This window comes from Ambystoma mexicanum, chromosome 13 (assembly GCF_040938575.1).
Source record: "Ambystoma mexicanum isolate Mex_15411 chromosome 13, UKY_AmexF1_1, whole genome shotgun sequence".
NCBI lineage: Eukaryota > Metazoa > Chordata > Amphibia > Caudata > Ambystomatidae > Ambystoma > Ambystoma mexicanum.
Genome location: NC_090938.1, coordinates 7,386,679 through 7,458,450, shown reverse-complemented (window position 1 = coordinate 7,458,450; position 71,772 = coordinate 7,386,679). Strand labels below are relative to the sequence as shown.

Here is a 71,772-nt window from a genome sequence, read left to right as displayed (position 1 = left end):
AACAACGCACTTTAGACTTGTTACAACGTTGGTGCTGGTGGCCCTCCATGAGGAAAGACATTGAACATTATGTTAACACGTGCTCCATATGTGCTCAATGCAAACCACGCAGGGGACGGCCTTTAGGGCTACTCTTACCGTTACCGGTACCTCCCAGGCCTTGGCACACCATCTCTATGGATCTCATCACCGACCTGCCCCGCAGACAAGGCTACGATACCATATGGGTTATCGTCGATTCGTACACCAAAATGGCCCGCTTTATCCCCTGCACAGGCATACCGTCTGCCCCAACCCTGGCTCGCTTGTTCTTTAGAACTATCTTCTGTCTCTTTGGTTTACCGCAGGTCATCATCTCAGACCGTGGATCGCAGTTCACGTCCTGTTTCTGGCGCGCTCTCACCAAACTCCTGGGTATAGATGCTCGCTTCCCTTCGGCTTATCACCCTGAAAGCGATGGGCAGACCGAGAGGGTGAATCAGGCTCTAGAGCAGTACTTGCGGTGCCTGTCCCTTCAGTACCAAGACTCCTGGTCCAAACTATTATACCTCGCTGAATTTGCGTATAACAACTCCCGTCATTCGACCACTGGTTTCTCCCCCTTTTATGCTCTGTATGGACAACATCCGCGCACCCTGCTGCTCCCTGATTTCCCCTCTGCCACTCCTGCTGCTAATGCCTGTGTGTGCGATCTGGCCGGTGTGCATGCCCAGACACTGGTCCATCTCCGTGAAGCCCAAGCGGTGATGAAGACTAAGGCTGACCGCAAGCAGGCGAAGGCTCCTGAGTATCAGGTGGGCGACCGGGTGTGGCTGTCGACCAGACATTTGCGGATCCCTGGTTGTCGCAAACTGTTGCCCCGTTTTGTGGGCCCTTACCGGATTACCAAGGTCTTGAATCCCGTGGCTCTCAAACTCTCTGTTCCCCTTTCCTGGCGGATCACCTCGGTGTTCCATACCTCTCTCCTCAAACCGTACCTTGCTCCCACTTGTGTCCTTGTCCCGCCTGCCCCTGTCTCTGTGTCTTCCCAGGACGTTTTTGAGGTTAGTGCTATCCTTGGTTCCCGTTACCATCGGGGTCGCCTTCAATATCTGGTGGACTGGCTGGGCTATGGTCCCGAGGATCGTTCCTTGGTTCCCTCCCGGGATGTCCGGGCTCCGCTTCTGGTGTCGCGGTTTCATAGGGACAACCCTGCTAGCCCACGTGGTCATGGGTCTTTGAGGGGGGATTCTGTCACACCGCTTCCTACTAAGTCAAGGACACGCCCCTCCACATCTACCTCTATCCGCGCTCCCTGGCACACACGCTCAGATTCATGTACTTCGTTTCCCACTCACGTTTAACACAACAGGGCACGGCATGGCATGTTTGGCGGAGATGGCGTTTATCGCCCTTCACGGCTGTGGCAAACCAAGTGGAGACTCCTTCACTCCAGGAACTCACATCCTTCGCGGAGACCGGCGCTGCCCGGCGCATCACGGATCACGTGACTCTTAGTTGCCTAGCAACGCTACAAAGCTTTCGGTTCACTTCTCACGTGATACTGTCACGTGCGTCCCTTCCAGGGATAAAAGGAGTTCGAAAACCGAAGGCGTTGCTTCACAGCTGTTTCAACTAGGATCACGTGACGCTCTCTCTTTGTTCAAGGACCTGTTCTATTCCGACCTATGCTTGCTCCACGGATCGTCTTTGCTTAACCCTTCACTGACTCTGGAACTTTGGATTGCCTATTGCCGACTTACGCTTGTTAGACGGATTGTCCTTGCTTAACCCTTCATTGGCTCTGGAACATTGAATCATCTGTTTTCTGACCTCGGACTGCCTGGAGTTCTCTATGGATCACGTGTTTCATTAGGACCTCGGTCCTACAATAGGTGGTTACCTGCTCTACCTTACAGCCTTGTCCAGCCACAGTCTGGAGGTTCACGCCTCTTTCAGCCTTGGGAAAGACACAAGTCCTCACAGGTATTCCAGTGTTTTGGTATTTGCATTTGAGAAGATTGTGTCCTGCTTTCCTACTTACATAACCATTGTACCTTGCCTTACAGCGCTCAAGGGGTTCTTCCGGCTGTCCCGCGTCCTGGCTTGGGGACTTCCACCTGTGGCCTTAATAATCACGCTGACAGTATTTCTGGTGTTGTCAGGGTGTTTCTTGGGGACAGAGGGGTTGTTCATACTCTACACGACCAACGAACTTCGTAACAGGCATATTTTGACAATTTCTTCTGTACTAACTTTGCCTGTTCAGTTTTTCATGTAGTCTCTTTCTTGTGATTCTTTTCTTGCAGAAGTCTGCAATAGTGAGCTATGGTCAACTGTATCTCAGACCATGGTTTGGCCTCGATTCCTATCAATTTCTTGAGCTGCTTCTATACCTGATTTGGCAGTCCTTGGCATAATATGTCGTATTTTCCCCGAAGATTCCCTCGTTTCCAGCACCCATGCGTCTTGGAAATTCTGAATGTAAAGCAACAGATCTTCTGACTCCTTCATTTTTCGGGTCATTATAGCTCACATGTCAGACATATCAAGGTATAGCAATAGTAGCGCTTTCCATACCGCGGTTCTGCAATTGTTAAAAGGAGCTCCATCGTGTGCAGTGTTAACTGTAGTCACACCAGGGTAACCTGCGCGTGTCCACACTTCGTCAGCTCGATCACCAAGTATGGCAATTAAAAGACCCTTAATATCCCCTATAGCTAGCGTGTTTCCTTCTGTCATTTTTTTCCAACTCATGTATCCATTTTCCGGCTCCCGATGTTAACATTGGAAGCTTGTTTTTTAGATTTTCTCGGTCCATGTGTGGGAATGGAATATACTGTGGCCTCGTTCCTCATTTTTCGAGCAACGGGAATTGTAATACATGGCACTCTTTTTCCTCTCTCATCATTTTTCTGTCCACTGCAGGGGTGATAGTCCTGCACCGCTGTCTAGCTGGCATTGTCCTTAGTCGGCTCACATGGGGTGGTGGAGACACCCCCCTCTGACCGTAAGATGCTCCTTCGGGCCAGTCTGACTGTGTGGCTGACTCTGATGCCTTAGGTGCAGATTCTCTAGAATCTGACCATCTTATCATTTTCCTCTGGAGAGGCATTTTTCGCATCTTCTCTCTTCTTCCTTTTCCTCATATTCCTCTCTGTGTCTGATATTATCTGTGCCCAACTCGTGTAAACCCTCTCAGCTTCCTCGTTTCTGTTTAGTGTCAACCTATCTAGGGACAGCTCTCTATTCCTACTACTTCAGGAGGCGTCCTCAGTATCATACAACTGAGTGCTCTCAAAGCGCTCATCCTCCCCTCTCCCTTGCGGTACTTGTTCTAGCCCCATTTCATCATATATTCTATCTATCGTTTCTCTGATGCTTCTGGTGTCGGTGTCATCTTCAATATTTGCCCTAGAAGTGCCTGGTACTGAATCGTACTCAGGAAAGAATTCTTCTATGTCTTCCGATTCTACTACTGGATCGGGTTTTTTAACCTCTCTTTCCAAATATTCAAGATTGCATGCTCTCTGTCTTCATTTATGTTCTATGTCGTCATCGAACTCTCTGCGCTTCCTCGCTTCCTCTCTGATCCTATCTTCTTCCTGTTTCTTTGCATCTCTACGTTCATTTGCAGTTTGTATTTCCTCATCCCATCGTCTTTTTATTCTCTTCTCCCTTATCTTTTGTTCTTCTTCCTCTATTCTCCTTTGTTCTTGTCTGTCCTGATCATTAGCTGCTCTTGCCTTATGATCGCATTTCCTTTCTTGCTCTTCACGATACAGCTGTTCTCGTCTCTGTCTATCTTTTTTCCTGATTCTTTTGTCTCTCAATCCCTTTTCCTTTTCTTTCTCTTTTCTTTGTGAATTGTCTGTCTCCCCTTTTTGTCTCACATAATCAATGCCTTTAACATAGAGTTTCAATAGAATCTGACCTCCCATTCATTTGTTCTGTGTGAAAACCATCTCATCAGTTCTGTCCTCATCTCCTTTCCATCTTTATCCCTTTCTATTTGTATCTATAGATGTACTTTCTTGTGCCTGATCTCCTTTTACTTTCTCGCGCCTCTCCTTGTCCCTCGGGACTTTGGAGGGGATATCTCTGTCTCTGTCTTTGTCTGGGTTTTCGTTACTACTTTGCGTAGTTGACTCATACGCCGGGTTGTTATATCCCGTGGCTGCTTTAAGTTCTCTTAAGGGATATAATCCTTTGTCTTTACTGGCTTCACTTTTTGTTTAAGATGGGGCGGGTGGCGCAGAAGGCGTTTCACCCCCCTCTGTGCATATGTTAAGTTTCCAATCTACCGGTGGCTCCTCCTCCTCATCCTCTTGGTACATCTTCCAAAGCTCTAAACTAGCTAGGCGTTTGCCTACCTTTTCCCAGTGTATGCGGCGTGCAAATATGTCGTCATGTGTTGCAGGACGGCTTTAGATAGCAATCCACCCTGAGGCCATGGCATAAACATTTTGTGGGCGGGTCCTTTGACCCATTCTGCACTGTTCTTTTTCAGCTTAGGTGCATGTTTCGGCAACTGTTTGCACAAGTGTATTAGCGGTGTAATATCCTCCATACTTAAAATTGTTTATCTTCTCCTCACACAACACTTTGTTACGTTTTAAACAAAATCAACAATTTGAGCGAGCACCAATCGTCGCAAGCTCCAATCCCGTTTTTCACAAAAAATTATATATATATATTTTTTTCCAACAACCATCAATTCACATTATACAATATCCTAGTTAAACAATCGCGTAATTATCGCGCTAATTTTTCCATAAATTTCTTATTTTTTTTCTATGACATCAGGGGAAAAAGAAAGAAAGAAAAAAAAACATAAGACAAACGTGACAGACTAGACAGACTCCAGCCGGCTACATAGACCTCTATGATTTACTCCGACATGGAGTGTAAGCCCATTCCTTTCGAAAGCGTCTTTAACCGCTTCGGTCTCCTATTGCCCTATCTTTTCAGGACTTTGAATGCAGGCTTCTTCTAACCGCTATATTAAAGCGTAGGTATTTGGGCGTATCCTCTCTCTGCTCAGTTATCCTCCTGGTATCCTCTCTCCAGCTCGGGTATCCTCCCGGTATCCTCTATGCTCTGTTCGGTCACCCTCAAGTCAGTATTACCTTCCCCTTATACATATACATTCTACTCTACTTCTGACTTTATTTTTGTCTCACCTCCCTCCGTTACCTTCCCTTACTTGTTCTAAGGCATGCAACTTTTTGCCAAAGCATTTGGTCTATTTCACTCACCGTTCGCATGTTTTTCCTCTCTGGATCCTTGGGATCACTGCCTTCGTCACCGTCTCTCCTGCTTTTCTTCCGGAAGGCTGCTCATAGAAGTGGGAAGGGATTTGTGGGTGAAAACACGGGCTCCTTCAGACCTCAACTGCAGATTTTATCATTTACTCTAGCCACTATCTACGGGGAGTTTCTCGGTCTACGTAGCCGGACAAAAGGGCTTGTGAAATTGCTGAGGAACTAGGGTTACTTATGTCGGAGGTCAATGGGTGTCTTCTCTAATCGATAGTCGATAAACCATCCATCCTCTGCTACCAAGTGCGCACTAGGACCCCACCCGGCCCATAAAGATGGGGGTTGCCCAATAGCACTTTAAGATGAGTAGCAACACCCGTGAGATGGATGGGGATGCAGATTAATACTCTAGCATCAAATCAATAATGACAACTCAATAGTTTGGCAAAGGGAGTCCGTTTAATGACAAGTACAAAAAACGGGGAGTTCATGAACATCAGCTGTCACTCGATCTTCATTCTTGCTTCACAACTCCAACAAACTTCATAAAAAACACATCTTTTATACTAAAAACTTGTCATCACTGACGTGTAACGCTTAACATGTTGCATCCAATTCTATTGGTTATAGGAAACTATCTTTAATATAGGTACTATATCTGTATATGGTAACGAAGTGAGGGGATTGGATAAACAGTGTCAGGTGGGGCATCTGAGCCCTTCCTTCAAAATGTCTGCCGTAGACGTCACTAAAAGTATGACGTCTCATTGGCTCTATTAACTATAGGACCCTAGATTACTTGGTTCACTATGATTGTGTTGGCATCGACCCCACTCATACTTTTCCACCAGCCTAGCAGAGTGCAGAATAGCTGGCCAGGTGCAGGGAGCTTGTCCACTCCCCCAGTCTCCCTCCAATTATTGGAACAATCAATCATCACCTCAGTGGTCATGTGTCAATTATTTATTTGTCTCTTGGCCTCAAGACTGCTTCTTGGTCTGGAAAAGTGAAGGCGCCTGGGCATGGCACAATTCCATGCATAGGTGTGAAAGGATCATTCCTTCACTGGCTCGGTCATGTGATTCCGACACCGTGAAAGTCGTCTTATTCTCCATGTAATTTGAGCATTTGATTTAATTGTGTCAGCCATCTGCCTCCTGTGGCTTATCTTGACCTTTCAGAATAGGATACTCCGTTCTTCTCTTCATTAAATGTATCTACTGTTGGTCTGCTTCACCCCTGATCTCATCGGGCTCTGGGGATGCCAGTGCAGGCTCTGCTCAGAGGCGCACAACCTGCCTGCCTTCACAGCAGCCACAGCCTGGGGAGATCGCATTTTGAATCAATTTTCTGCATGTCCCTCTGCGTGTCTCTCCGGCACACCCCAGCCCAGGCTGGGGGTGCATGCCGTGCATTTGGGGAGACAATGCAGGGCTCTGTTCTCAAGGAATTGTCCTTTCATGCTGCACTGAATGTGTTTCATGCATCTTCAGCTCCCAGCCAGAAATTGCTATTTTTCCTGAAAGGATCCACAGCATCTGTTCTGCCTTCTCGCATGGAATAACCAACCACTCACCGGAGGATCTGGAATGGTAAACCTGGACCATGGGGGAGCTGAGCCGGCATGAGGAGGGGACAGGTAAGACTATGAGCGTGGGGGTTGGGTGGTCTCTGGTCTGCTATGTGTAGCCCCTCAAACAGACTGTTGTTGCTCCTTGCTGTGGTTCTAAGGTTGTGTTTTGTGCACCATGTACTGCACAGTTGTGTTTGCTCTGATGTACAGATTTTTGGGTGTGGGCCATTGTGGGCCATTGTGTCTGGCTTGGCTTTCAGTAATGCCCGTGTGGGCCAACTGCACCCCAAGAGTGGGGTGAAATCCTGCCTTGTGTCTAGGAAGGCTCTGCTATTTTCATGCACGGCTCTCTCGGGTTTCCTGTCTGATTGTTTTGGGAGAGGGGGTGCGTCATTTAGTGGTAGACTTTCAGGCTGCCTGCAGGGCTGGGCTGGTCCAGCGGTGCGCACATTAAAGTTGCTTTTAACTTTTCAGGAAGCAAGCAAGACATTTGTTGCATGCCAGTTTGCAATGTTGAAAGCAACTAATATCTGACAGGTCGAGAAGAGGACTGTGCTGCAGCTTACAGCCTGCAGATAGCCGCGCACAGACAGACTAAAATTGCCACAGGTCTAGGATGTTAGGAATGTAAATAGCGTTGGCATAGCGGAGCGGTGCCCAGGCCAGGACTTGTGAGAAATATGAAAACCACAACATAACTGAGCAATACTTGGTAGGCCCAAGGTTAGTCGCATTTTTTAAAGTAAAATGACACTGCCTTGTTGACATGCAGAATCTGAAGCCTGAAAAGACTTGACATGAGGCCAAGTTTGCACCAGACCTGCGGATTAACTTAACTGGTCTGCCTTAAATCTCAGTTACCAGTTTCATGGTATAATACACTACAGAATAATTGCTCATTGTACTATAGGTGATATGATAGCTCAGTGGGTTGTGTTCCAGGTTCAAATCCCAGCAAGCCCATCCCAGCCTTTCATCCTTCTGAGGTTGATAAATGAGTATCAACACAGGTTGAGTGATATTGTATGCATATTTGTTCTATAAAAAAGAGCTTAAGCGTAAGTGCTATACAATAACATATTATCTTTTGGCCTTGCATGTCCGCTTGCATTCACAGTAATTTGACAATATGGATCTATACACACAGATGTAATTGATACATATGGTGATCCATTCTTGTATGAAATGTATAACACCTTAGTGAAATCATAACCATATTTTTCGTACTGTACTTAGGAACAATGCTATTTGATGCCCACTTCCTGTTTTGTCAAGGGGTGAAAGGTTGTGTTTCATTAATGGCACTGATTCTGTAGAAACAGCCGTGTTTGCGCAGTGAGAAGCGTGGTAGGCACTGCATTCCTTTCTATAGCGTTGTGCTTTGCTGGGCACAGATTCTTCAGTCAGTGTTCACTCTGTATCAATAATCACTCACACACATTGTTTTTACAAGCCCTTGCAGCTGATGTCTAGTTTAGAGCTTGTATTCAAATGACCTTTACCTGTTTACTGCAATCCCAGTTCCCTGCACGTTACTATCTGGAAATTCTTCAGCAATTTGCTGAAACGAGGAATACATCAACATGCCACAAATCATCCTCTATTGTTAAGCATCGACTTGCAGCAGGTCCCAAAACCGCAGTGGAGGGGGTTGGTTCATGCCACTCCTACGCCCCGGAGCTGTGGAGCCTGTCACAGAACTGTATGCAAAGGTATGTTATTTTATGAGTTGTGTTGTAATGTAACAGACACATGAACCCTCCATCAGTAGCATTTTCTGTAAAGCCGTGAATTGACGCGATTCACGGATGAGGGTTTTGAGGGCCACTTTTTTTGAGGCGAGGCGTGGGTCACTTTTTTTTGGGTGCCTGGGCCTATTTCTTGTCCCAGTCCGACCATGTCAGCAAGCTTGCAGAAAGTAGAAAACACGGATAGTGACCGAAAAAGATTGAGCGCGGGAGGTCGCAAGCATATTAGGGAGAAAAGGAATAAGAGAAGTCGCAGGAGGTTGAAGTGGGGAAACAAGAGCTTACAACAGGCAGGGAGTGGTCGCACGATAGGGGCAAGAGAAACAGAAATGCGCGCGCCAGGCGGTGTGAGGAGGCACCTTAATTACAAAGGGAAAAAAACATGGGGGCTGAGCGGGGAGAGGTCGCATTTGTTGACAATACGAGGAACACAGGTGCGTAGAGGTTACATCATTTGTGTACTTTGTGAACCTGCTAGTGGAGTGAATGGGGGGCAATTTTACAAGAAAGGAAAAAGTTAAACGTGTGAGATGCTACTATAGAGGAAGCCCAGTGAAAAGATTGCTGACGTGAGGTTCTGCACTTACAGGGCAGGATTCTGGATCCAGGTAAATTAGCAGCCTTTGGTCACCATGCAAGGAATCCAGGACCAGCGGTGGTTGGTGGATGGAGAGCCTATAAGGGAAGAGCTAACAGTGGAGGAGAAGCCAATGAGCCTCCAAGGGCTGCATTTCCCCCAGCAAAGAAAAGTAAAAAAAGCAGCAAAAAGGGGCGCCTACAACTCGTTCACCAGTAGAGGTGGAAGTGACCCCGGCAGCAGACACTGGGTCGCTCCCCAGCGAGCCTGCAAGGGAGAGAACGTCGGGCACTGTTCTGCAGGGGGGTTGCCCATATGGGCCCCACAAGGACAAGGGGGAGGGCAATGGGGACAGGGAAACAACCCCAGGGTAATAAGCCACACCCAGAATAATCCACAGGGAATGGGCAACTGGCAGGGACCCGGGTATGGCTGGGGGGCACCAGGGCCGGGGAATTCTGGTGGGGGAACCGGATGGCAAGCAGGGGGCAATTATGGAGGCCGGCAACAACAGCAACCATGGCCAGCGCCATCCAGGATGCCTCGGGCAGCTGCCCCATATGGGGTTGGGGCTTAACAGCCACACCCACACAGGAGGGGGGAGCAACAGTGGGGGAGTAAGTGCTGCCTCAATAGCAACGGAGAAGGTTGTACAAAAGGGGGTGCAAGTGACAGATCAAGCCACAGAGAACCCACCAGCAGTGGCAACAGGGGCAACCCCAGGTACGGGGGCACGCCAGGAGGGGAGCGACACACAAGCAGAATGGGGGTTGAAATAGTTGCACTGACGACAGCAGCAGGGGTACTTTGGGGGGGGCGGTGTAGCTGAAATGTCCCCCGCCGCAGTGCATGCAATAACACCAGGTATGTTCACATGGCACGTGTCCCTGGACACTAAGGAAAACATTTGGAAGGATAAATATATTGATATCTTCTCATTGTTGGATTAGAGGACAGTAGACGAGTGCAAGGGCTCAAAGGGGGAACGAAAGGATAGGAAATGCTTTGCATAAAAGTCTCCAATTAATTGGGCAACTAGTTTCGCTATATTTTCTGCAATACTGCTTGAAAGATTTCACCAGAAGGTGTGGTCTGGTATTATCTATGTGCCCAGACTGTGCTTTTGGTTTCTGGTCAGTAAACCATTAAGGGTTCAGGAGCGCCAAGGCAGGGAATGCGCAAATGGATTGGGGAACCATGGCAACGGATTTGTGAGCAAGCTGCACAGTGGTGCGCAATATGTCCAGCAGAAGTTAAGATACCAGGAGACAGACGCAGCCCTTTTGCAGCAGAAAGCGACAGAGGAACTGGGGGTACCACTCGCTGGGGAAAAAACGGAGGGGACCACGATATTGCCATGTTTTTCGGGCATCGAAATAGACTCAGAGAAAGGAGTTTGTCGCCTGCCCGCGGACAAGGTCAGGGACTCCAGAGAGGCAGTGGCAACGGGCAAGCGGGCAAAGAAGGTGACCTTGGGTCAGCTACAGAGTCTGGTGGGTCAGCTGAACTTCGCCCTGTGGATGATACCAATGGGCAGGCCATTTTCCAGGGTGATAGCAGGAGCCATGTCAGGGCTAACAAAGACGCACCATCATACAAGACTTTCACAAGAGCAAAAAGATGGCCTGATGATCTGGGACGCGTTCCTGGTTGAATTCAATGGGGTATTGGTGTGGCCAGCGGGGGCAAAAAACAGCAAGCAGCTAAGCCTCTACAACAACGTGGTAGGTGGCGTGGGTTCCGGGTTATTCGTGGGAGTAGATGGTGCGGACAGCGGTGGCCTGACAGTTGGGTAGACAGTGGCCTAACAGGGAACATTACATTTTTGGAACTATTCCCCATAGCAGTAACAGCAGAAATTTGGGAGAGGGGGGCGGAACTGAAGGACAAGGAGGTGATGTTCTAGGCAGACAGTAGGTCTGTGGCGTGCTCCATGCCACATGGTTTTAAAATTACAAAAGAGATTGGTATTGTCTTGTTTAAAAAACAAGGTGCATTTTCAGGCAAAACATGTGCCAGGTATTTACAATAACGCAGCTGAAGCTTTGTCCCGTTTTAAATGACAGGAGTTCCAGGGGTGACAACATTTTCGGAGACACCACGGGTGCTTGGGCCCCAGAGTTGGCTCTTCTGATTGAGGGGTCTGCAACACAGAAAACACAAGAAACATATCTGAAGTGTTTCAGGGAACTGAGAGAGTTTTGTCGCACACAGGGTTTGGTGCACGGATTCCAGAGGGAGAGCACAAGGCAATTCCTCAGGTACATCTAAGCCCTGGGGGCATCAGCTGGGGCGACCAGAACAATATGGCCACCATCTGTTTTTTTTCAGGGCTAGAAGGTAGAGCACCCCCTCCTCAGATTCTGCAGTAAAGAAGGCCCTGATAGGCTGGAGAAGGATAGAGGCCCTGAAGGGGGACAGCAGACGAGCACTGGATCCCGAGAAAGTGACCACAATCCTGGGGCACCTCTGGGTGTTTGCAGAGATGCCTGGGAAGGGGCTTTGTTCAGGGCAGCATTTGCTATGGCTCTCCTGGGGGCATTCAGGAAACTGGTGGGAAACTGGTGGGAGCTTCCAGAGCAGACAGAGCCTGGGGGTTGGCCAGTGAGGACCTGTCAAGAGATGGGAATGACCAAAGGCATCTATGGCTGAGAAAAGCCAAGACTGGATCAGGGGGAAAAGGAGTTGGGTTCTCACCAAGAAGGCAGGGAAAAGCAGAAATCTGCCCGGTGAGGTTGCTGGGAGCATTCTGTGTTACTACTCACTTCTGCAATTGTACTCACTCTTCCCTCTTGCTTCTCCACTCTTTTTGACTACTTACTCTCTGTTCTCTCCTCCTCTCCCTTTTCCTATCTCCTCCCCTTACTTTCTTCTATGCACTTACTCTATCAGAATTGTCCCTGGACCTAGTATTATAGCAACCTCATCTGTCTCCTTCCACCTCCCCTTATATGCCCCCCCAGCACTATCTGAAATGTCATCAGGCTTAGTACGATAGTCGCTTGTTTTGTTCCTCCCCTCCCTTTCTGCACCCCTCTCCCTCACCTTTTGTTTTCCTCCGGCTCTAGCAGAAATGTCATCAGGCCTAGTATGGTAGTCACATGTCTGTTTCCACTTTCCACCTCCCTTCCTTATCTATGTCTTAGCTCTTGCACTATCTGAAATGTCTTCAGGTCGAGTACGATAGTTAATTTCACATTGTTGCTGTTGTGGCCTGTAAGAATGTCATTGTATTTTCCCTTGTTCCCTCCCTTGCCTTGAAGCGCTTTGAAACACATTGTGTATAGGCGCTATATAAATAAACCATCATATCATATAATTCCTGGCCCTTGCAGCGGAGGAAGGAGGTCCTTTGTTCCAACATAGGGATAGATCGCGCCACTCGAGAGATCAATTCAGGATAGTCTTAGCGACAGCCCTGGAGGGGTAAGGCTTGGGGGGATAGGATTCGCCCCCATTCCTTCCAGATTGGGGCAGCCGGGTTTGAGTTCAAGGAAAGCAAAATTAAGGAAATTGGGCCTTGAAGTCCAGGCCTTAGAAAGGCTACATCAGGCCCTGTTGGAATGTTGACGGGGGTGAGCTGACAAAGAGAGAGGACGGGTGGCAGGACTGTGCGATTATGTGTAAGTGCCAGGGAGGCGAGGTTCTCCACTGACGGTGATATTATTACCATATCTAGCACTCTTGTGTGCCTACCTGCATAGGGCGGATGGCAAAGCCAGTGGTGTAGGACACGTGTTCGTAAAGAGAATGGAGTGGAGAGTGTCTGGGTGTATTGTCGGACGTGCCAGACTTTGGCGTACACTGGATTGGTGCAGGAGTTGGCTGGGTGTTGGAGGAGAAGAAAAGAAAGAGAGGGTTGCCAGACCCAGATTTGGTGATCTTGCACATAGGGGGCAATGATTTGGTACAGCGGGGGAGGAGGGCTCTCATCATGAACCTACTGTCACTGTTTGATTGGTTTGGACAATTCTGCCCAAAGGAATTGTTTGCACGTTCGCAAATGATACTGTACTCTGAAGACCCCCAGCTGGCCCATAGAGCCGAGATTCGCTCAGAAGTACTTTAAGATGAGATAGCTGCACCCTTGAGATGGATGGGGGTGCAGGTGTATTACTCCAATACCAATCAATAAGGACAACTCAATGGTTTGGCAAAGGGGAGTCCGTTTAATGACAAGTACAAAAAACGGGGAGTTATGGATATGAGCAGTGATGCGATAGTCTGTCTCGCTTCAACTCCAATGAACTTCACACAAGTTGTAACATTTATACTCAAAACTCATCATAATTGACGTGTTACAATCAAAAGTTAACATGCAATTCTATTGGTTAGGAAAAGGTAATTTTAGTATAGGTACTATATCTGTATATGGTAACGGAGTGAGGGGATTGGGTAAACACTATCAGGTGGGTGCCTAAGCCCTTCCTTCAAAAATGACTACTGTAGACGTCAGTAAAAGTACGTCTCATTGGTTCTACTAACTATAGGACCCTAGATTATTTGGTCCATCGTGATTGGGTTGGCACCAACCCCATGCCTACTTTCTTACTTTGCTTAGCAGCACGCAGAATGGTCAGCCAGGCGCGCGGTGCCCCTTAGTTACCCGGCCTTCCTCCAGCTCTCGTTACAATCAATCATAACTTTAATAGCCATGTGTCAATTAGTACATTGTGGTTAGCCTCGAAACTGCATCTTCTGTCTGGAAAAGTTCTGATATTCCTGGTCTGGTCAGGTGCCAAGCGTAGGTCTGAACCTTTGCTTCTTCTAGCTCGGCTGGTCACGTGATTCCCACACCGTGAATTTGTCTTGTTTCTCTCAATTTGTGTATTTGATTCTTATTTAGCCCGCCAGCTGCCTACATCTTCTTATCTCGATCCGTCAGAGGCAGGATATTCTGTTCTTAGTTTCACTTAAAAGTAGCTACTGTTTATAGCTTCTATTGTTATGACCTTGGCTTCTCTGGCACGAGCTGCCTTTGCCGGGTTTCGATTCAGCCGCATCTCCTCGTGTTACTAGAATATGAATCTTCTTGCGTTTGGCCTTTAGTAACCTGGGTTGGTTCTGCTTTTGTGCAAAGTAGAAATGAGCTTATAATGAAGTGCTTCCTTTGAGGTAGATTATGTATAATGGCGCTTGCCGCTCTCTTCTTCTACTTAGCACAGCAAGCCGCACTGTATTCTTAGCTGTCTTGCGGTTCCAAGCATATTTACAGGTGTAAACTAGTTGAATGTCTTCATCTTGCTTACAGCTTGAACTTCTTTGTATTTGAACATCGTTCTCCTCCTTGAGGTTCAAGATATCTCTATCCATGGCTTTTTGTCTCTGTGTGTCATTCTTTGGTTGACATTTCTTCTATCTGTGAGTCTGTCCGGGTCCTCGTGACGTCACCATTCGTCTTCCTTTACAGCCTTTTTGGTTTCTTCCGGGACAGTACTTAGGTGATCTTCATTTCGTTTCATGTGTTGATAGGGTTTTCTTAATGGAAACCTTACTGTCCATGGTTTTCTGGGTATCAGTACTTCAGTAGGTGTTGCTCTTCTGGGGTGGGCGGTGCAGGCTGCTTGTGGGGGTGTACAGTTCTGTTGGTTGATGTCTGGGGGGGGCGGTGAATTGCTGTGGGCCAGGGGCGCAGAGTTGTTCTGCATGCAGTGTTTGGCCGTGCAGAAGAGAATTTTCGTTTTGGGGGAAATGCGCCCCTAGGATACGAAGGGGCATAAATGCTGGGGAAACAGTCTACGTGGCAAAACCCATCTATACAGTGGGGCAAACAATTCATACAGTGAGGCAACAAAATGCAGCGGGGCCTACAATGGAACAGGAGCTGAGCCGTCATAGCAACGTGTCCTGGTTTAGAGGGCAGTGTGGCTGCCTTTTTGATACATGATAACGAATTTAGTTTAGAAAAACATGGTCGAGATTTGAAACGACTTATAATGCGTTGCAGGGCCGACCTTCAAAAATCCCGCCTGTGCATTGCCGGGTGTCCAGTGGGGTCACCTGACTGGGGGGGGGGGGCAGGGGGTAGGCTGGGAAAGGACCAATGGGGAAGCGCCTGCGTGGGTCCGCCCACGCATTCAGTAATTTAGAAGAAGAAGAAGAAGGTTTCCATTCCCGCCCCCTCCCCGGGCCTCGCGCCGCCCCAAGGAAGGGTGGGCGTCCCCCGCCAGGGCCCTCCCACCTCCTCAACCTCACAGTCCTCACCAACCTCACCATGGCCGCGACCCTCGGGTACTGGGACATCCGCGGGGTGAGTGCGCAGGGCAGCACGGGGCGGTGGGGGCCGGGTGAGTGCACGGCACCGTGCGGTGGGTGGCGCCCGTGCGTGTGCATGCAGGGCCGTGGGGTGAGTGCACAGCGCCGTGAGGTGGGTGGCGCCCGTGTGCATGCAGGGCCGTTGGACGAGTGCACAGCGCCGTGAGGTGGGTGGGGCCCGTGTGCATGCAGGGCCGTGGGGCGAGTGCACAGCGCCGTGAGGTGGGTGGCGCCCGTGTGCATGCAGGGCCGTTGGACGAGTGCACAGCGCCGTGAGGTGGGTGGCGCCCGTGTGCATGCAGGGCCGTGGGACGAGTGCACAGCGCCGTGAGGTGGGTGGGGCCCGTGTGCATGCAGGGCCGTTGGACGAGTGCACAGCGCCGTGAGGTGGGTGGGGCCCGTGTGCATGCAGGGCCGTGGGGTGAGTGCACAGCGCCGTGAGGTGGGTGGCGCCCGTGTGCATGCAGGGCCGTGGGGCGAGTGCACAGCGCCGTGAGGTGGGTGGGGCCCGTGTGCATGCAGGGCCGTGGGGCGAGTGCACAGCGCCGTGAGGTGGGTGGCGCCCGTGTGCATGCAGGGCCGTGGGGCGAGTGCACAGCGCCGTGAGGTGGGTGGGGCCCGTGTGCATGCAGGGCCGTGGGGCCGTGAGGTGGGTGGGGCCCGTGTGCATGCAGGGCCGTGGGGCGAGTGCACAGCGCCGTGAGGTGGGTGGGGCCCGTGTGCATGCAGGGCCGTGGGGCGAGTGCACAGCGCCGTGAGGTGGGTGGCGCCCGTGAGCATGCAGGGCCGTGGGGCGAGTGCACAGCGCCGTGAGGTGGGTGGCGCCCGTGTGCATGCAGGGTGGGGGGCATGTGCCTGCGTGCCAAGAGTGCATGAACGGGGAGGGGGGTGGGATCAGCGTGCACGAGGTGTGCATTCGTTTTCAGGGGTGGCGGGGGCTTTTTTCAGGATGTGCAGTACGGTATGCCAAGCAGACGTTAAACAGCGGCGGGGGCTTCGCTGTTAACAAAGCCCCGCCTTTCCTAAACTAAAGGGGTTTCTCTTGGCCCCTGCATTCACTTGCGCACACACACATGTTAGGCACATGACACCGTGATGCGAGGCTACGCTTGCATGCCAGGGAAGGGATTGGAAGGGGGTGGGGAGGTGGACTGCCCCTTCTCACAGCACTGCTTACGTGGGTGCTTTCAGATGTGAAGGGGAATTAACTGCTTGTAACATTCACGCTGCACTAGAATAGTCGCGTTACAATGTGTGAAGAAGTTTGCCTTCCCCGCTGTCTCTGACTTTGGCGCCACCCCCAACATTTGAACGGTTACCCCCCCCCCCCTCCTCCACGCCCCCCCTCCCCGAAACGTAGATTTCGTTGCGCCCCTTATTTGGACGAAGGTGTGTGCTGCTGTGACTGCAGGGCGTGGGGGCTTCTCCGCGGCACTGGCATGGTCCTGCTCCTTATTTGGGGGCAGCTGTGTGTGGGTTGAGTGGCTTCTTGACGGGGCAGTTGGCTGCCAGCTTGGTGCGTGGGTGCAGCTGCAATCCTGCAGCGTCTTGGCCGCGTGCACGTGTGCCGTGCCATGCTGGCATGGCTGTGCACCTACCCATGACTCGGCGCTCTTTTGTTACTTAAGACTTTTTCCTGTGACCACCGCCAGGCACTGCGGGCACTCACCTGTTACATGGGTCTGTAGTGTTGGCATGGTGGCACTGCCCTGCACATTTGCCTTTTTTTGGTTTGCTTTCAATCGTTTTCTGTGCTCTTTACAGTTGGCACACTCCATCCGGCTGCTGCTGGAGTACACTGGCACCGAGTATGAGGACAAGATGTACACCTGCGGCCCAGGTAAGGCGGGCACCAAAGCTGGCTGCCAATGTGAAACCTGAAGCAGGTGGCCTGTGCTGCAATCCATGCAAGCAGGAAGAAACTGGCAGGGGGGTAGGCATAAATGCCATGCACGTGTGCAAGTGTTGGCGTGTCGAGGAACTATGCATCATACATGCCACATGCCCATGTGTTCCAAAGGCCACACACGTGGCCGTAGCGTGTGTATCCCAGATGCCAACCACACAAGACTGACCCATCTAATCGTAGAATGCCACGCGCAAGCACCCAGCAACACTGTCAGGTGTCCCATAGAGCCTAGGCTGGCACACTTCACTAGCCCAGGCCAGTAAACCAGTGTCTCAATGATGCACCATCCATGGCTCCAAAGGCCGGCTGGTAGCCGCACCCCCAACACCTCACGCCCCCAGCAGCGCCCAAGGCCAGCTAGCTGGCTGAGAGTCTCAGCCAGGGCACCCCAGAACACTTGAAACATGTCTCTTGAATGGCACTCGACCTGTTATGCCAGCCTAGGGCTAACCGATGGGCGCTGTAGAACCTCCTGTATCCAGCCGGGGGGGCCACGGGACTGTTGCAACTGTAATTCAGGGTCTCCCCAATAACCCTACAGTGGATGCAGCAAGCACCCACCTTCTCACAGGTCCTCCGGCATGGAGCGGCTTCCCCTCCAGTCCACACGTGTCGGCCTCTTCAGAGCTGGCTCATCAAGTAGAACTAACGGTGCCCTTCATCAGGGCAACGTTTCATGTGATCCCTGCACTTCCCCTCTGGCGCCTTCCTTTCCCAGCAGGACCTGGTCTGTGCCCTTCGAGATGTGGTAGTGAGGGTGAAGTCATTAGGGGGTGGCGCCTGTGGCATTAGCGTAGACCCTGGCGCTCGCCCAGATGCCACCTTCTAGCACGCAGGCCTCTGTCTCAGTGATGCCCGGCCGAGGGGAGCCCTTGTCTATGCGGGCACGATGTGGCACTCGCCTCCAGGCTGTAATGCACTCGGTGTGTGACCCCTTTACCCTGCTGGCAGGCACCCCACTCTGTGAGCGGCAGTCACTCACACGGGCAGAGTCCCCGTAGGTAGCGCGTAGACGCGCATTTACGTTCCATGTGGGAGCTTTTTCTTAAGGGCTGAGAGCCAAGGGGGATGAAGTGGGTGACATCTGGCATAAGTGGGTGTTAGGAGGATTATGCGATTACAGCAAGCACCACCGTGAGCAGCGCAGGTGGCAGAGCCGGGGAAACGTGGCATGTCGCAGGTGGCACATGTGGCTTTCATTGGGTGCATCCATCCCTCGTGTGCTATTGCAGCAGCGTTGCACGGCAGCCTGCCCACCCCTGCCCCTCCCTCCTCCGCACCGATGGTGTACTCGACACTGCTTTAAACATTCCCGAGCGCCCCTGGTGCGCCACAGAAGCGGGCCTCGGGGGCAGGTGCCAGCGGTGCCTCCTGCCACTCGGCCAGAGTCCCTCTGAGGAGGGAGGGCCCCCCTGGCTGGGCTTCCTGCGGAGGGGGACATGTGGCACTGAGAACCAACCCAGTAGTGTGTGGGATCACTTTAGCAGTGAGTGGGTGCTCTTGCGAGAGGCTGCAGAGCGGGCATTAACTCTTCATTAATTCATGAAGTCTTTCCTCTCTTCCAGCTCCAGACTACGACAAGAGTGGATGGCTTAAGGAGAAGGAGACCCTGGGACTGGACTTCCCGAATGTAAGACCCCCGGGACGTGGCTGGGGTCGCTCTGCTTAGACTGCCCCCTGTGGCCGTGTCGCAGAGGGGCAGGGATGGTCGCATTGTCTTGGGTCTACTTGCCCACTGCCCTGAGCCGGGTGGGTGGTCCCAGGAGGCTCCCCAAAACCTGTGGCTCATGTGGCTTCGGGACCTGCAGTCACCGACCGAACCAGACTGCATGTCGCCACACCAGCATCCAGCCCAGACGAAATCATCAAGGATGAAGCATGGTGTACAGGCATCCAGGCTGCTCTCCTCAACAAAGTTAAATTACTCCAAGACAAAATAGCCTCCCAACGCAAAGCTCTCAACACCCCCACCTGCCCACCCATACCTCTCGCCTACATCTCTCCTTCACAAACACCCCTTTTGCCTTCAGAGAAGTCTCTGAGACGGAAGTCAAGGACCTCCTTAAAAAAAATCAAACCCTCCACATGCAAAGGGGATATCTGCCCACCCTCCGTAATCCAAGAGTGCGCAGAATACCTCACCCCCATCATCACAGCTTTTATCAATGCCTCTTTCGCATCTGGAAGTTACCTCAATGCCTAAAAGAAGCCTGGGTCCGCCCGCTCCTAAAAAAACCCTCTCTCGATCCTTCCTCCCCTAACAACTATCGCCCCATCACCACCGTCCCCTTTCTCCTTAAAATCCTAGACAAAGCCGCACACAATCAAATCCAACACTACCTGGAAACCAACACCATCCTAGGCAAAAGACAGTCAGGTTTCCGCAAAGGCCATGGAACGGAATCTGCTCTTCTAGATTTAAAAAATCAAATTACTAAAATAATGGACACAGGCAAACCTGCCCTCCTCCTCCTACTCGACCTTTCTGCAGCATTCGATCTGGTCGACCACAGCATTCTCACATCGCACCTCTCCAATGCTGCACACTTCTCTCACAAGGCTACCGCGTGGATCACATCCTTCCTTGAAGGCAGGGCCATGAAAGTATACTCTGACCAGGATAGCGCCCCCCCCACCACTATCAATTGTGGAGTCCCACAAGGGTCCTGCACCGCACTGACCCTCTACAACCTATTCACCAAACCCCTCTTTGACTTACTGGACTCCCTCAACATAGCGTACACCAACTACGCTGATGACACGCAGGTCCTCCTCCCCCTCTCTGGAGACTACGACCTTACTCAGAAGCCCTCCGCAAAATCTACTCGACTATCCAAACATGGATGGCTATCAATGGTCTCTGCCTAAACGGAGACAAAACCGAAATCATCATCCTAGCCCCTAACGAAACTCTAACCAAACTCAGCCCCGATTATTCGCACATGATCATCGACAGTATTAGCATTCCTGTCTCCTCTGCCGTCAAGACCTTAGGAGTCTACATTGACGCGACACTCTATGACAAGACAAACCAGCGCCATTGCCTCAGCTTCTGCTCTGACTACCAAACTCATCTATGCCATAAAACCCTACCTCACCACGCCCAACTGCCTCTCCATAGCCAGAGCTACTATAGGAGCCAGATTGGACTACTGTAACGCCCTCCTGGCAGGCACCTCATCAAAAAACCTAAACAGGCTCCAAATAGTGCAAAACAATGCCCTCCGTGCTGCACTACACATTCCCAAAACTGACCATATCTCACAGGCCAGAAGACGCGTCCACTGGCTCCCAGTCAAGGAAAGGATCAACTTTAAAATCCTCACCCTCACACACAAATGCATCAACCACACAGCACCCCCCTACCTATCTGAAACTATAACCAAGAACTCCTCCGTCCGCCCCAGAAGAAGTCATCACGCCAACCAACTCCAAGTACCCACTGTAAAAAGAGCCAAAGCCGGCGGCATTGGCTTCCCTCACATAGCACCTAAGCTCTGGAATGCCCTCCCCAACTCGCTCAGAGCAGAACCATCTCTATCTCTTTCGCAAATCCCTCAAAACCACGCTATTCAGCTAACTCCACCTTCCCTTCACCCACTTCAGCTCGCACACATCTGATACGAAAAGTGTTAGACACGAAATGCTTCCTGTAATGAAAATTGCTTTGTAACCATCTTCCTTCCATTGTAACCAGACTATGTATGTACTCATGTAACAGCGCCACGATGCCCCCGGGCTGATGTGCGCTTTAAATAAATAATAAATAAATGTGGTGCTCTGTGCCACACACGGGCTCTTCAGCTGCCACCCCCAGCCCCCCCGTCTAGAAAACCCTCTTTCATAAAGGACTGGACTATGTTTGTTGTTGAGTGACTTGTTTTCTTTATCTTCCAGCTTCCCTACTTCATCGACGGGCCCCTGAAACTCACCCAGAGCAGCGCCATCCTGCGCCACATCGCCCGCAAACACAACTTGTGTAAGTACCAGGAGCTTGGTGCCAGGGCTGCACCAGTCATTGCCAATCTGCCCGGAGTAGGAGACCCTCTGCCCGCAACACCCGTCACAGCCACCCCCTTCCTCCACATCTTCCAGAAACACGACACCTGGGCAAGTAACGCACGTGCTCTGCAGCTCCACACCCAGACACTGCTGAGCCCACCCAACCAAGCCCTCTCCCAAGGCTCCCTGGCCCCCTGGCTTCTGGGCCCCGTCACGGCATGGGGCCTACGCCACCGTGAAAGTGGCGCTCTGCCCGGCAGGTGCCCGCGTCACTGAAGGCACCCTACACCCGTGCACCACAATTGGCTAATAGCGCTGCACCCCCGTAGCCTCGTGCGCTGTTTGGACCAGATCAGCAGCAATGATGCCTTGTGATTGCTTTAGGAAAAATGTTAGTTGCCACCCAACCTGCCGAACGCCCCCCACATTGCTAGGACCTTTAAATTCCGCCACCCTCAGGTCACCACTTCCTCCTTTCCACACCAGCCACTTGTGCACTGCAACAGAACCCCCACCCTCCCCCCCCCCCCACTCTCCACTCCCCCAGAACGTGCCACATTCTCTCACTAGTGAACTCCGGCTCTCCGACCAACTGCAGCCCCCCTCCCCTGGAGCCCTTTACTGCCCCCACTCGCCTGCATTACTGCTTCTGGTGTCAAGGGCTAGCTGCAAGAACAGTTTAAGCGCCAAGCACCCCAATATTAGAGTGTTATGGTAGTATTAAGGGAATTGAAGAGTAGTTAAAGTAAACTGATGATAAAGTAATTCGAGGTGCGGGAGAGAACACTGTAGCCTTGGCATCTAGGATGCAAAGAGATATCTACCAAACAAGAGGTTCCCAAGTAGGGGACTACAGTCCCCTGCACACTTGTGGGGATAGCCAAAAGCTTCAGAGCATACAGCACAGACTATCGGAAGATCAGGAGGGCGGTGGGGGAGGTGGCTTTGGAAAAGAGAATCAACATAGACATGTTTGGTTGGGTGCCTGAAGTGAGTGGGTGTGGCCTGGTTAGCTATGTTTATAGACTGGTGGTGTCGAGCTATCGGTCTAATGATGCTTTGAGATTGGATTGGAATCGGAGAATTGGTGAGGATATTACGGAGGATGATTGGACACGTATTTGTGAGAATGTGAAATTATGTTCTTCGAGTCTTGCTGATAGGTCTCGTCAGATAAAGATTTTGAATAGAACATACTGGACACCTGAGAGAATGATGAAAAGCGGGATGAGCGACGGCTCTGAATGTTGGGCATGTTTACTATGAGGTGGGCACCTTGGAGCATATCCTGTGGGAATGCTCGAGGGTGAGAGGCTTGTGGTTTGAGTTTGACCAGATCTGTGAACAGATTTTGGAGGAGAAGGTTCATATGGATTTTAAGACAATAGTGTTGGGTAGTGAGGATGTGTTGGATGACCTGACTACTTCTCAGAAGAAATGGATCTTTCGAGGGGCAATGGTGGGGAAGAAACTCATTTTGAGACATTGGAAAGCATCTAACCCTATTACTATTGAGGAATGGATGTCGGAGATGAAATCTTTAGCGGATATGGAGAAGGTGCCATATTGGAGAGATGAGAAAAGTGCACTATTTAACAAGATTTGGGGTACATTTCTTTTACTATATTAGACCAGTTTATGGATTGTTTTGTGACTCCTGGGGGGAGGGGGGTTTTCTGGTGTATATAGTTCTGTTGGCTTTGTTATGATTATCACATGATGTTATATTGATTATCACATGATGTTATATTGATTATCACATGATGTTATATTGATTATCACATGATGTTATATTGATTATCACATGATGTTATATTATGTACACACTGTTTCTCTGTTATGAACTTTTTGAAAATAAATTTAAAAAACAAAGCACAAGGAAGTCGGAACACCAACATGGCTCGTTAACATTCCAATACAATTGTTAACCTTTGAAGTATTCCAGAGTTCAAAACATTTAGAATAGTCATTCCAATGACCAATAAATAGTATGCAAAATATCACGATTTATTTTGCTGAGAGCCCAACGCGTTTCAGGTTGTTGCTCTACATCAGGGGCAAGTTTTTGTCAATGCAATTCAACAAAGAAATCAAAATAATGGATTTTATTTTGTAATGGACATCAAATGATATTTTTGACGCTGTATGTTGACAAACTTAAATGGGAGCCTTCTATTTAGGATATTGACAAATGATGAAAATCAAGACCAATTGAACAAATATCTGACGATCAACATCTCTGATTTCTATTGTACACCATCTAGCCCGTCCGTAACTCTATTATATTGGTAGCTAATGTGCTTTTTAATAATCATTCTAATCAAATAGAGATATCTATCTAAATAAACAATTCTACTAACCTTAAAAGGTTTTCTTAATGAAGAACCGTTGCTATGGTAATGCATCCGCTTCGCGGTCTGTCTTGCAACCTTCGTTCAGGTTCTAAAACCAGATAATGGTCGGCTGTCAATGAAATACCAAACATGTTAGTCTGAACTCCGTAGAGGAGATATAGAAGACATTGTGATGAAGGTACATGGCTGAGGTATAGAAGATGTTGGGATCAAGGGACATGGCTGAGGTATAGAAGACGATGGGATCAAGGGACATGGCTGAGGTATAGAAGACGATGGGATCAAGGGACATGGCTGAGGTATAGAAGACGATGGGATCAAAGGACGTGGCTGAGGTATAGAAGACATTGGGATCAAGGGACATGGCTGAGGTATAGAAGACGATGGGATCAAGGGACATGGCTGAGGTATAGAAGACGATGGGATCAAAGGACGTGGCTGAGGTATAGAAGACATTGGGATCAAGGGACATGGCTAACCTTAGATTGATTTCCCATGGGGACTGTAATGAAATGGCTGGCATAGGATTCTTCAGAGATGGTCATCTCGGGTGACTGTAAAAGCCGCCTGCTTACTTTTGAGAACCGATTGAGTAGGTATATTTATGTTCAACATAACCCAAAAAATGCGCTCTTACCAATGACTGCACCAATTTATGTATGTATATGGGTCCCGGCTGTTGGGTGCCAATAAACATTACACCAATCTAATTTTCAGGAAAAAGGATATCCATTTTAAATTTAGAATAGCTTGGTGTGGAGTGCCAAGCAACGAGAGCTAGTGTGCTTGACTAGTATGGCTCTAATTACTTTAAGGCATTTGTCCATGACTACGCAGTGGCTCCGACCAGGCAGGATTCCAGTAACAACTAGAATAGTGTTACCTGGTATCAGCAATTTTTGTGTCTTAACAATAGTGATGTCATCTCACGTGTGTGATGTCACTTCTATTTTGGCAGTGGAGGTAATTTGCTGTTGAAGTTGTTTGTGATCTTGCTACAATGCCTACACAGGGGGATTTTGGTCTATATACCTATGGTGGTCTTTAGAGAATCCGTATTATGTCGTTCAGTTTGTCCCATGACATCTGTCTTTTTGTGACCTCATCACGTGGATATACGTGTCAGCAGTAAACAAACGTGACCTAATCATAATTTAGATTCTTTGGAAAAATTGTGATACAAGTGCATCTTGTGTCATAAAGCCAGTGACTAGAGATACTTTGTCATGTGCAGAATTTATGTATTTAAAAATAGCGATTGAAGACTAAGCATGGTTGTAATATATCAATAACTGAATCTTCATAGAAATTATAGGTTGTCCTATTCCCAGAGTGTGGGTGTGTTACTGTAACACCTCTTATGGATTGATGAATAGCCTGTTTACCAATGGACCCGGTGTAACAGGGTAACACGTGTTCGGGCTAATGCACAGTTAGGTCCTTGGTAGGTCGCAATGTTGACCGGCTAGTGAGGGGAACATTATACCTCCTAGTTACCAACATTGTCAGAAACAGAATTATAAGTATAATCAAGTACATTGCTTTAAACCTCTGCCTCATCCTGGAGTTCACGGTCTATTAACATGTTTTATGAGAAGGCATATCACATCATTATTCTGTCTAACTGCTAGATTTGTTGCAATTTTAATGGGTAGCGTATGGGATTGTTTGTCTAATTGTGGAAGATTTAATTTCCATCATTTGGGCTGACTCATAAGTAAGAACCTCGAAGTGTGTGTTTTGAACATAAGGGTGTTTATAGAAAAGGACCCAAGTAGTAGTTTTCGTTGATACCAAGGGGTGTCATGACACCTAATTTATGTATCCACATAAATTCTTGTTGGTCCACCTCCCCTAGGGAGAGGGTGTACCACTTCTAAGATCTCATTTGGGAAACATTGTGTTGGTTGTCCTTAAAGTGTCTGTAGACTGGTGATATGGCGTTTCCTGTCCTGATAATGGGCTTGTGTTCAGTGCATCTGTCCTTTGCTCTTCGTGCTGTTTTTTACACATAGTATTTGCAGCACAGACACTGGAGTGCATATGATGTTTCATGTCGCAAGTTGCATAATGTCCGAGCGGGATCGTCTTTCCAGTGTTTGGATGTTGGATATCGTCACCTTTTGCTGTCAATTCAATCAGGTGAATGTGACACATTTCTGTTTGCTGAATGTGCTCTGGGGTGGCCGTTTGAGTTTCTCCGCTTTGAGTTTGTCATTGAAGTTGTTGCCTCTTGTAGGCCATCATGGGTGGTTCTGGAAATAGTGCATTAAGGTTAGGGTGTGATTTGATGAGATCCAGTTTTTGTGGATAATTCGTTTGATCTGGTAGCTCTGGCTAGAATATTTGAGTCTATGGATGAGACTTCTGTCTCCTTTTTTGGTGTTAGATTTGAGGAGTTTGTTACGTCCCAATGCTTCTGTCCTTAATGCCGCTTTGGTCAGTAAGTCCTCTGGAAAGCCTCTTTCCATAAATCTGGATTTCGTGCGATCGTATTCATCTTGGAGTTTGTCAGAATCCGATAGTTATTCTTTGGAGCCTTAGTAATTGGCTATATGGCAGATTTTCTTTGAGATGCTTGGGATGGAACCTGCTGAAGTGCAGTGTGCTGTTAACATCTGTAGGTTTGCAGTAAATCTTGGTGTTGAAGTTGGATCCTGTGTTCAATGGTTACATCCAAAAAAATTGACTGATGGTTTCCCAAGGATATTCTTTCATTGCGGGTGTTAAGATGATTCCAGAATTGTAGAAGTTCATCCTCTGTTCCTGTCCAGACAACAAATATTGTCAGCGTACCTTTTCCAGTGCTTGATTTTGTTCCTCCATGGTTATTCAGGGACATGCATATGTTCAAAACAATACATGAACATATTTGCATATGCTGGGGCAACTGAGAGCCCATCGAGGTACCTGATAATTGAAGATGGTATTGTCCGTTGGAACGGAAATAATTGTAAGTATGATGATCATTCGTTGGATGGCAAATACTTTGTGGCTGGTGATCTTCATGTCTTGGCAGAAACCATTTGACTAGTGCCTCTAAACCTTCATTGTGGGGATTGATGTGTAGAGGCTCTTTACATCCGTGGTAAATGGTAACAGATTGGAACCACCCTGGGTTAGTGTCTCCAGACTGGTTTTATACAATCGGACTGAAAGAAAAGGTCCAACTGTACAAAACGACTGAAAAATGCTCCCACCAAAGTTTTGAACACTAAAAGTTTGAACCTTTGGTGGTAGCATTTCTGATATGTTGGAAGTGGCTTGTACTAGTGGCCTGCAAAGCTGTGTCCAGGTATATGGCTAATGGTTGGAAGATGCCTTCTGTTTCCGCTACTATGGGTCTAAACGGTGGGTCCATGACGTATTTGTGTTTTTGGTAGTCTGTAGAAAACCAGTGTCATTGGGCATTTTTTTATTAGAAACTAGCATGTTTCTGAGATTCACTCAGACGCTTTCTCTACAGTTTCTCTATTCTTGTCTTTGATGGCCATTATGGGGTCAATGTCAAGACTTAAATATGTCCTGGAGTCTTAGGAGTTCATGCAGCCTTTGTTATAAAGAGAGGTATCCATCAGAACTAGAGCTCCCCGTTTGTCAGCCTGTTTCTTGGTAAGTGTGCTGTCATCCGCCAGGTCTTTAATACTCTTCAGTTGGTGTTTCCTGATGTTTGGGGTTTCATGTTTAAGATGTCTGAGGTCCTTTGGTTCTGATTAAGCAATGGTTAATCTCTGGATGGAGTCCACTTTTGTTCATCTCTGAATCTGAATAACCTGAGACTTCTAGTCCTCGGGCTAGACGGCAGGAGGGGCTCCCAAAACCTACGTTGGGTGCCACTCCTCTGGTTTCATCTCCTCACTTCCATATACAGGACCAGGGGAAAGTGCTGGGGCTGCCTGCGGGAGGCGCTGTGTCATAGAGGGACACATGAACGTGTGTGGTGGGTCTACATGGGGCATATTTCTATACTCCGAGTTGGCAGTCAGTACGGTAGTTATCACCCCCGGTGGACAAAACATGTAGAGGTGGGTGCTGCTATGCCCACGATGGGATGGATGAATGTTCTGTGGCAGTAGTATACACCTTCTGGCATCCTGATAGATGGATGGAGGGTTTAGCAGTTGGATGTGCAGCTCTGCTTTCGCAGTGGTTGGTGCAGTACTTGGTGCTGCTGCCATGCCTGGCACAACGCCCGACCCTAACACTGTGATGTGCGCCAATCCTGTGCAAGTCTACAAAAGTTTTTGGGCGGAGATGGCAAATGCACTGATAACATTTAGACCCTGTGTTGCACCACTGTCGTGACCTGGGGAGCTACGATGTGGCGATGGATCACCAAATATCCAGGGAGCATCAAATTACCCCCAAAACCCACCTCAACCTCATGAGATGGGATCTTAGTGGTGTTGCAGTCGTGTTGATTTAATTTTCTACACTTCAGACATCTAATGGGTGAAGTTCTGCCATGTTAGTCTTGGTGGCCGGAATGCTGTGTAGCAGAGGCGTTGCTGGGGTGGGAAGGGGCCCTGGATAGAAGCTCGGGGGCTACAACCAAAAGGCTGGCTGAGCAGAGTGTAATTTTTTCAAGGTAAAGAACATTGATTGCTGTGTTCCAAAGTGTTCCCATCACCTAAGCCAGCGTGCCTGCAGGTCGCAGTTTTGGTGGGCAACTCTTGCATCGCTGGGAACAGCTTCTCTTGCCACCACAAGTAAATGAGCATTGTCCTGTTCTGCTGGGTCACCTGTGAAGGGCCAGCAAAACAAAGCTCTTATGTCTGCAATTATGAGGATTTTATTCTAAATTCTTGCAGGTGATTTGCTGCTTCGGCAACCAGTAATTTTCCATCCGCCCCGTCCTTGGCTGTGAACACCAGCTCTGCATGTGTCTGAGGCCTGTCTTTCTAACCTTCACCCTGTGTCTTCTCATGGCTGCTTGTAGTTGGTCGCTTGGTCCTGGTATATGCTGCATCCTGGGCTCAGCTTTGGTGAAAGCAAAGGTTCTTGGGAAATGTATCTGGCCTCTACCTGCAGGAGTCCTAAGCAAGATTACGTGTAGCTTCATGAATGGATGCATATTTGCTTCCTGGCTAATGCGGCTATGTTGGGAGGTCACTAATGACATCGATACCTAGCTTATTGTCACCTGTCTCCTCAACCATCAACTGGATGCGGTTTAAATGGCTGAGCGAACCTCGTCACATCTGATATATGATGCAGTCAGTGACTGGCCATTGAGTGAGTTGCACCTTTCTGCAAATAGTCACGTAGGGGATCGCCAGGGGTCATGAAGGCCATTCCAGGGACCCTCTCTTCAGCAACACTAGTTACAAATGGTGTCAATATTCATGCATGAAACTGAAGGTTGACCTCTAATAGTTTCTGAAAAAGTCATCATCCCTGGAATTGCTCTGGACAACTTTCCAGGCGTTTGTTTCTATTTGATGTGCCGTCTATAGGCCAAGCTGGTTTACTCACCCCAGAGAGCAGGCCAGCCTGAAGTTATGAACACCCACCACCCCCTTGCACAGGAGGCCAAGCAATCCCAGGAACGCCCCAGCCTCACTTGGCTTTTTTGGCATTGTTGCTAAGTGGTCCTCTGCACTCTTCACTGTTGTAACTGGCAAGTAGGTACGACTCTTGCTATTCAGATGGAGCAACTCCAATGAAAACAAAACATGGATGACTCGAATAAAAAGATGGCTCCTGCAGCACACCAGTCTGAGGTGGAGTAATGACCTGGTTGCTCACAACCGAGCGGCGTGCAGTGGTTTATCTACCAGTGCATATGTAAGGCTGACCAGATTAGAAAGTTCAGTTTAAAAGGAGCTTTGGATGAGAAGGCTGCAGTCTTGGTGCTTTGGATACAGGCGGGCTGTGGATCGGGGAGGGGAAGGTTCCTTGGCAAGCTGCTTTAAGGAGGGGGGGTGCACTGCATGGCTCCTCTGCAATGTGCTTTGTGGTGGAGGCGGAGAGTACCACCTGCTCTGCCCCTGAAATGGAGGGAGGCAGGTCTGTGCTACTTGTGTGTGCTGGGCCCGCTTTCGCCTTAGCCACTATCCCAGTTTGGCTAATTTGACTTTGGTTGACTGGTACCTGACGTCTTTCTGCGTTTCTAGTCCAGCCTGCTTGGCCTGTTCTTAGAGGGTTTGAGAGTGGGCAACGGAGGGACTGTCCTGGCCACTGCCTACGCCATGTGCCATGTCTGGTGAATGCAGTGACCCAGTGCATGTAATATCTAGTGACATTTGCAACATATGAGTTCATAGCAGCACACCTGCAAGGGCTTTCAGACTTCAGACTGACTGCAAGGGAGGTGGCGGCAGGGGTGGGGGGTGGTTTGGGGCACATGGAAAATTGCAGTATGGCTTCTTCTCCTTGTTAAATCTGGGAAAGTAGGCGCTCTTTAGCCAGTGTTGGCCTTACTGCACATGTTCAACTGATAGAATTGGGTGAGTGGGTGTTGGTGGCAGAAAGCTATGATGTTATGCAGGGTAGACGCGGCCATTCCTTTTTGGGGTGCAGGTGGGCTATCCATAAGGGAAGCTCAGGGTTGAGGAAACGGTTATGGGGTGAAGTGAGAGTGTGGATATCATCCGGGCATGGTTGGGGTCTGTTTAGTATGCAAAACCTTGCAGGATTTGTGATTGGGGAGGGGGTGTATAGCAGTGAGGGAGAAACACAGTGGGAAGGAGTAAAAGGTGTTTGGGAGGTCCCAACCCTTCCTCTGGCATGGGAAGAGTCTTTGGTTGTACTCTGGTTTGGAGTATTGGGGCAAGAGATGGGCTTCTTTTTTGAGGCGCGGTCATGGTTTCATTGTGATTGGGTGGTTCTAGTTCCTAGTCACTGGGTTAGAATGAGTGAATGGGTGGTATGGGTTCCTAGTCACTGGGTTAGAATGAGTAAATGGGTGGTATGGGTTCCTAGTCACTGGGTTAGAATGAGTGAATGGGTGGTATGGGTTCCTAGTCACTGGGTTAGAATGAGTAAATGGGTGGTATGGGTTCCTAGTCACTGGGTTAGAATGAGTGAATGGGTGGTATGGGTTCCTAGTCACTGGGTTAGAATGAGTGAATGGGTGGTACGGGTTCCTAGTCACTGGGTTAGAATGAGTGAATGGGTGGTATGGATTCCTAGTCACTGGGTTAGAATGATTGAATGGGTGGTATGGGTTCCTAGTAACTGGGTTAGAGTGTGTGAATGGGTGGTATGGGTTCCTAGTCACCGGGTTAGAGTGTGTGAGTGGGTGGTATGGGTTCCTAGTCACTGGGTTAGAATGATTGAATGGATGGTATGGATTCCTAGTCACTGGGTTAGAATGATTGAATGGGTGGTATGGGTTCCTAGTCACTGGGTTAGATAGATTGAATGGGTGGTATGGGTTCCTAGTCACTGGGTTAGAGTGTGTGAATGGGTGGTATGGATTCCTAGTCACTGGGTTAGAATGATTGAATGGGTGGTATGGGTTCCTAGTCACTGGGTTAGAATGATTGAATGGGTGGTATGGATTCCTAGTCACTGGGTTAGAATGGGTGGTATGGGTTCCTAGTCACTGGATTAGAATGTGTGGTATGGGTTCCTAGTCACTGGGTTAGAATGATTGAATGGGTAGTATGGGTTCCTAGTCACTGCATTAGAATGATTGAATGGGTGGTATGGGTTCCTAGTCACTGGGTTAGAATGGGTGGTATGGGTTCCTAGTCACTGCATTAGAATGATTGAATGGGTGGTATGGGTTCCTAGTCACTGGGCTAGAATGATTGAATGGGTGGTATGGGTTCTTAGTCACTGGGTTAGAATGATTGAATGGGTGGTATGGGTTCCTAGTCACTGGGTTAGAATGAGTGGTATGGGTTCCTAGTCACTGGGCTAGAATGATTGAATGGGTGGTATGGGTTCCTAGTCACTGGGCTAGAATGATTGAATGGGTGGTATGGGTTCTTAGTCACTGGGTTAGAATGATTGAATGGGTGGTCTGGGTTCCTAGTCACTGGGTTAGAGTGTGTGAATGGGTGGTATGGGTTCCTAGTCACTGGGTTAGAATGAGTGGTATGGGTTCCTAGTCACTGGGCTAGAATGATTGAATGGGTGGTATGGGTTCCTAGTCACTGGGCTAGAATGATTGAATGGGTGGTATGGGTTCCTAGTCACTGGGCTAGAATGATTGAATGGGTGGTATGGGTTCTTAGTCACTGGGTTAGAATAATTGAATGGGTGGTCTGGGTTCCTAGTCACTGGGTTAGAGTGTGAATGGGTGGTATGGGTTCCTAGTCACTGGGTTAGAATGATTGAATGGGTGGTATGTCCTAGTCACTGGGTTCAATGATTGAATGGGTGGTATGGGTTCCTAGTCACTGGGTTAGAATGATTGAATGGGTGGTATGGGTTCCTATTCACTGGGTTAGAGTGTGCGACTGGGTGGTATGGATTCCTAGTCACTGGGTTAGAATGATTGAATGGGTGGTATGGATTCCTAGTCACTGGGTTCAATGATTGAATGGGTGGTATGGGTTCCTAGTCACTGGGTCAGAATGATTGAATGGGTGGTATGGGTTCCTATTCACTGGGTTAGAGTGTGCGACTGGGTGGTATGGATTCCTAGTCACTGGGTTAGTGTGTGAATGGGTGGTATGAGTTCCTAGTCACTGCATTAGAAGGATTGAATGGGTGGTATGGGTTTCTAGTCACTGCATTAGAATGATTGAATGGGTGGTATGGATTCCTAGTCACTGAGCTAGAATGATTGAATGGGTGGTATGGGTTCCTAGTCACTGGGTTAGAATGATTGAATGGGTGGTATGGGTTTCTGGTCACTGGGTTAGAATGATTGGGTGGTATGGGTTCATAGTCACTGGGTTATGAGTGATGTGGGTTCCAAGTCACTGGGTTAGAATGATTGAATGGGTGGTATGGATTCCTAGTCACTGGGTTAGAATGATAGAATGGGTGGTATGGGTTCCTAGTCACTGGGTTAGTGTGTGAACGGGTGGTATGGGTTCCTAGTCACTGGGTTAGAATGATTGAATGGGTGGTATCGGTTCCTAGTCACTGGGTTAGAATGAGTGGTATGGGTTCCTAGTCACTGGGTTAGAATGATTGAATGGGTGGTATGGATTCCTAGTCACTGGGTTAGAATGATTGAATGGGTGGTATGGGTTCCTAGTCACTGGGTTAGAATGGGTGGTATGGGTTCCTAGTCACTGGGTTAGAATGGGTGGTATGGGTTCCTAGTCACTGGGTTAGTGTGTGAACTGGTGGTATGGATTCCTAGTCACTGGGTTAGAATGATTGAATGGGTGGTATGGGTTCCTAGTCACTGGGTTAGTGTGTGAACGGGTGGTATGGGTTCCCAGTCACTGGGTTAGAATGATTGAATGGGTGGTATGAGTTCCTAGTCACTGGGTTAGAATGAGTGGTATGGGTTCCTAGTCACTGGGTTAGAATGATTGAATGGGTGGTATGGATTCCTAGTCACTGGGTTAGAATGATTGAATGGGTGGTATGGGTTCCTAGTCACTGGGTTAGAATGGGTGGTATGGGTTCCTAGTCACTGGGTTAGAATGGGTGGTATGGGTTCCTAGTCACTGGGTTAGTGTGTGAACGGGTGGTATGGATTCCTAATCACTGGGTTAGAATGATTGAATGGGTGGTATGGGTTCCTAGTCACTGGGTTAGTGTGTGAACGGGTGGTATGGATTCCTAGTCACTGGGTTAGAATGATTGAATGGGTGGTATGGGTTCCTAGTCACTGGGTTAGAATGAGTGGTATGGGTTCCTAGTCACTGGGTTAGAATGATTGAATGGATGGTATGGATTCCTAGTCACTGGGTTAGAATGATTGAATGTGTGGTATGGATTCCTAGTCACTGGGTTAGAATGATTGAATGGGTGGTATGGATTCCTAGTCACTGGGTTAGAATGATTGAATGTGTGGTATGGATTCCTAGTCACTGGGTTAGAATGATTAATTGGGTGATATGGGTTCCTAGTCACTGGGTTAGTGTGTGAACGGGTGGTATGGATTCCTAGTCACTGGGTTAGAATGATTGAATGGGTGGTATGGGTTCCTAGTCACTGGGCTAGAATGATTGAATGGGTGGTATGGGTTCCTAGTCACTGGGCTAGAATGATTGAATGGGTGGTATGGGTTCTTAGTCACTGGGTTAGAATAATTGAATGGGTGGTCTGGGTTCCTAGTCACTGGGTTAGAGTGTGAATGGGTGGTATGGGTTCCTAGTCACTGGGTTAGAATGATTGAATGGGTGGTATGGATTCCTAGTCACTGGGTTCAATGATTGAATGGGTGGTATGGGTTCCTAGTCACTGGGTTAGAATGATTGAATGGGTGGTATGGGTTCCTATTCACTGGGTTAGAGTGTGCGACTGGGTGGTATGGATTCCTAGACACTGGGTTAGAATGATTGAATGGGTGGTATGGATTCCTAGTCACTGGGTTAGAATGATTGAATGGGTGGTATGGGTTCCTAGTCCCTGGGTTAGAATGGGTGGTATGGATTCCTAGTCACTGGGTTAGTGTGTGAATGGGTGGTATGGATTCCTAGTCACTGGGTTAGAATGATTGAATGGGTGGTATTGGTTCCTAATCACTGGGTTACAATGAGTGGAATGGATTCCTAGTCACTGGGTTAGAATGATTGAATGGGTGGTATGGTTTCCTAGTCACTGGGTTAGAATGGGTGGTATGGGTTCCTAGTCACTGGGTTAGAATGGGTGGTATGGATTCCTAGTCACTGGGTTACAATGATTGGATGGGTGGTATGGATTCCTAGTCACTGGGTTAGAATGATTGAATGGGTGGTATGGGTTCCTAGTCACTGGGTTACAATGGGTGGTATGGGTTCCTAGTCACTGGGTTAGAATGATTGAATGGGTGGTATGGGTTCCTAGTCACTGGGTTAGAATGGGTGGTATGGGTTCCTAGTCACTGGGTTAGAATGGGTGGTATGGATTCCTAGTCACTGGGTTAGAATGATTGAATGGGTGTTATGGGTTCCTAGTCACTGGGTTAGAATGATTGAATGGGTGGTATGGTTTCCTAGTCACTGGGTTGGAGTGTGTGAATGGGTGGTATGGGTTCCTAGTCACTGGGTTAGAATGGGTGTTATGGGTTCCTAGTCACTGGGTTAGAATGGGTGTTATGGGTTCCTAGTCACTGGGTTAGAATAGGTGGTATGGGTTCCTAGTCACTGGGTTAGAATGGGTGGTATGGGTTCCTAGTCACTGGGTTAGAGTGTGAATGGGTGGTATGGATTCCTAGTCACTGGGTTAGAATGATTGAATGGGTGGTATGGATTCCTAGTCACTGGGTTAGAATGATTAAATGGGTGGTATGGGTTCCTAGTCACTGGGTTAGAATGATTGAATGGGTGGTATGGGTTCCTAGTCACTGGGTTATGAGTGGTATGGGTTCCTAGTCAATGGGTTAGAATGATTGAATGGGTGGTATGGATTCCTAGTCACTGGGTTAGAATGAGTGAATGGGTGGTATGGATTCCTAGTCACTGGGTTAGAATGAGTGAATGGGTGGTATGGATTCCTAGTCACTGGGTTAGTGTGTGAATGGGTGGTATGAGTTCCTAGTCACTGCATTAGAAGGATTGAATGGGTGGTATGGATTCCTAGTCACTGGGTTAGAATGATTGAATGGGTGGTATGGGTGCCTAGTCACTGGGTTAGAATGGGTGGTATGGGTTCCTAGTCACTGGGTTAGAATGGGTTGTATGGATTAATAGTCGCTGGGTTAGAATGATTGAATGGGTGGTATGGATTCCTAGTCACTGGGTTAGAATGGGTGGTATGGATTCCTAGTCACTGGGTTAGAATGATTGAATGGGTGGTATGGGTTCCTAGTCACTGGGTAAGAATGATTGAATGGGTGGTATGGGTTCCTAGTCACTGGGTTAGAATGATTGAATTTGTGGTATGGGTTCCTAGTCACTGGGTTAGAATGTGTGGGTGGTATGGGTTCCTAGTCACTGGGTTAGAATGATTGAATGGGTGGTATGAGTTTCTAGTAACTGGGTTAGAATGATTGAATGGGTGGTATGGATTCCTAGTCACTGGGTTAGAATGAGTGTATGGGTGGTATAGGTTCCTAGTCACTACATTAGAATGATTAAATGGGTGGTACGGATTCCTAGTCACTGGATTAGAATGATTGAATGGGTGGTATGAGTTCCTAGTCACTGGGTTAGAATGATTGAATGGGTGGTATGGGTTCCTAGTCACTGGGTTAGAATGGGTGATATGGGTTCCTAGTCACTGGGTTGGAATGGGTGGTATGGGTTCCTAGTCACTGGGTTAGAATGGGTGGTATGGGTTCCTAGTCACTGGGCTAGAATGGGTGGTATGGGTTCCTAGTCACTGGGTTAGAATGATTGAATGGGTGGTATGGATTCCTAGTCACTGGGTTCAATGATTGAATGGGTGGTATGGGTTCCTAGTCACTGGGTTAGAATGATTGAATGGGTGGTATGGGTTCCTAGTCACTGGGTTAGAATGGGTGGTATGGGTTCCTAGTCACTGGGTTAGAATGGGTGGTATGGGTTCCTAGTCACTGGGCTAGAATGATTGAATGGGTGGTATGGGTTCCTAGTCACTGGGCTAGAATGATTGAATGGGTGGTATGGGTTCCTAGTCACTGGGCTAGAATGATTGAATGGGTGGTATGGGTTCTTAGTCACTGGGTTAGAATAATTGAATGGGTGGTCTGGGTTCCTAGTCACTGGGTTAGAGTGTGAATGGGTGGTATGGGTTCCTAGTCACTGGGTTAGAATGATTGAATGGGTGGTATGTCCTAGTCACTGGGTTCAATGATTGAATGGGTGGTATGGGTTCCTAGTCACTGGGTTAGAATGATTGAATGGGTGGTATGGGTTCCTATTCACTGGGTTAGAGTGTGCGACTGGGTGGTATGGATTCCTAGTCACTGGGTTAGAATGATTGAATGGGTGGTATGGATTCCTAGTCACTGGGTTCAATGATTGAATGGGTGGTATGGGTTCCTAGTCACTGGGTCAGAATGATTGAATGGGTGGTATGGGTTCCTATTCACTGGGTTAGAGTGTGCGACTGGGTGGTATGGATTCCTAGTCACTGGGTTAGTGTGTGAATGGGTGGTATGAGTTCCTAGTCACTGCATTAGAAGGATTGAATGGGTGGTATGGGTTTCTAGTCACTGCATTAGAATGATTGAATGGGTGGTATGGATTCCTAGTCACTGAGCTAGAATGATTGAATGGGTGGTATGGGTTCCTAGTCACTGGGTTAGAATGATTGAATGGGTGGTATGGGTTTCTGGTCACTGGGTTAGAATGATTGGGTGGTATGGGTTCATAGTCACTGGGTTATGAGTGATGTGGGTTCCAAGTCACTGGGTTAGAATGATTGAATGGGTGGTATGGATTCCTAGTCACTGGGTTAGAATGATAGAATGGGTGGTATGGGTTCCTAGTCACTGGGTTAGTGTGTGAACGGGTGGTATGGGTTCCTAGTCACTGGGTTAGAATGATTGAATGGGTGGTATCGGTTCCTAGTCACTGGGTTAGAATGAGTGGTATGGGTTCCTAGTCACTGGGTTAGAATGATTGAATGGGTGGTATGGATTCCTAGTCACTGGGTTAGAATGATTGAATGGGTGGTATGGGTTCCTAGTCACTGGGTTAGAATGGGTGGTATGGGTTCCTAGTCACTGGGTTAGAATGGGTGGTATGGGTTCCTAGTCACTGGGTTAGTGTGTGAACTGGTGGTATGGATTCCTAGTCACTGGGTTAGAATGATTGAATGGGTGGTATGGGTTCCTAGTCACTGGGTTAGTGTGTGAACGGGTGGTATGGGTTCCCAGTCACTGGGTTAGAATGATTGAATGGGTGGTATGAGTTCCTAGTCACTGGGTTAGAATGAGTGGTATGGGTTCCTAGTCACTGGGTTAGAATGATTGAATGGGTGGTATGGATTCCTAGTCACTGGGTTAGAATGATTGAATGGGTGGTATGGGTTCCTAGTCACTGGGTTAGAATGGGTGGTATGGGTTCCTAGTCACTGGGTTAGAATGGGTGGTATGGGTTCCTAGTCACTGGGTTAGTGTGTGAACGGGTGGTATGGATTCCTAATCACTGGGTTAGAATGATTGAATGGGTGGTATGGGTTCCTAGTCACTGGGTTAGTGTGTGAACGGGTGGTATGGATTCCTAGTCACTGGGTTAGAATGATTGAATGGGTGGTATGGGTTCCTAGTCACTGGGTTAGAATGAGTGGTATGGGTTCCTAGTCACTGGGTTAGAATGATTGAATGGATGGTATGGATTCCTAGTCACTGGGTTAGAATGATTGAATGTGTGGTATGGATTCCTAGTCACTGGGTTAGAATGATTGAATGGGTGGTATGGATTCCTAGTCACTGGGTTAGAATGATTGAATGTGTGGTATGGATTCCTAGTCACTGGGTTAGAATGATTAATTGGGTGATATGGGTTCCTAGTTACTGGGTTAGTGTGTGAACGGGTGGTATGGATTCCTAGTCACTGGGTTAGAATGATTGAATGGGTGGTATGGGTTCCTAGTCACTGGGCTAGAATGATTGAATGGGTGGTATGGGTTCCTAGTCACTGGGCTAGAATGATTGAATGGGTGGTATGGGTTCTTAGTCACTGGGTTAGAATAATTGAATGGGTGGTCTGGGTTCCTAGTCACTGGGTTAGAGTGTGAATGGGTGGTATGGGTTCCTAGTCACTGGGTTAGAATGATTGAATGGGTGGTATGGATTCCTAGTCACTGGGTTCAATGATTGAATGGGTGGTATGGGTTCCTAGTCACTGGGTTAGAATGATTGAATGGGTGGTATGGGTTCCTATTCACTGGGTTAGAGTGTGCGACTGGGTGGTATGGATTCCTAGACACTGGGTTAGAATGATTGAATGGGTGGTATGGATTCCTAGTCACTGGGTTAGAATGATTGAATGGGTGGTATGGGTTCCTAGTCCCTGGGTTAGAATGGGTGGTATGGATTCCTAGTCACTGGGTTAGTGTGTGAATGGGTGGTATGGATTCCTAGTCACTGGGTTAGAATGATTGAATGGGTGGTATTGGTTCCTAATCACTGGGTTACAATGAGTGGAATGGATTCCTAGTCACTGGGTTAGAATGATTGAATGGGTGGTATGGTTTCCTAGTCACTGGGTTAGAATGGGTGGTATGGGTTCCTAGTCACTGGGTTAGAATGGGTGGTATGGATTCCTAGTCACTGGGTTACAATGATTGGATGGGTGGTATGGATTCCTAGTCACTGGGTTAGAATGATTGAATGGGTGGTATGGGTTCCTAGTCACTGGGTTACAATGGGTGGTATGGGTTCCTAGTCACTGGGTTAGAATGATTGAATGGGTGGTATGGGTTCCTAGTCACTGGGTTAGAATGGGTGGTATGGGTTCCTAGTCACTGGGTTAGAATGGGTGGTATGGATTCCTAGTCACTGGGTTAGAATGATTGAATGGGTGTTATGGGTTCCTAGTCACTGGGTTAGAATGATTGAATGGGTGGTATGGTTTCCTAGTCACTGGGTTGGAGTGTGTGAATGGGTGGTATGGGTTCCTAGTCACTGGGTTAGAATGGGTGTTATGGGTTCCTAGTCACTGGGTTAGAATGGGTGTTATGGGTTCCTAGTCACTGGGTTAGAATAGGTGGTATGGGTTCCTAGTCACTGGGTTAGAATGGGTGGTATGGGTTCCTAGTCACTGGGTTAGAGTGTGAATGGGTGGTATGGATTCCTAGTCACTGGGTTAGAATGATTGAATGGGTGGTATGGATTCCTAGTCACTGGGTTAGAATGATTAAATGGGTGGTATGGGTTCCTAGTCACTGGGTTAGAATGATTGAATGGGTGGTATGGGTTCCTAGTCACTGGGTTATGAGTGGTATGGGTTCCTAGTCAATGGGTTAGAATGATTGAATGGGTGGTATGGATTCCTAGTCACTGGGTTAGAATGAGTGAATGGGTGGTATGGATTCCTAGTCACTGGGTTAGAATGAGTGAATGGGTGGTATGGATTCCTAGTCACTGGGTTAGTGTGTGAATGGGTGGTATGAGTTCCTAGTCACTGCATTAGAAGGATTGAATGGGTGGTATGGATTCCTAGTCACTGGGTTAGAATGATTGAATGGGTGGTATGGGTGCCTAGTCACTGGGTTAGAATGGGTGGTATGGGTTCCTAGTCACTGGGTTAGAATGGGTTGTATGGATTAATAGTCGCTGGGTTAGAATGATTGAATGGGTGGTATGGATTCCTAGTCACTGGGTTAGAATGGGTGGTATGGATTCCTAGTCACTGGGTTAGAATGATTGAATGGGTGGTATGGGTTCCTAGTCACTGGGTAAGAATGATTGAATGGGTGGTATGGGTTCCTAGTCACTGGGTTAGAATGATTGAATTTGTGGTATGGGTTCCTAGTCACTGGGTTAGAATGTGTGGGTGGTATGGGTTCCTAGTCACTGGGTTAGAATGATTGAATGGGTGGTATGAGTTTCTAGTAACTGGGTTAGAATGATTGAATGGGTGGTATGGATTCCTAGTCACTGGGTTAGAATGAGTGTATGGGTGGTATAGGTTCCTAGTCACTACATTAGAATGATTAAATGGGTGGTACGGATTCCTAGTCACTGGATTAGAATGATTGAATGGGTGGTATGAGTTCCTAGTCACTGGGTTAGAATGATTGAATGGGTGGTATGGGTTCCTAGTCACTGGGTTAGAATGGGTGATATGGGTTCCTAGTCACTGGGTTGGAATGGGTGGTATGGGTTCCTAGTCACTGGGTTAGAATGGGTGGTATGGGTTCCTAGTCACTGGGTTAGAATGGGTGGTATGGGTTCCTAGTCACTGGGTTAGAATGATTGAATGGGTGGTATGGATTCCTAGTCACTGGGTTCAATGATTGAATGGGTGGTATGGGTTCCTAGTCACTGGGTTAGAATGATTGAATGGGTGGTATGGGTTCCTAGTCACTGGGTTAGAATGGGTGGTATGGATTCCTAGTCACTGGGTTAGAATGATTGAATGGGTGGTATGGGTTCCTAGTAACTGGGTTAGAATGATTGAATGGGTGGTATGGATTCCTAGTCACTGGGTTAGAATGAGTGGTATGGGTTCCTAGTCACTGCATTCGAATGATTAAATGGGTGGTATGGATTCCTAGTCACTGGGTTAGAATGATTGAATGGGTGGTATGGGTTCCTAGTCACTGGGTTAGAATGGGTGATATGGGTTCCTAGTCACTGGGTTAGAATGGGTGTAATGGGTTCCTAGTCACTGGGTTAGAATGGGTGGTATGGGTTCCTAGTCACGGGTTAGAATGGGTGGTATGGGTTCCTAGTCACTGGGTTAGGGTGTGTGAATGGGTGGTATGGGTTCCTAGTCACTGGGTTAGAATGGGTGGTATGGGTTCCTAGTCACTGGGTTAGAATGGGTGGTATGGGTTCCTAGTCACTGGGTTAGAGTGTGTGAATGGGTGGTATGGGTTCCTAGTCACTGGGTTAGAATGATTGAATGGGTGGTATGGATTCCTAGTCACTGGGTTAGAATGGGTGGTATGGGTTCCTAGTCACTGGGTTAGAATGGGTGGTATGGGTTCCTAGTCACTGGGTTAGAGTGTGTGAATGGGTGGTATGGGTTCCTAGTCACTGGGTTAGAATGATTGAATGGGTGGTATGGATTCCTAGTCAATGGGTTAGAATGATTGAATGGGTGGTATGGATTCCTAGTCACTGGGTTAGAATGAGTGAATGGGTGGTATGGATTCCTAGTCACTGGGTTAGTGTGTGAATGGGTGGTATGAGTTCCTAGTCACTGCATTAGAAGGATTGAATGGGTGGTATGGGTTCCTAGTCACTGGGTTAGAATGATTGAATGGGTAGTATGGGTTCCTAGTCAATGGGTTAGAATGATTGAATGGGTGGTATGGGTTCCTAGTCACTGGGTTAGAATGATTGAATGGGTGGTATGGGTGCCTAGTCAGTGGGTTAGAATGGGTGGTATGGGTTCCTAGTCACTGGGTTAGAACGGGTTGTATGGATTACTAGTCAATGGGTTAGAATGATTGAATGGGTGGTATGGGTTCCTAGTCACTGGGTTAGAATGGGTGGTATGGATTCCTAGTCACTGGGTTAGAATGATTGAATGGGTGGTATGGGTTCCTAGTCACTGGGTAAGAATGATTGAATGGGTGGTATGGGTTCCTAGTCACTGGGTTAGAATGTGTGGGTGGTATGGGTTCCTAGTCACTGGGTTAGAATGATTGAATGGGTGGTATGGGTTCCTAGTAACTGGGTTAGAATGATTGAATGGGTGGTATGGATTGCTAGTCACTGGGTTAGAATGAGTGAATGGGTGGTATAGGTTCCTAGTCACTACATTAGAATGATTAAATGGGTGGTATGGATTCCTAGTCACTGGGTTAGAATGATTGAATGGGTGGTTTGGGTTCCTAGTCACTGGGTTAGAATGATTGAATGGGTGGTATGGGTTCCTAGTCACTGGGTTAGAATGGGTGATATGGGTTCCTGGTCACTGGGTTAGAATGGGTGTTATGGGTTCCTAGTCACTGGGTTAGAATGGGCGGTATGGGTTCCTAGTCACTGGGTTAGAATGGGCGGTATGGGTTCCTAGTCACTGGGTTAGAATGGGTGATATGGGTTCCTAGTCACTGGGTTAGAATGGGTGGTATGGGTTCCTAGTCACTGGGTTAGAATGATTGAATGGGTGGTATGGATTCCTAGTCACTGGGTTAGAATGATTGAATGGGTGGTATGGATTCCTAGTCACTGGGTTAGAATGATTGAATGGGTGGTATGGATTCCTAGTCACTGGGTTCAATGATTGAATGGGTGGTATGGGTTCCTAGTCACTGGGTTAGTGTGTGAATGGGTGGTATGAGTTCCTAGTCACTGCATTAGAAGGATTGAATGGGTGGTTTGGGTTCCTAGTCACTGGGTTAGAATGATTGAATGGGTGGTATGGGTTCCTAGTCACTGGGTTAGAATGGGTGATATGGGTTCCTAGTCACTGGGTTAGAATGGGTGGTATGGGTTCCTAGTCACTGGGTTAGAATGATTGAATGGGTGGTTTGGGTTCCTAGTCACTGGGTTAGAATGATTGAATGGGTGGTATGGATTCCTAGTCACTGGGTTCAATGATTGAATGGGTGGTATGGGTTCCTAGTCACTGGGTTAGTGTGTGAATGGGTGGTATGAGTTCCTAGTCACTACATTAGAATGATTAAATGGGTGGTATGGATTCCTAGTCACTGGGTTAGAATGATTGAATGGGTGGTTTGGGTTCCTAGTCACTGGGTTAGAATGATTGAATGGGTGGTATGGGTTCCTAGTCACTGGGTTAGAATGGGTGATATGGGTTCCTGGTCACTGGGTTAGAATGGGTGTTATGGGTTCCTAGTCACTGGGTTAGAATGGGCAGTATGGGTTCCTAGTCACTGGGTTAGAATGGGTGATATGGGTTCCTAGTCACTGGGTTAGAATGGGTGGTATGGGTTCCTAGTCACTGGGTTAGAATGATTGAATGGGTGGTATGGATTCCTAGTCACTGGGTTAGAATGATTGAATGGGTGGTATGGATTCCTAGTCACTGGGTTAGAATGATTGAATGGGTGGTATGGATTCCTAGTCACTGGGTTCAATGATTGAATGGGTGGTATGGGTTCCTAGTCACTGGGTTAGTGTGTGAATGGGTGGTATGAGTTCCTAGTCACTGCATTAGAAGGATTGAATGGGTGGTATGGGTTCCTAGTCACTGGGTTAGAATGGGTGGTATGGATTACTAGTCACTGGGTTAGAATGATTGAATGGGTGATATGGGTTCCTAGTCACTGGGTTAGAATGGTTGGTATGGGTTCCTAGTCACTGGGTTAGAATGGGTGGTATGGATTCCTAGTCACTGGGTTAGAATGATTGAATGGGTGGTATGGGTTCCTAGTCACTGGGTTAGAATGTGTGGGTGGTATGGGTTCCAAGTCACTGCGTTAGAATGATTGAATGGGTGGTATGGGTTCCTAGTAACTGGGTTAGAATGATTGAATGGGTGGTATGGATTCCTAGTCACTGGGTTAGAATGAGTGAATGGGTGGTATGGGTTCCTAGTCACTGCATTAGAATGATTAAATGGGTGGTATGGATTCCTAGTCACTGGGTTAGAATGATTGAATGGGTGGTATGGGTTCCTAGTCACTGGGTTAGAATGGGTGATATGGGTTCCTAGTCACTGGGTTAGAGTGTGTGAATGGGTGGTATGGATTCCTAGTCACTGGGTTAGAATGATTGAATGGGTGGTATGGATTCCTAGTCACTGGGTTAGAATGGGTGATATGGGTTCCTAGTCACTGGGTTAGAGTGTGTGAATGGGTGGTATGGATTCCTAGTCACTGCATTAGAAGGATTGAATGGGTGGTATGGGTTCCTAGTCACTGGGTTAGAATGAGTGAATGGGTGGTATGGATTCCTAGTCACTGAGTTAGAATGAGTGAATGGGTGGTATGGATTCCTAGTCACTGGGTTAGTGTGTGAATGGGTGGTATGGGTTCCTAGTCACTGGGTAAGAATGATTGAATGGGTGGTATGGGTTCCTAGTCACTGGGTTAGAATGATTGAATTTGTGGTATGGGTTCCTAGTCACTGGGTTAGAATGTGTGGGTGGTATGGGTTCCTAGTCACTGGGTTAGAATGATTGAATGGGTGGTATGGGTTCCTAGTAACTGGGTTAGAATGATTTAATGGGTGGTATGGATTCCTAGTCACTGGGTTAGAATGAGTGTATGGGTGGTATAGGTTCCTAGTCACTACATTAGAATGATTAAATGGGTGGTATGGATTCCTAGTCACTGGGTTAGAATGATTGAATGGGTGGTATGAGTTCCTAGTCACTGGGTTAGAATGATTGAATGGGTGGTATGGGTTCCTAGTCACTGGGTTAGAATGGGTGATATGTGTTCCTAGTCACTGGGTTAGAATGGGTGTTATGGGTTCCTAGTCACTGGGTTAGAATGGGTGGTATGGGTTCCTAGTCACTGGGTTAGAGTGTGTGAATGGGTGGTATGGATTCCTAGTCACTGGGTTAGAATGATTGAATGTTTGGTATGGATTCCTAGTCACTGGGTTCAATGATTGAATGGGTGGTATGGGTTCCTAGTCACTGGGTTAGAATGATTGAATGGGTGGTATGGGTTCCTAGTCACTGGGTTAAAATGGGTGGTATGGGTTCCTAGTCACTGCATTCGAATGATTAAATGGGTGGTATGGATTCCTAGTCACTGGGTTAGAATGATTGAATGGGTGGTATGGGTTCCTAGTCACTGGGTTAGAATGGGTGATATGGGTTCCTAGTCACTGGGTTAGAATGGGTGTTATGGGTTCCTAGTCACTGGGTTAGAATGGGTGGTATGGGTTCCTAGTCACTGGGTTAGAATGGGTGGTATGGGTTCCTAGTCACTGGGTTAGAGTGTGTGAATGGGTGGTATGGGTGCCTAGTCACTGGGTTAGAATGGGTGGTATGGGTTCCTAGTCACTGGGTTAGTATGGGTGGTATGGGTTCCTAGTCACTGGGTTAGAGTGTGAATGGGTGGTATGGGTTCCTAGTCACTGGGTTATGAGTGGTATGGGTTCCTAGTCACTGGGTTAGAGTGTGTGAATGGGTGGTATGGATTCCTAGTCAATGGGTTAGAATGATTGAATGGGTGGTATGGATTCCTAGTCACTGGGTTAGAATGAGTGAATGGGTGGTATGGATTCCTAGTCACTGGGTTAGAATGAGTGAATGGGTGGTATGGATTCCTAGTCACTGGGTTAGTGTGTGAATGGGTGGTATGAGTTCCTAGTCACTGCATTAGAAGGATTGAATGGGTGGTATGGGTTCCTAGTCACTGGGTTAGAATGATTGAATGGGTGGTATGGGTTCCTAGTCAATGGGTTAGAATTATTGAATGGGTGGTATGGGTTCCTAGTCAATGGGTTAGAATGATTGAATGGGTGGTACAGGTTCCTAGTCACTGGGTTAGTGTGTGAATGGGTGGTATGGGTTCCTAGTCACTGGGTTAGAAAGATTGAATGGGTGGTATGGGTGCCTAGTCACTGGGTTAGAATGGGTGGTATGGGTTCCTAGTCACTGGGTTAGAATGGTTGAATGGGTGGTATGGGTTCCTAGTCACTGGGTTAGAATGGGTGGTATGGGTTCCTAGTCACTGGGTAAGAATGATTGAATGGGTGGTATGGGTTCCTAGTAACTGGGTTAGAATGATTGAATGGGTGGTATGATTGCTAGTCACTGGGTTAGAATGAGTGAATGGGTGGTATAGGTTCCTAGTCACTACATTAGAATGATTAAATGGGTGGTATGGATTCCTAGTCACTGGGTTAGAATGATTGAATGGGTGGTATGGGTTCCTAGTCACTGGGTTAGAATGATTGAATGGGTGGTATGGGTTCCTAGTCACTGGGTTAGAATGGGTGATATGGGTTCCTAGTCACTGGGTTAGAATGGGTGGTATGGTGGTATGGGTTCCTAGTCACTGGGTTAGAATGGGTAATATGGGTTCCTAGTCACTGGGTTAGAATGGGTGGTATGGGTTCCTAGTCACTGGGTTACAATGGGTGGTATGGGTTCCTAGTCACTGGGTTAGAGTTTGTGAATGGGTGGTATGGATTCCTAGTCACAGGGTTAGAATGATTGAATGGGTGGTATGGATTCCTAGTCATTGGGTTCAATGATTGAATGGGTGGTATGGGTTCCTAGTCACTGGGTTAGTGTGTGAATGGGTGGTATGAGTTCCTAGTCACTGGGTTAGAATGATTGAATAGGTGGTATGGGTTCCTAGTCACTGGGTTAGAATGGGTGGTATGGGTTCCCAGTCACTGGGTTAGAATGGGTTGTACGGATTCCTAGTCACTGGGTTAGAATGATTGAATGGGTGGTATGGGTGCCTAGTCACTGGGTTAGAATGGGTGGTATGGGTTCCTAGTCACTGGGTTAGAATGGGTTGTACGGATTCCTAGTCACTGGGTTCAATGATTGAATGGGTGGTATGGGTTCCTAGTCACTGGGTTAGTGTGTGAATGGGTGGTATGAGTTCCTAGTCACTGGGTTAGAATGATTGAATAGGTGGTATGGGTTCCTAGTCACTGGGTTAGAATGGGTGGTATGGGTTCCCAGTCACTGGGTTAGAATGGGTTGTACGGATTCCTAGTCACTGGGTTAGAATGATTGAATGGGTGGTATGGGTGCCTAGTCACTGGGTTAGAATGGGTGGTATGGGTTCCTAGTCACTGGGTTAGAATGGGTGGTATGGATTACTAGTCACTGGGTTAGAATGATTGAATGGGTGGTATGGGTTCCTAGTCACTGTATTAGAATGATTGAATGGGTGGTATGGGTTCCTAGTCACTGGGTTAGAATGTGTGGGTGGTATGGGTTCCTAGTCACTGGGTTAGAATGATTGAATGGGTGGTATGGATTCCTAGTCACTGGGTTAGAATGATTGAATGGGTGGTATGGGTTCCTAGTAACTGGGTTAGAATGATTGAATGGGTGGTATGGATTCCTAGTCACTGGGTTAGAATGAGTGAATGGGTGGTATGGGTTCCTAGTCACTGCATTGGAATGATTAAATGGGTGGTATGGATTCCTAGTCACTGGGTTAGAATGATTGAATGGGTGGTATGGGTTCCTAGTCACTGGGTTAGAATGGGTGATATGGGTTCCTAGTCACTGGGTTAGAGTGTGTGAATGGGTGGTATGGATTCCTAGTCACTGGGTTAGAATGATTGAATGGGTGGTATGGATTCCTAGTCACTGGGTTAGAATGGGTGATATGGGTTCCTAGTCACTGGGTTAGAGTGTGTGAATTTGTGGTATGGATTCCTAGTCACTGGGTTAGAATGATTGAATGGGTGGTATGGATTCCTAGTCACTGGGTTAGAATGGGTGATATGGGTTCCTAGTCACTGGGTTAGAGTGTGTGAATGGGTGGTATGTATTCCTAGTCACTGGGTTAGAATGATTGAATGGGTGGTATGGATTCCTAGTCACTGGGTTAGAATGGGTGATATGGGTTCCTAGTCACTGGGTTGGAGTGTGTGAATTTGTGGTATGGATTCCTAGTCACTGGGTTAGAATGATTGAATGGGTGGTATGGGTTCCTAGTCACTGGGTTAGAGTGTGTGAATGGGTGGTATGGGTGCCTAGTCACTGGGTTAGAATGGGTGGTATGGGTTCCTAGTCACTGGGTTAGTATGGGTGGTATGGGTTCCTAGTCACTGGGTTAGAGTGTGAATGGGTGGTATGGGTTCCTAGTCACTGGGTTATGAGTGGTATGGGTTCCTAGTCACTGGGTTAGAGTGTGTGAATGGGTGGTATGGATTCCTAGTCAATGGGTTAGAATGATTGAATGGGTGGTATGGATTCCTAGTCACTGGGTTAGAATGAGTGAATGGGTGGTATGGATTCCTAGTCACTGGGTTAGAATGAGTGAATGGGTGGTATGGATTCCTAGTCACTGGGTTAGTGTGTGAATGGGTGGTATGAGTTCCTAGTCACTGCATTAGAAGGATTGAATGGGTGGTATGGGTTCCTAGTCACTGGGTTAGAATGATTGAATGGGTGGTATGGGTTCCTAGTCACTGGGTTAGAATGGGTGATATGGGTTCCTAGTCACTGGGTTAGAGTGTGTGAATGGGTGGTATGGATTCCTAGTCACTGGGTTAGAATGATTGAATGCGTGGTATGGATTCCTAGTCACTGGGTTAGAATGGGTGATATGGGTTCCTAGTCACTGGGTTAGAGTGTGTGAATTTGTGGTATGGATTCCTAGTCACTGGGTTAGAATGATTGAATGGGTGGTATGGATTCCTAGTCACTGGGTTAGAATGGGTGATATGGGTTCCTAGTCACTGGGTTAGAGTGTGTGAATGGGTGGTATGTATTCCTAGTCACTGGGTTAGAATGATTGAATGGGTGGTATGGATTCCTAGTCACTGGGTTAGAATGGGTGATATGGGTTCCCTGTCACTGGGTTGGAGTGTGTGAATTTGTGGTATGGATTCCTAGTCACTGGGTTAGAATGATTGAATGGGTGGTATGGGTTCCTAGTCACTGGGTTAGAATGGGTGATATGGGTTCCTAGTCACTGGGTTAGAGTGTGTGAATGGGTGGTATGGATTCCTAGTCACTGGGTTAGAATGATTGAATGGGTGGTATGGATTCCTAGTCACTGTGTTAGAATGGGTGATATGGGTTCCTAGTCACTGGGTTAGAGTGTGTGAATTTGTGGTATGGATTCCTAGTCAATGGGTTAGAATGATTGAATGGGTGGTATGGATTCCTAGTCACTGGGTTAGAATGGGTGGTATGGGTTCCTAGTCACTGGGTTAGAGTGTGTGAATGGGTGGTATGGATTCCTAGTCACTGGGTTAGAATGATTGAATGGGTGGTATGAGTTCCTAGTCACTGGGTTCGAATGATTGAATGGGTGGTATGGGTTCCTAGTCACTGGGTTAGAATGATTGAATGGGTGGTATGGATTCCTAGTCACTGGGTTAGTGTGTGAATGGGTGGTATGAGTTCCTAGTCACTGCATTAGAAGGATTGAATGGGTGGTATGGGTTCCTAGTCACTGGGTTAGAATGAGTGAATGGGTGGTATGGATTCCTAGTCACTGGGTTAGAATGGGTGGTATGCATTCCTAGTCACTGGGTTAGTGTGTGAATGGGTGGTATGGGTTCCTAGTCACTGGGTTAGAATGATTGAATGGGTGGTATGGGTTCCTAGTCACTGGGTTAGAATGATTGAATGGGTGGTATGGGTTCCTAGTCACTGGGTTAGAATGATTGAATGGGTCGTATGGGTCACTAGTCACTGGGTTAGAATGATTGAATGGGTGGTATGGATTCCTAGTCCCTGGGTTAGAGTGTGTGAATGGGTGGTATGGGTTCCTAGTCACTGGGTTAGAATGATTGAATGGGTGGTATGGATTCCTAGTCACTGGGTTAGAATGAGTGAATGGGTGGTATGGGTTCCTAGTCAATGGGTTAGAAGGATTGAATGGGTGGTATGGGTTCCTAGTCACTGGGTTAGAATGATTGAATGGGTGGTATGGGTTCCTAGTCATTGGGTTAGAATGATTGAATTGGTGGTATGGGTTCCTAGTCACTGGGTTAGTGTGTGAATGGGTGTTATGAGTTCCTAGTCACTGCATTAGAAGGATTGAATGGGTGGTATGGGTTCCTAGTCACTGGGTTAGAATGATTGAATGGGTGGTATGGGTTCCTAGTCACTGGGTTAGAATGATTGAATGGGTGGTATGGGTTCCTAGTCACTGGGTTAGAATGATTGAATGGGTGGTATGGATTCCTAGTCACTGGGTTAGTGTGTGAATGGGTGGTATGGGTTCCTAGTCACTGGGTTAGAATGATTGAATGGGTGGTATGGGTTCCTAGTCATTAGGTTAGAATGATTGAATGGGTGGTATGGGTTCCTAGTCACTGGGTTAGTGTGTGAATGGGTGGTATGAGTTCCTAGTCACTGGGTTAGAATGATTGAATGGGTGGTATGGATTCCTAGTCACTGGGTTAGAATGAGTGAATGGGTGGTATGGGTTCCTAGTCACTGGGTTAGAATGATTGAATGGGTGGTATGGGTTCCTAGTCACTGGGTTAGAATGATTGAATGGGTGGTATGGGTTCCTAGTCACTGGGTTAGAATGATTGAATGGGTGGTATGGGTTCCTAGTCACTGGGTTAGAATGATTGAATGGGTGGTATGGGTTCCTAGTCACTGGGTTAGTGTGTGAACGGGTGGTATGGGTTCCTAGTCACTGGGTTAGAATGATTGAATGGGTGGTATCGGTTCCTAGTCACTGGGTTAGAATGAGTGGTATGGGTTCCTAGTCACTGGGTTAGAATGATTGAATGGGTGGTATGGATTCCTAGTCACTGGGTTAGAATGATTGAATGGGTGGTATGGGTTCCTAGTCACTGGGTTAGAATGGGTGGTATGGGTTCCTAGTCACTGGGTTAGAATGGGTGGTATGGGTTCCTAGTCACTGGGTTAGTGTGTGAACTGGTGGTATGGATTCCTAGTCACTGGGTTAGAATGATTGAATGGGTGGTATGGGTTCCTAGTCACTGGGTTAGTGTGTGAACGGGTGGTATGGGTTCCCAGTCACTGGGTTAGAATGATTGAATGGGTGGTATGAGTTCCTAGTCACTGGGTTAGAATGAGTGGTATGGGTTCCTAGTCACTGGGTTAGAATGATTGAATGGGTGGTATGGATTCCTAGTCACTGGGTTAGAATGATTGAATGGGTGGTATGGGTTCCTAGTCACTGGGTTAGAATGGGTGGTATGGGTTCCTAGTCACTGGGTTAGAATGGGTGGTATGGGTTCCTAGTCACTGGGTTAGTGTGTGAACGGGTGGTATGGATTCCTAATCACTGGGTTAGAATGATTGAATGGGTGGTATGGGTTCCTAGTCACTGGGTTAGTGTGTGAACGGGTGGTATGGATTCCTAGTCACTGGGTTAGAATGATTGAATGGGTGGTATGGGTTCCTAGTCACTGGGTTAGAATGAGTGGTATGGGTTCCTAGTCACTGGGTTAGAATGATTGAATGGATGGTATGGATTCCTAGTCACTGGGTTAGAATGATTGAATGTGTGGTATGGATTCCTAGTCACTGGGTTAGAATGATTGAATGGGTGGTATGGATTCCTAGTCACTGGGTTAGAATGATTGAATGTGTGGTATGGATTCCTAGTCACTGGGTTAGAATGATTAATTGGGTGATATGGGTTCCTAGTCACTGGGTTAGTGTGTGAACGGGTGGTATGGATTCCTAGTCACTGGGTTAGAATGATTGAATGGGTGGTATGGGTTCCTAGTCACTGGGCTAGAATGATTGAATGGGTGGTATGGGTTCCTAGTCACTGGGCTAGAATGATTGAATGGGTGGTATGGGTTCTTAGTCACTGGGTTAGAATAATTGAATGGGTGGTCTGGGTTCCTAGTCACTGGGTTAGAGTGTGAATGGGTGGTATGGGTTCCTAGTCACTGGGTTAGAATGATTGAATGGGTGGTATGGATTCCTAGTCACTGGGTTCAATGATTGAATGGGTGGTATGGGTTCCTAGTCACTGGGTTAGAATGATTGAATGGGTGGTATGGGTTCCTATTCACTGGGTTAGAGTGTGCGACTGGGTGGTATGGATTCCTAGACACTGGGTTAGAATGATTGAATGGGTGGTATGGATTCCTAGTCACTGGGTTAGAATGATTGAATGGGTGGTATGGGTTCCTAGTCCCTGGGTTAGAATGGGTGGTATGGATTCCTAGTCACTGGGTTAGTGTGTGAATGGGTGGTATGGATTCCTAGTCACTGGGTTAGAATGATTGAATGGGTGGTATTGGTTCCTAATCACTGGGTTACAATGAGTGGAATGGATTCCTAGTCACTGGGTTAGAATGATTGAATGGGTGGTATGGTTTCCTAGTCACTGGGTTAGAATGGGTGGTATGGGTTCCTAGTCACTGGGTTAGAATGGGTGGTATGGATTCCTAGTCACTGGGTTACAATGATTGGATGGGTGGTATGGATTCCTAGTCACTGGGTTAGAATGATTGAATGGGTGGTATGGGTTCCTAGTCACTGGGTTACAATGGGTGGTATGGGTTCCTAGTCACTGGGTTAGAATGATTGAATGGGTGGTATGGGTTCCTAGTCACTGGGTTAGAATGGGTGGTATGGGTTCCTAGTCACTGGGTTAGAATGGGTGGTATGGATTCCTAGTCACTGGGTTAGAATGATTGAATGGGTGTTATGGGTTCCTAGTCACTGGGTTAGAATGATTGAATGGGTGGTATGGTTTCCTAGTCACTGGGTTGGAGTGTGTGAATGGGTGGTATGGGTTCCTAGTCACTGGGTTAGAATGGGTGTTATGGGTTCCTAGTCACTGGGTTAGAATGGGTGTTATGGGTTCCTAGTCACTGGGTTAGAATAGGTGGTATGGGTTCCTAGTCACTGGGTTAGAATGGGTGGTATGGGTTCCTAGTCACTGGGTTAGAGTGTGAATGGGTGGTATGGATTCCTAGTCACTGGGTTAGAATGATTGAATGGGTGGTATGGATTCCTAGTCACTGGGTTAGAATGATTAAATGGGTGGTATGGGTTCCTAGTCACTGGGTTAGAATGATTGAATGGGTGGTATGGGTTCCTAGTCACTGGGTTATGAGTGGTATGGGTTCCTAGTCAATGGGTTAGAATGATTGAATGGGTGGTATGGATTCCTAGTCACTGGGTTAGAATGAGTGAATGGGTGGTATGGATTCCTAGTCACTGGGTTAGAATGAGTGAATGGGTGGTATGGATTCCTAGTCACTGGGTTAGTGTGTGAATGGGTGGTATGAGTTCCTAGTCACTGCATTAGAAGGATTGAATGGGTGGTATGGATTCCTAGTCACTGGGTTAGAATGATTGAATGGGTGGTATGGGTGCCTAGTCACTGGGTTAGAATGGGTGGTATGGGTTCCTAGTCACTGGGTTAGAATGGGTTGTATGGATTAATAGTCGCTGGGTTAGAATGATTGAATGGGTGGTATGGATTTCTAGTCACTGGGTTAGAATGGGTGGTATGGATTCCTAGTCACTGGGTTAGAATGATTGAATGGGTGGTATGGGTTCCTAGTCACTGGGTAAGAATGATTGAATGGGTGGTATGGGTTCCTAGTCACTGGGTTAGAATGATTGAATTTGTGGTATGGGTTCCTAGTCACTGGGTTAGAATGTGTGGGTGGTATGGGTTCCTAGTAACTGGGTTAGAATGATTGAATGGGTGGTATGGATTCCTAGTCACTGGGTTAGAATGAGTGTATGGGTGGTATAGGTTCCTAGTCACTACATTAGAATGATTAAATGGGTGGTACGGATTCCTAGTCACTGGATTAGAATGATTGAATGGGTGGTATGAGTTCCTAGTCACTGGGTTAGAATGATTGAATGGGTGGTATGGGTTCCTAGTCACTGGGTTAGAATGGGTGATATGGGTTCCTAGTCACTGGGTTGGAATGGGTGGTATGGGTTCCTAGTCACTGGGTTAGAATGGGTGGTATGGGTTCCTAGTCACTGGGTTAGAATGGGTGGTATGGGTTCCTAGTCACTGGGTTAGAATGATTGAATGGGTGGTATGGATTCCTAGTCACTGGGTTCAATGATTGAATGGGTGGTATGGGTTCCTAGTCACTGGGTTAGAATGATTGAATGGGTGGTATGGGTTCCTAGTCACTGGGTTAGAATGGGTGGTATGGATTCCTAGTCACTGGGTTAGAATGATTGAATGGGTGGTATGGGTTCCTAGTAACTGGGTTAGAATGATTGAATGGGTGGTATGGATTCCTAGTCACTGGGTTAGAATGAGTGGTATGGGTTCCTAGTCACTGCATTCGAATGATTAAATGGGTGGTATGGATTCCTAGTCACTGGGTTAGAATGATTGAATGGGTGGTATGGGTTCCTAGTCACTGGGTTAGAATGGGTGATATGGGTTCCTAGTCACTGGGTTAGAATGGGTGTAATGGGTTCCTAGTCACTGGGTTAGAATGGGTGGTATGGGTTCCTAGTCACTGGGTTAGAATGGGTGGTATGGGTTCCTAGTCACTGGGTTAGGGTGTGTGAATGGGTGGTATGGGTTCCTAGTCACTGGGTTAGAATGGGTGGTATGGGTTCCTAGTCACTGGGTTAGAATGGGTGGTATGGGTTCCTAGTCACTGGGTTAGAGTGTGTGAATGGGTGGTATGGGTTCCTAGTCACTGGGTTAGAATGATTGAATGGGTGGTATGGATTCCTAGTCACTGGGTTAGAATGGGTGGTATGGGTTCCTAGTCACTGGGTTAGAATGGGTGGTATGGGTTCCTAGTCACTGGGTTAGAGTGTGTGAATGGGTGGTATGGGTTCCTAGTCACTGGGTTAGAATGATTGAATGGGTGGTATGGATTCCTAGTCAATGGGTTAGAATGATTGAATGGGTGGTATGGATTCCTAGTCACTGGGTTAGAATGAGTGAATGGGTGGTATGGATTCCTAGTCACTGGGTTAGTGTTTGAATGGGTGGTATGAGTTCCTAGTCACTGCATTAGAAGGATTGAATGGGTGGTATGGGTTCCTAGTCACTGGGTTAGAATGATTGAATGGGTAGTATGGGTTCCTAGTCAATGGGTTAGAATGATTGAATGGGTGGTATGGGTTCCTAGTCACTGGGTTAGAATGATTGAATGGGTGGTATGGGTGCCTAGTCAGTGGGTTAGAATGGGTGGTATGGGTTCCTAGTCACTGGGTTAGAATGGGTTGTATGGATTACTAGTCAATGGGTTAGAATGATTGAATGGGTGGTATGGGTTCCTAGTCACTGGGTTAGAATGGGTGGTATGGATTCCTAGTCACTGGGTTAGAATGATTGAATGGGTGGTATGGGTTCCTAGTCACTGGGTAAGAATGATTGAATGGGTGGTATGGGTTCCTAGTCACTGGGTTAGAATGTGTGGGTGGTATGGGTTCCTAGTCACTGGGTTAGAATGATTGAATGGGTGGTATGGGTTCCTAGTAACTGGGTTAGAATGATTGAATGGGTGGTATGGATTGCTAGTCACTGGGTTAGAATGAGTGAATGGGTGGTATAGGTTCCTAGTCACTACATTAGAATGATTAAATGGGTGGTATGGATTCCTAGTCACTGGGTTAGAATGATTGAATGGGTGGTTTGGGTTCCTAGTCACTGGGTTAGAATGATTGAATGGGTGGTATGGGTTCCTAGTCACTGGGTTAGAATGGGTGATATGGGTTCCTGGTCACTGGGTTAGAATGGGTGTTATGGGTTCCTAGTCACTGGGTTAGAATGGGCGGTATGGGTTCCTAGTCACTGGGTTAGAATGGGCGGTATGGGTTCCTAGTCACTGGGTTAGAATGGGTGATATGGGTTCCTAGTCACTGGGTTAGAATGGGTGGTATGGGTTCCTAGTCACTGGGTTAGAATGATTGAATGGGTGGTATGGATTCCTAGTCACTGGGTTAGAATGATTGAATGGGTGGTATGGATTCCTAGTCACTGGGTTAGAATGATTGAATGGGTGGTATGGATTCCTAGTCACTGGGTTCAATGATTGAATGGGTGGTATGGGTTCCTAGTCACTGGGTTAGTGTGTGAATGGGTGGTATGAGTTCCTAGTCACTGCATTAGAAGGATTGAATGGGTGGTTTGGGTTCCTAGTCACTGGGTTAGAATGATTGAATGGGTGGTATGGGTTCCTAGTCACTGGGTTAGAATGGGTGATATGGGTTCCTAGTCACTGGGTTAGAATGGGTGGTATGGGTTCCTAGTCACTGGGTTAGAATGATTGAATGGGTGGTTTGGGTTCCTAGTCACTGGGTTAGAATGATTGAATGGGTGGTATGGATTCCTAGTCACTGGGTTCAATGATTGAATGGGTGGTATGGGTTCCTAGTCACTGGGTTAGTGTGTGAATGGGTGGTATGAGTTCCTAGTCACTACATTAGAATGATTAAATGGGTGGTATGGATTCCTAGTCACTGGGTTAGAATGATTGAATGGGTGGTTTGGGTTCCTAGTCACTGGGTTAGAATGATTGAATGGGTGGTATGGGTTCCTAGTCACTGGGTTAGAATGGGTGATATGGGTTCCTGGTCACTGGGTTAGAATGGGTGTTATGGGTTCCTAGTCACTGGGTTAGAATGGGCAGTATGGGTTCCTAGTCACTGGGTTAGAATGGGTGATATGGGTTCCTAGTCACTGGGTTAGAATGGGTGGTATGGGTTCCTAGTCACTGGGTTAGAATGATTGAATGGGTGGTATGGATTCCTAGTCACTGGGTTAGAATGATTGAATGGGTGGTATGGATTCCTAGTCACTGGGTTAGAATGATTGAATGGGTGGTATGGATTCCTAGTCACTGGGTTCAATGATTGAATGGGTGGTATGGGTTCCTAGTCACTGGGTTAGTGTGTGAATGGGTGGTATGAGTTCCTAGTCACTGCATTAGAAGGATTGAATGGGTGGTATGGGTTCCTAGTCACTGGGTTAGAATGGGTGGTATGGATTACTAGTCACTGGGTTAGAATGATTGAATGGGTGATATGGGTTCCTAGTCACTGGGTTAGAATGGTTGGTATGGGTTCCTAGTCACTGGGTTAGAATGGGTGGTATGGGTTCCTAGTCACTGGGTTAGAGTGTGTGAATGGGTGGTATGGATTCCTAGTCACTGCATTAGAAGGATTGAATGGGTGGTATGGGTTCCTAGTCACTGGGTTAGAATGAGTGAATGGGTGGTATGGATTCCTAGTCACTGAGTTAGAATGAGTGAATGGGTGGTATGGATTCCTAGTCACTGGGTTAGTGTGTGAATGGGTGGTATGGGTTCCTAGTCACTGGGTAAGAATGATTGAATGGGTGGTATGGGTTCCTAGTCACTGGGTTAGAATGTGTGGGTGGTATGGGTTCCTAGTCACTGGGTTAGAATGATTGAATGGGTGGTATGGGTTCCTAGTAACTGGGTTAGAATGATTTAATGGGTGGTATGGATTCCTAGTCACTGGGTTAGAATGAGTGTATGGGTGGTATAGGTTCCTAGTCACTACATTAGAATGATTAAATGGGTGGTATGGATTCCTAGTCACTGGGTTAGAATGATTGAATGGGTGGTATGAGTTCCTAGTCACTGGGTTAGAATGATTGAATGGGTGGTATGGGTTCCTAGTCACTGGGTTAGAATGGGTGATATGTGTTCCTAGTCACTGGGTTAGAATGGGTGTTATGGGTTCCTAGTCACTGGGTTAGAATGGGTGGTATGGGTTCCTAGTCACTGGGTTAGAATGGGTGGTATGGGTACCTAGTCACTGGGTTAGAATGGGTGGTATGGGTTCCTAGTCACTGGGTTAGAGTGTGTGAATGGGTGGTATGGATTCCTAGTCACTGGGTTAGAATGATTGAATGTTTGGTATGGATTCCTAGTCACTGGGTTCAATGATTGAATGGGTGGTATGGGTTCCTAGTCACTGGGTTAGAATGATTGAATGGGTGGTATGGGTTCCTAGTCACTGGGTTAGAATGGGTGGTATGGGTTCCTAGTCACTGCATTCGAATGATTAAATGGGTGGTATGGATTCCTAGTCACTGGGTTAGAATGATTGAATGGGTGGTATGGGTTCCTAGTCACTGGGTTAGAATGGGTGATATGGGTTCCTAGTCACTGGGTTAGAATGGGTGTTATGGGTTCCTAGTCACTGGGTTAGAATGGGTGGTATGGGTTCCTAGTCACTGGGTTAGAATGGGTGGTATGGGTTCCTAGTCACTGGGTTAGAGTGTGTGAATGGGTGGTATGGGTGCCTAGTCACTGGGTTAGAATGGGTGGTATGGGTTCCTAGTCACTGGGTTAGTATGGGTGGTATGGGTTCCTAGTCACCGGGTTAGAGTGTGAATGGGTGGTATGGGTTCCTAGTCACTGGGTTATGAGTGGTATGGGTTCCTAGTCACTGGGTTAGAGTGTGTGAATGGGTGGTATGGATTCCTAGTCAATGGGTTAGAATGATTGAATGGGTGGTATGGATTCCTAGTCACTGGGTTAGAATGAGTGAATGGGTGGTATGGATTCCTAGTCACTGGGTTAGAATGAGTGAATGGGTGGTATGGATTCCTAGTCACTGGGTTAGTGTGTGAATGGGTGGTATGAGTTCCTAGTCACTGCATTAGAAGGATTGAATGGGTGGTATGGGTTCCTAGTCACTGGGTTAGAATGATTGAATGGGTGGTATGGGTTCCTAGTCAATGGGTTAGAATTATTGAATGGGTGGTATGGGTTCCTAGTCAATGGGTTAGAATGATTGAATGGGTGGTACAGGTTCCTAGTCACTGGGTTAGTGTGTGAATGGGTGGTATGGGTTCCTAGTCACTGGGTTAGAAAGATTGAATGGGTGGTATGGGTGCCTAGTCACTGGGTTAGAATGGGTGGTATGGGTTCCTAGTCACTGGGTTAGAATGGTTGAATGGGTGGTATGGGTTCCTAGTCACTGGGTTAGAATGGGTGGTATGGGTTCCTAGTCACTGGGTAAGAATGATTGAATGGGTGGTATGGGTTCCTAGTAACTGGGTTAGAATGATTGAATGGGTGGTATGATTGCTAGTCACTGGGTTAGAATGAGTGAATGGGTGGTATAGGTTCCTAGTCACTACATTAGAATGATTAAATGGGTGGTATGGATTCCTAGTCACTGGGTTAGAATGATTGAATGGGTGGTATGGGTTCCTAGTCACTGGGTTAGAATGATTGAATGGGTGGTATGGGTTCCTAGTCACTGGGTTAGAATGGGTGATATGGGTTCCTAGTCACTGGGTTAGAATGGGTGGTATGGTGGTATGGGTTCCTAGTCACTGGGTTAGAATGGGTAATATGGGTTCCTAGTCACTGGGTTAGAATGGGTGGTATGGGTTCCTAGTCACTGGGTTAGAATGGGTGGTATGGGTTCCTAGTCACTGGGTTAGAGTTTGTGAATGGGTGGTATGGATTCCTAGTCACAGGGTTAGAATGATTGAATGGGTGGTATGGATTCCTAGTCATTGGGTTCAATGATTGAATGGGTGGTATGGGTTCCTAGTCACTGGGTTAGTGTGTGAATGGGTGGTATGAGTTCCTAGTCACTGGGTTAGAATGATTGAATAGGTGGTATGGGTTCCTAGTCACTGGGTTAGAATGGGTGGTATGGGTTCCCAGTCACTGGGTTAGAATGGGTTGTACGGATTCCTAGTCACTGGGTTAGAATGATTGAATGGGTGGTATGGGTGCCTAGTCACTGGGTTAGAATGGGTGGTATGGGTTCCTAGTCACTGGGTTAGAATGGGTTGTACGGATTCCTAGTCACTGGGTTCAATGATTGAATGGGTGGTATGGGTTCCTAGTCACTGGGTTAGTGTGTGAATGGGTGGTATGAGTTCCTAGTCACTGGGTTAGAATGATTGAATAGGTGGTATGGGTTCCTAGTCACTGGGTTAGAATGGGTGGTATGGGTTCCCAGTCACTGGGTTAGAATGGGTTGTACGGATTCCTAGTCACTGGGTTAGAATGATTGAATGGGTGGTATGGGTGCCTAGTCACTGGGTTAGAATGGGTGGTATGGGTTCCTAGTCACTGGGTTAGAATGGTTGAATGGGTGGTATGGGTTCCTAGTCACTGTATTAGAATGATTGAATGGGTGGTATGGGTTCCTAGTCACTGGGTTAGAATGTGTGGGTGGTATGGGTTCCTAGTCACTGGGTTAGAATGATTGAATGGGTGGTATGGGTTCCTAGTAACTGGGTTAGAATGATTGAATGGGTGGTATGGATTCCTAGTCACTGGGTTAGAATGAGTGAATGGGTGGTATGGGTTCCTAGTCACTGCATTGGAATGATTAAATGGGTGGTATGGATTCCTAGTCACTGGGTTAGAATGATTGAATGGGTGGTATGGGTTCCTAGTCACTGGGTTAGAATGGGTGATATGGGTTCCTAGTCACTGGGTTAGAGTGTGTGAATGGGTGGTATGGATTCCTAGTCACTGGGTTAGAATGATTGAATGGGTGGTATGGATTCCTAGTCACTGGGTTAGAATGGGTGATATGGGTTCCTAGTCACTGGGTTAGAGTGTGTGAATTTGTGGTATGGATTCCTAGTCACTGGGTTAGAATGATTGAATGGGTGGTATGGATTCCTAGTCACTGGGTTAGAATGGGTGATATGGGTTCCTAGTCACTGGGTTAGAGTGTGTGAATGGGTGGTATGTATTCCTAGTCACTGGGTTAGAATGATTGAATGGGTGGTATGGATTCCTAGTCACTGGGTTAGAATGGGTGATATGGGTTCCTAGTCACTGGGTTGGAGTGTGTGAATTTGTGGTATGGATTCCTAGTCACTGGGTTAGAATGATTGAATGGGTGGTATGGGTTCCTAGTCACTGGGTTAGAATGGGTGATATGGGTTCCTAGTCACTGGGTTAGAGTGTGTGAATGGGTGGTATGGATTCCTAGTCACTGGGTTAGAATGATTGAATGGGTGGTATGGATTCCTAGTCACTGTGTTAGAATGGGTGATATGGGTTCCTAGTCACTGGGTTAGAGTGTGTGAATTTGTGGTATGGATTCCTAGTCAATGGGTTAGAATGATTGAATGGGTGGTATGGATTCCTAGTCACTGGGTTAGAATGGGTGGTATGGGTTCCTAGTCACTGGGTTAGAGTGTGTGAATGGGTGGTATGGATTCCTAGTCACTGGGTTAGAATGATTGAATGGGTGGTATGAGTTCCTAGTCACTGGGTTCGAATGATTGAATGGGTGGTATGGGTTCCTAGTCACTGGGTTAGAATGATTGAATGGGTGGTATGGATTCCTAGTCACTGGGTTAGTGTGTGAATGGGTGGTATGAGTTCCTAGTCACTGCATTAGAAGGATTGAATGGGTGGTATGGGTTCCTAGTCACTGGGTTAGAATGAGTGAATGGGTGGTATGGATTCCTAGTCACTGGGTTAGAATGGGTGGTATGGATTCCTAGTCACTGGGTTAGTGTGTGAATGGGTGGTATGGGTTCCTAGTTACTGGGTTAGAATGATTGAATGGGTGGTATGAGTTCCTAGTCACTGGGTTAGAATGATTGAATGGGTGGTATGGGTTCCTAGTCACTGGGTTAGAATGATTGAATGGGTCGTATGGGTCACTAGTCACTGGGTTAGAATGATTGAATGGGTGGTATGGATTCCTAGTCCCTGGGTTAGAGTGTGTGAATGGGTGGTATGGGTTCCTAGTCACTGGGTTAGAATGATTGAATGGGTGGTATGGATTCCTAGTCACTGGGTTAGAATGAGTGAATGGGTGGTATGGGTTCCTAGTCAATGGGTTAGAAGGATTGAATGGGTGGTATGGGTTCCTAGTCACTGGGTTAGAATGATTGAATGGGTGGTATGGGTTCCTAGTCATTGGGTTAGAATGATTGAATTGGTGGTATGGGTTCCTAGTCACTGGGTTAGTGTGTGAATGGGTGTTATGAGTTCCTAGTCACTGCATTAGAAGGATTGAATGGGTGGTATGGGTTCCTAGTCACTGGGTTAGAATGATTGAATGGGTGGTATGGGTTCCTAGTCACTGGGTTAGAATGATTGAATGGGTGGTATGGGTTCCTAGTCACTGGGTTAGAATGATTGAATGGGTGGTATGGATTCCTAGTCACTGGGTTAGTGTGTGAATGGGTGGTATGGGTTCCTAGTCACTGGGTTAGAATGATTGAATGGGTGGTATGGGTTCCTAGTCATTGGGTTAGAATGATTGAATGGGTGGTATGGGTTCCTAGTCACTGGGTTAGTGTGTGAATGGGTGGTATGAGTTCCTAGTCACTGGGTTAGAATGATTGAATGGGTGGTATGGATTCCTAGTCACTGGGTTAGAATGAGTGAATGGGTGGTATGGGTTCCTAGTCACTGGGTTAGAATGATTGAATGGGTGGTATGGGTTCCTAGTCACTGGGTTAGAATGATTGAATGGGTGGTATGGGTTCCTAGTCACTGGGTTAGAATGATTGAATGGGTGGTATGGGTTCCTAGTCACTGGGTTAGAATGATTGAATGGGTGGTATGGGTTCCTAGTCACTGGGTTAGAATGATTGAATGGGTGGTATGGGTTCCTAGTCACTGGGTTAGAATGATTGAATGGGTGGTATGGGTTCCTAGTCACTGGGTTAGTGTGTGAATGGGTTTTATGGGTTCCTAGTCACTGGGTTAGAATGATTGAATGGGTGGTATGGGTTCCTAGTCACTGGGTTAGAATGATTGAATGGGTGGTATGGGTTCCTAGTCACTGAGTTAGAATGAGTGAATGGGCGGTTCTAGGTCCTAGTCGCTGGCTTAGTTTGAGGGGGAAGGTCAGTTGAACTAGTATGTAGTTTCTGTCCCTGGGTGGGGGTTGGGGGGTGTACACCGACCTGTCTCATTGTCTTTGGTGTTAGTGGCTGTTCGTCCCCTGAAGCAGCAAAGCGCAAGGACCCTGTGATGACGTGTGCCAGTTTAATCAACTGGTTCAAGAGTCGCATCTTTGCAGCCCCCCTGATGGGTCACATGGTCTCGTCCAATGTGGAGAACCTTGGGGAGGAAGTTCAAGAGTTTGGAGGCTGGTTGGAAGAATGAGGATTCGTCCGCTTGGGTTTAGTGAAGTCTGCACTCTGGTCAGTGGATTGGGCGAGTCCTGGGCTTTTCAGGGTCTGATTTTTCTCCCCCCCCCCTCACTCCCCCCAAATGTGTACCGTTTGGCTGCAATCCAGCCCTGTATTAGAATTATGTAGTATTTAGCCTTTCTTGACGTAAGCTGCTGGAGGAAGTCTACAAGACCTCTCCCCTCTGGAGCCCCAGAAACCTGACCTCATATAATGGTGGTAGTGATGCACTGTTTGACCCAGGAATTGATTGCTACTGGCTGCCCCCCCGTACCTTCTCCTGTGATCATTGACCTTCTCTTGTGCACATGTGGCAAGTCTGAACTGTTAAGCATGGTCCTGGTTACACATATTACTGAACCCACTGTGCTTGCAAACCCTTGTCTTGGAAAGTCTCCTTTATACCCCCCGACCCCCCCCCACCTAACTCTCTAGTTGCCATGGAGGATTAATTTGCAGACTCTTGCATCAGCCTGTTCATGCCCCCCCCCTCCCCCTTGCAGGTGGTGACAGTGAGGAGGAGAGGACCAGGGTGGACCTGCTTGAGGGCCAGGTCATGGACTTCAGACGGGAGCTCACAACTATTGCATATAAGCCTGATTTCGTAAGTTCTGGGGAAGAGTGTGGGTTGGGCAGTGCAGGGGCTCGGAGGGGGCTTTGTGATGGCCTCGCACACCTTGACTTCACTGCTCCCCTTCCTCTCTGCAGGAGACCCTCAAGGGTCCACTTCTGGAGAAACTCCCAGACAAATTGAAGCTGTTTTCTGAGTTCCTGGGCGAGCGGAAATGGTTTGCTGGAGAGAAGGTATTTGGCTTTCCATTTTGCTGGAGTGATTCCTCGTTCCCTTGTTGGTTTAAGTTGGCATTTTTGTTCGGTGGGTGGTCTCGAGGGCATGGCCCTCTTGGATGGGAGGCAGAAGGGGGCTACTTTTCTGTCCACTGCTTCCCTGGGCATCTGATGGGTTGGTTGAGGGAAGCGGTGGTGGCAGTAGGCGGCGGTACAAGTGATGTCTCTCCCAGTAGGTGTCTTGTGCCCAGAGTGGCTGCTTCTGCTCGCCTATTCACTGGCTGGGTAGAGGGTCTCTCAAAGGTGGGGGGGGGACTTCGTTTCTATAGTTGCCGCAGAGTTCGGGAGGGGAAGAGGGGGTCCGCTTTGATTCCCTGGTAGGTACCAGAGATGCCCTCACATGTGGAGAGGCGGGGGGCTGCCAGGCTTTTAGCACAATCTACTCTTGGGGTGCTTTCCATTGCTTGGTTAATGATGCTGTGACCATCTTTCCTTCAGATCACGTTTGCAGACTTCCTCATGTATGACATCCTGGACCAGCATCGCATGTTGGAACCTACATGTCTGGAGTCCTTTTCCAATCTCCAGGCTTTTCTGCAGCAGTTTGAGGTAATCTCAGCTTGCCACATATCCACTGATTTCTTGCCCATCCTTGTTTCTATTGCAGCGTCCTTCCTATGACCAGGTGTGTGTGAGTTGGCATTGCCCGCTGCTCAGGCTTTTTGACCATTATCTGGAGTCCCCGACCCCTTCACCTACTAATTCCCACCCATTTACCTATTGGATGGCCTTGTAGAATGGTGCCTTTACTCTGCTCCTGGCCGGCGTGTTACGGTCCATTTCCCAGTGTAGCCCCCCTGGTACCTCCAATGTAGAGCCATGTCCTCTGCACTCGCTCTGAGCAGTGTGGTTTTGCTGAAGTCCACTGATTGGCCCTCAATCTGTATCTTACCCTACACTGCCAGAAAGGCCGGAAGTGAAGGCTGTTCTAGCTTCTCCTGGTTGCAGGTGCACCCTGCAGAGTTTGACCTCTGCCTGCTGTTCTGGCTTCACTTGGTTGCAGGTGAATCCTGCACAGTTTGACCTATGCCTGCTGTTCTGGCTTCACTTGGTTGCAGGTGCACCCTGCAGAGTTTGACCTCTGACTGCTGTTCTGGCTTCTCCCGGTTGCAGGTGCACCCTGCAGTTTTACCTCTGCCTGCTGTTCTGGCTTTCTCCTGGTTGGAGGTGTCCTGCAGACTTTGACCTCTGCCTGCTGTTCTGGCTTTCTCCTGGTTGCAGGTGCACCCTGCAGAGTTTGACCTCGCCCTGCTGTTCTGGCTTCCCCTGGTTGCAGGTGCACCCTGCAGATTTTGACCTCTGCCTGCTGTTCTGGCTTTCTCCTGGTTGCAGGTGCACCCTGCAGTTTGACCTCGCCCTGCTGTTCTGGCTTTCTCCTGGTTGGAGGTGTCCTGCAGACTTTGACCTCTGCCTGCTGTTCTAGCTTCTCCTGGTTGCAGGTGCACCCTGCAGAGTTTGACCTCTGCCTGCTGTTCTGGCTTTCTCCTGGTTGCAGGTGCACCCTTCAGAGTTTGACCTCGCCCTGCTGTTCTGGCTTCCCCTGGTTGCAGGTGCACCCTGCAGAGTTTGACCTCTGCCTGCTGATCTGGCTTCTTCTGGTTGCAGGTGCACCCTGCAGAGTTTGACCTCTGCCTGCTGTTCTGGCTTTCTCCTGGTTGCAGGTGCACCCTGCAGAGTTTGACCTCGCCCTGCTGTTCTGGCTTCCCCTGGTTGCAGGTGCACCCTGCAGAGTTTGACCTCTGCCTGCTGTTCTGGCTTTCTCCTGGTTGGAGGTGCACCCTGCACAGTTTGAACTCTGCCTGCTGTTTGCCCCTGAGCTTTGCTTTGTAGCTTCTCACGCTAGGCTCTTTTTTTTTTTTTTTTTTTTTTTTTTTATTTTATACAGGCCTTGGAGAAGATCGATGCCTACATGAAATCCAGCCGCTTCATGAAGACTCCCATCAACAACAGGATGGCAAAATGGGGCAGTGAGAAGTAGAACCCGTGGGGGGTGATGCAGCGGGCCTTGGTAGTTGCAGGAGTGTTTGCTCTGGTACAAATAAAATGTTCACAATAAATGCATTTGTTTCTTGTTTGAGTGCACGGTTATCCAACAGCACCAGACATCTCTTGGCGGAGGACGCATCTGATGCCAGGGAGGTAAGAGCCAGTTGGGCCACAACCCACGCATGAAAAGATACATTGGCCAACTTACCAGCACGTGGGAGGGTCCTGGGCAAGTGAAAGGCACAAGTGACTGGTCTTGGGGGGGGGGGGGAGGGGGAGTTGGAGTGGGCCGTTGGCCTGTGGGAGGTTCCTGGTCAAGCTAAAGGCTAAAGTGACTGGTCTTGGGGCCAGCGGGCAGCTGGCCCATGAGGGTCCCGAAGTGGGCAAGTTGTGGCAGGTCAGAAGGACTCAGACTCTGAGGACAGTTTACTAAGCTTTTTTTTAAATGATGGGGAACGTTATCACTACAGGGTGTTCCCTGCCTACTTTAGTAAGGTGCTCATCAGTCGTGAGTAATCTATCTGCTGTCCTAATCTATCCTCCGTGACCTACACTATAATAACCAACCATGGTTGGGAGACTGGCTCTCTTCTCCTGAATGCCGAATCATGGCCCAGATGCTGTCTGGATTTTAATGTTCTGTTGAGTAGATCGCACGTAAATAGTCTGACTTGTAGAATGTATTTCTGGAACTCCCTTGGGATTTTTCCATGTCTCCTTCCCCTCTTGGTTGGTGGTCCTAGTGAGATTCCTTCCCTCCATCTTCTAGGAAGTTCTCTGGACCAGCGGTGTTGTCGTCCTCGCGCCCATTTCCCAGGTTACTATATGCAGCCCCTCGGGGCTATCGAAGGCAAGAGGTAAGTTGGGTTCATGCACAGCTCCACCAGAGCCCTGCCGTGCTACCTCGCGCTTGTACTACCTTGCGCTTTGCCAAGATCAGCTCGGCATATACCAAGCACAGCTCTTTCTCTGCTAGAGTTCGTGCCCGACAACAGGGAAATTACACCTCCTATTAACAAATATACATCATTCTCCCCTTTCCATATGTAGTCCCGCTATACCTGCAAATCAACACTCTGTATACCATGGTCCACAGCTACTCAGATGGAGGTTGCCCCTGCTTTTGGCAATTTGTTTCCGCGTGTGTCGGACGACCCCCAATATGAAGATTAAGGTGGTATTGTTGAACCCCAGATTGGTTAGACCTGCCACAGAAGATCTACTTATAACACCATTTAGGCACGATTGGTCTTAACCAAAAACCTGGCTTAAAACTGCAGTGAATCCTGTACTATTACTAGCATCGCCAGGGTATAAATTACTCAATCGGACTGCAAAGAGGCTAGAGGTGGAGGAGTTGCTATTTCTAAAGACGCCTTCCAACTTTATGCTCCCAACACTTCCAGTCTTATATGAGCAAAGCTCCATGCGCTCGTTTCAATCTTCAATAAAGTCTATGGTCATTAGAATTAAAGATATTTGTTTTACTTTGAACAGTAAATCATATCCAGAACGATAGTCACTTCAATATCTCTACACATGCTTGTTCTATTCAACACTTAATGGTCCTCCACGCTTCCATCGTCAACAGAAAAGAATCCTTTAACAATTACCATCCTTAAACATCGCCAGCACGTGTTCGACAGATTTGGGCTTTTTCAAGGCAATACTTGATAATGTACACAGCCTCCATTTTTCTGTCTGTTAGTCGAGCAAATTTCTTAGCATGCAATTGAAATGATTACTATCCATTCATTTTGACACAGAATGAGAGCAAACAAATCATTATTTCATTGTATAAGATCAAACCGTGATTGAAACGGGGAATCATAGTTGAAAATATGTAAAGAAGGATAAAAAAAGAAAAATGAAAACATTAGTCAACCTAGTATTGCTCATTGATAATTTGTTATCAAAACAGTTCTTTCCTACAATTAGTATCATGTGATGCACTGAAACAATCTGTCATATCATCAATTTGCTAAATTTCTGTCCTCTACTCGTGGATACTTCAATAAAAAAATTCTAAACAATTCTGAGTCTTGTTTCCTAAATTAGCTGTGCCTGAGTCGGATATTCACCAATATTATCATAGATGCGGATTGTTTTGCTATTGAGTATTATCATGTTATTAATCCATATCCTTTCAGTTGAGAACTAGTCAAAATATTGTCCCCTAGTGACAACAATCATTACAATTTAATTCCATGACTCGATTGCTGCATCTAAGACCATCCTGGTGATTTGGCTAGTCAACCATCATTCTAAAATGCATTTCCTTATCACATGAATTACTTTTTCTCTGTTCCAGCAGTCTAGACAATATAATTGCGCATCAATGGTAAGCCCTTGCTTTCTCTGGTAGACACATTCTGGCAGGCAATGCTCCTCGGATACTCGCCCACGGATGCGGTGAAGTAGCTAGCCTGAATAGTAGAGCCCACGGATGTCTCCAATTAGGACTTCCAGTACATTTTAAATTCAGAACAATTGTTTCCACAATTCACCTACAATGGTTAGAAAACAGTCGGATAGTCATAGGTCCTGCATACTGTCACTGTCAATTGTGATTAATTGGTGATAGTGTTGTAAGCTTGCCCTCAAACGTTTGCTTCACTGATAATATGGTTTTCTAAATTGGTTCATCCAGCCCCCATATGGTAAATATTGACCTATAATAATTAAAATGGTATATCTACCACCTTCCACAAGATCAGTGTCTACACCAAGGTCTGTCTTAGTTCTCAATTTTTCTTACCTCAGTCCACAGCTTAAAGTTAGCAAGGGTCCTTTTTCTCATACAAGTCCCTGGCTTCATCTGGTGTCCATGAACAGTTCGATGTTCTCAACCTTTTTTTTTTAAGCAGAGAATCAAAAACCTAAGCACGTGTGATGCGATCGCAGCGCTGTTTAAAGAAACAGTGCTCTAGTTCCCTTATTTTACCCATTCATCGCATCAGATTTTTAATAAACATATTAAAGACCAGTCTTTAAAGATCTGCTTTCTTGTTGCTTCACTCTAATGCCATATCGTGAGAAACTTATGTTGGTGTTTTAGTATAACTTAATGGTCTCTTGTCTGTTTCAATTACAAATTACCTAATCTGGTTCACGCTTTTTTGAACTAATTTCACAGACCAGATTGTGACTATTGCAAAACACTGACCGTACAAAAGACCAAACCACATGTCCTTGACATGTTATCTAAATGCTGTGCATTGACATGTCTGCTTTTAGTCTACAATTATTTGCATTACTGTAGTCTCAAAAATGGACATAACTAATGCTCCGCTCTCAGGCACATAAGCTTATACACAAACATAATAACATACATGCATGTGAATAGAGGGTGAGTTTATTAAGTGATCCTCCACTCAAAACATGCACACTAATAAATATCATGCTATTATAATCGGTTACAAACAAATTACATCAAAGTGTCACCGTTCTCTTATCAGTATTACCTCAAATATGGTCACATCACTATGATGCATATTGTTTACTCCAAATTTCACGGATAAGTGAAATAACCCTGAAGGTGGCAGTGATGGACTAGAATACATCTTCTTTTCTCCCTAACAGATGGGATTTCCCAAATTTAACAGCATACACACTTCTGGTAACGCCAGTGTGCTCTCACATACCCAAAAAAACAAGGTCCAGAGAAACGAAGATGAGAAATGGGAAGGGACAGTCGGATGACTTGATACAAAACCAGAATTGCGAGCTACAAGAACACATGCATTTCATGCGCCTTGTTGAGTGCCAGCGTCGTGCATCGCAATCTGTATATAGTCTTGGATTCTAACTGTCTTAGACTCTGCTCCTTATCTCCACCTCCATTTTCCACATGCGACTTTCTGGATCCCAACAAACTTTATCTGTCTTATTTTCCATCTGAGTTGCTGCCAATGTTCTGCTAATGGCAGTTTGGGATCTTGGCTGCCCAAGAAAGTGTTCTCTAATTATTACGTGCAATTCACCAATAGTGCGGCTGACGTACACCTTGTTACAAATAACATAGAATGCCATACACTGTATACTTGGATCTGTAATTGATAGTCTTATGTGTTGTAATGCGCTGACATATAAATGTAACGCTACACAATGAATATCTGCATACACTGCATGTTCCACATTTGTGAAACCCCTTCGGCATAGCTCTTAGACACTCACTGCTACTTTTCCATTTCTGTAATTGTTTTTTAAGAAGGAAAGACTTAATTGTCATAGCACGAGTGTATACAAATCCTGGTTTGTCCTTAGTCCTTTTTCAACAATAATGGATGCCAATTCCTTAGCAGCATCTGATACACGAGATCACTTTCATGTAAATATCTGGTGACATCATCCTGTTTCTCATGAGGATGTTTTGGCTTCATCATGTCCTCTCTATGCACACTGAGCCTTCTCTTGGGCATGGCGCACACAACCAAGTACCCCCTTGCCGCAAATCTTTAGTAAACACATTCTTGTTCAAAGGTCTCTGCCATGCTACAGTTCCTTTTAGCGCTATAGAATTCTCATATGGGAATATTAGTAATGGTTGATCTTTTGTGGCAACTACTAGTAAATAGTGTGGGAATGCACTTCAGTTGGTTTCCTGAAAGTTCTAGTTGCTAATTGTCCTGTTGACACATATAATATTAAATCAAGAAATTCTATGGATGGGCTGTCAGCATGTCCTATACATTCAATACCAAGGTGTTCTTATTCAGATATTCAATACAATTGTTAAATCTCTCCACAGTTCCATTCCACACAAGCAATGCATCATCAAGATATCTTTTGCAAAGCTGGAATATATAGGCATGCTCAAAATAGCCCATAAAAAGATTGGCTAATGCGGGTGCATACTTGGCGCCCATGGCTATACCCTTGTTCTGTGCATAAAAACTTTAATTGAACAAGAAATAATTATATTTCAATGTAAACTCAAGAAATGATTTGAGCATATTTACAAGCTCACTATGGATGCTGAAATTCCGATGGGTGAAGTCCACAGTTTGAATTGCGAGTCTTGTGTTAAATAGAAAGATTTGCATCCAGCAGTGCTGGTAAAAAAAAAAAAAACTGTGGATCCCATATAATCTCATGCATTATCTGTAAAACCTGGGATGAGTCGCTCAAGTTAGAAGTCAGTGATGGAACTCGGCTTGATGCTGTATCAAGGTATTCCAAAAGGCCTTCTGTGGCCCATCCTATGCAACTCGTAATAGGATGTACTTCAGGTAATTTTTCAACATTTGTATGAGTTTTAGGTAGGAAGTACATAGTTGAAATCACTGGATGTTGCCTTATTAGAAATTGTCTTATGCTAGCTAACCTTTCTTATGCCACTCTTTTATGAATCTAATCAATTCTCGAACTGTTTGCGTGGTGTTCCCCAACAATTTGGTGTACCATCATGGAGTGGATAATGCCATAGTGAATCTTTCCTGTTGTGACAATATTACTGCCTTGGTCAGCTTCTTTAATTACACAATTCCAATCATTAGCTAGTGTTTGTAGTGATTGACTGGCTTGCTTTGTCAAATTATCCCTCTTATATTACCACATTTTGAGTTCCCTGTATGAAGTAACTGCCTTATAAAGGTTTCAATGACCCTTTCTGTACCTGTTTTAATATTTCCATTTCTAGGGTGAACCCCCAAATCCTCCCGTATTTCATGCTGAGTTTTAGTTATCGGCCTCAAGTGAAGTAACACATTTTTTCTCATTCACAATAGTTGGGGTACTCGTATGCTGGCATATGCCCAAGGGATCTAAATGTTTTATTGTGATGGTAAAGTTTCAACTTTCACACATTTATGAATATCAATATGAAACTCAATCATATCTGTAACCATGCTTGGTGCTAAAGACAACCATCTGTTCAATGCAAGATCGTTCATCAATGCTTAATGCTCGATTTAAATAGATTGACCACCAGATCCGATCTGAACTCATGTTGGATGGGTCTTGGTACTGGATCTTGTTATGCTTTTT

General features: G+C 47.1%; 1 protein-coding gene across 3 annotated transcripts; it reads left to right on the top strand.

Moving 5' to 3' along the window:
* Nucleotides 1-15,245: 15,245 nt before the first annotated feature.
* On the top strand, nucleotides 15,246-65,855 carry LOC138520717 (glutathione S-transferase Mu 4-like). 3 transcript variants are annotated; one of them, XM_069632980.1, is made up of 8 exons: nucleotides 15,246-15,388; nucleotides 17,158-17,233; nucleotides 18,868-18,932; nucleotides 21,200-21,281; nucleotides 63,456-63,556; nucleotides 63,661-63,756; nucleotides 64,237-64,347; nucleotides 65,684-65,855. In XM_069632980.1, exons 1-8 carry the CDS (start codon nucleotides 15,353-15,355, stop codon nucleotides 65,774-65,776), a joined length of 660 nt encoding a protein of 219 aa, XP_069489081.1. In that variant the 5' UTR covers nucleotides 15,246-15,352; the 3' UTR covers nucleotides 65,777-65,855. The 3 variants fall into 3 exon arrangements, with proteins under 3 accessions (XP_069489081.1, XP_069489083.1, XP_069489082.1); XM_069632982.1 differs by lacking the exon at nucleotides 15,246-15,388 and adding an exon at nucleotides 15,675-15,725; XM_069632981.1 differs by lacking the exon at nucleotides 15,246-15,388 and adding an exon at nucleotides 16,157-16,207.
* Nucleotides 65,856-71,772: the final 5,917 nt, after the last annotated feature.

Bases quoted from the DNA above. Each gene is read 5' to 3' on its own strand.
- LOC138520717 (XM_069632980.1), top strand. From the start codon at position 15,353: ATGGCCGCGACCCTCGGGTACTGGGACATCCGCGGG. The intron at 15,389-17,157 runs GTGAGTGCGCAG...TGCTCTTTACAG, and splicing joins GGTACTGGGACATCCGCGGG to TTGGCACACTCCATCCGGCT. The intron at 18,933-21,199 runs GTAAGACCCCCG...TTTATCTTCCAG, and splicing joins TGGGACTGGACTTCCCGAAT to CTTCCCTACTTCATCGACGG.